The 72,089-nt window shown below is 38.1% G+C and overlaps 1 protein-coding gene and 1 pseudogene across 1 annotated transcript; one reads left to right on the top strand and one right to left on the bottom strand.

Annotated features, from left to right (window-relative positions):
* Positions 1–34,082: 34,082 nt before the first annotated feature.
* On the bottom strand, positions 34,083–36,985 carry LOC143573829 (receptor-like protein EIX2). The gene has a single exon (XM_077058617.1). It carries the CDS (start codon positions 36,983–36,985, stop codon positions 34,127–34,129), a length of 2,859 nt encoding a protein of 952 aa, XP_076914732.1. The 3' UTR covers positions 34,083–34,126.
* A 3,164-nt stretch (positions 36,986–40,149) lies between these two features.
* Positions 40,150–71,034, top strand: LOC143572647 (kinesin-like protein KIN-4A; annotated as a pseudogene).
* Positions 71,035–72,089: the final 1,055 nt, after the last annotated feature.

Below are 72,089 nucleotides of genomic sequence, written 5' to 3'. Positions count from 1 at the left end.
AAATATGTTCCGGTAAAGCCATAGTGAGTGTAGAATATGCTTTCATTTCACTTTCAAAGTCCTTCAACTCATGTGTCTCATAATCCTTAAAAGGTTTCGGAGTCCAACTTGTATTGTCATTACCGATCAGTGGTGCAGCATAAACATCATCAAGAAAACGAACACTGCTAGGATGCACGGATCCCAGATGTGCACGGAATCTTGGTTCCCAACGGGCAAAGTCCGATAGTTTCAACAGCTTGGGACACTTATTATGACTGCCAATCTCGTTATCCATCGTCAGCATCTATTGCAATAAGACATTCTGTGATGCTAAAGCATAATAAGATGAATTTTGAGCAGCCATGATAAACTTCAGGGATTAAAATTGTCAAACTTTCAAAGGTTATTCGTTTACTGTTCACACGAATGAACCAGTAACGAATGGGATATTCGTTAAAGATTAACGAATGAAATATTCGTTAAAAATTGATTACTTCAACGAATGGGATATTCGTTAAAAATTGATTACTTTAACGAATGGGATATTCGTTAACAAATTTATCTAACGAATCAGGCTTAACGAATAAGCTTGAACGAATCAGGCTTTAATGAATAAGATTGAACGAATCATGCTTTAACGAATAAGATTGAATGAATAAGGTTTGATCTTCACGAATAAGATTGAACGAATGAGATTGAAGTTATAGCGAATGAGTGGTTAGGTCTTAGCGAATGAGTGTAACGAATCAGGCTTCATTCTAACGAATAAGACTTCATCTTAACGAATCAGTCTTCAACGATTCAAACTTCCAATTTCAGCTTCCAACTCGTCCGAATCTTACTGAAACTACTTAAAACTTCTATCAAAACAATCCAAAACCAAATCCGAACCTTAATTGCCTAATCCGAACTCACAAACACAGAACAAACTGATTCAATTCCTCATTAAACACAGTCTCTATTTCTATAATATCCAATTTACCTTAAAACTCAATCAATTCATAAAATCAATTCATCATGAAACGAATCAATTGAACACACTTAGATCAACTATATTAACTAATTGCATCGTAGATCAGATCCCTAAGCTCTGATACCACTTGAAAGAGCTTAGGAATGGATCTAGATCTTGATAACAACGATACACATGTTGATTCTTATACGATTAGGCTTTGAATACATTAAGTATGTGTAGTGTGTGTATTGAGAGAACAATCGGACAGAGTAACGAGAGAGAAGACTGAAAACTTGAAAGACTTACATTAATGAATAAATTACAGAATATATATAGGGGATGACCACATTCGTTAACTTAACAGTTAACGAATGTGTCATTCGTTACATTAAACCATACGAATGAACTCCTCATTCGTTAATACTTTAACCTATAACGAATAGCCCCTTTTTGAACCTTTCTGTAACATAGAGCCAAAGCCAGTTTGCTTCACCATTCCAGCATGGTGAGGCTCTGATGATGACAACTCAGCTCCGTTCTCATTATACTCCACCTCATATACTGGCCTACGAACTTAGGCATTTTTTCGTCTAACAATAACTACACAAACCTTGGATACATCATCCATGGACTATCAACAGTAGCATTGGAGTGTATACACAGAAAGATGAATCTTGAGTAATTGAATTGCACTTTATTGATCAGACATGCCATTATTCTAACCAACCAGTTCTTAAACCATCAAAACCTCCTATCAGATCTAACAGGTAGTGGACAACTATGTGAAATAGGTACTTCTAGTATGGTGGAAGATGTATCTTGTCAAAAGTCTTCCACTTTGTATCGTATCCCATCTTCTCAACAGTATCTATCAACTCTTCCTTCTACAATTTCTTGTAAAAGTGATCTGGTGCATCTTTTATGTTTGGAAAATTGATTTTTATTGGTACCAACTATTCCATTTTGGTCGGCGCTGGTCCCAACTTTCATTTTGGTTGGCAACAGTTCCAACTTTCACATACGTTTTTTTCACCAGTCCGCGACTAAAGGAGTACTAACTCCGTTATATCATTGCTGACGTGTCCATCCAACTTGTAAAAAACATATGACATGGTAGCCTATGTGGATATTATGTCTGTGTATGTTGATTATACTTGAGCCCTAATCTCTCTCCCAACTTTCATTCACTCTCAAGCCCTAATTCTCAAAATCCCCAAATTCATCACACCTCAATAAACATTCTCCTTGATTATACGAGCTTCGTCCACCGGGTACTCCTAAACCCATTCTCCTTCAGCTCACCCTCTGTCACCGCATCAACTTCAATTGAACCCGAATTAGTGGTAATTGTGATTGGTTTGGTTCCGTTGTTGATTATGCGATCCGTGGTTAAGCACGAGGCTCCCGGGTTGTTTTCGGATGCTGTGGAGACTAAAACGAGTGGTTTTTATGGGGGGTTTGGTGATGGGGAAGATGAGAAGAGGGGTTTGGGATGTGGGTTTGGTGTATTGGTAGTGTGTGAGGTCAGGTGATTGGGAGGTTGATGATACGGTGAAGTTGAGAGAGTGAGCCACTGATGGTTGTTCGTGGAAGAACAGTGGAAGGCTGACGAAGACGACGAGGAGTTTGTTGTCGAAGAGGTTGAGTTTGACAAGTAGGCTACCATGTCATATGTTTTTGACAAGTAGGATGGACACGTCAGCAATGACATAACGGAGTTAGTACTTCGTTAGTCGCGGACTGGTGGAAGAAACGTATGTGAAAGTTGGGAGCGTTGCCAGCCAAAATGAAAGTTGGGACCAACACCGACCAAAATGAAATAGTTGGGACCAATAAAAACCAATTTTCCTTTATGTTTAGTACCCTCCTGACATCATCTTCATAAATCACCAACTTCTTCCCTGCCACCTCACTTGGGATAACCAGATTTTTTTTCTTGTCTTTGCCCTCGTTTGCATTTTTCCAAACTTCCTCAATCCAACATGTGCGTATCTCGGGGTTAGTAATGATGGCATCAGCAAGAGTAGACTCTCCATCAGTCCCTTGATCATTGAAATAAAGACTTTCTACTTCTTGTCTGTGTGAAGTTCCAAAGGAACATGCATATTATGTTTCTGTAATACGACATCAACAAAGAAGGAGCTTTAGTACTGGTATAACTAAAAGAAATAAAATTAAATAGAAAAAAAAACAAAAATTTTAAAAAATTTGGAAATTTCTGAAAATTTTCTCAGTGTCCCGAATCGCATTCGCATAGGGATTGTAGTCGCATTCGCATGATCAATTCTCAATCGCATTCGCATAAGGAAGGGAATCGCATTTGCATTAGGAATGTGATTGTGACTTGGTTAATATGTGATTCAGAAAGTCATGTGATGCGATCCATATGAATCAAGCAACGCGATTCAAAACTCAAGTTTGTCCGATACTTCAATTTTATGTAGATCTAAGATCGTCTAGATCCGAATTTCACTTATGTACAGATATTTTCCACAATCACGAACACAATAAGCACCAAACAAACGAACTAAAGACCGAAAAACCCCTAAAAACTCAAAAACCTAATACAAAAACCTAATTAAATTAGTATAAAGGTCCATCATGGTGTCGACAACAACAATCAATGGTTGCTTTTGAACAACAACATTAGAAAGTCCTAACAATCCTTAACCGGTTCGATTTCGAACAACAATCAAGAACACACCGATTCCGTTTGATTCGATGATATACCTTAGGTGAAGGGTCCAAGATTGATAATAATCAACTGTGAATCACAAGAAAAGCTATGCAGATTTGGTATTTTAGGATTAAAGTTGGTTGAGAGAGAGAGAAGAGTGCTTAGGAGGTATTATTTGGGATAAAGTGAAAGAAAAACTGAATTGCTCTATATGTAGGGTCAGCCTATCTAGCAATATGGTCAAATACTCTCGAATTTTTTGAAATAATTTACACTCTCAACCTTCGAATTGTGAAAATATTTACCGATTTAAACCCGAAAAACTTTTATACACCGAACCCGAACACTCAAACACATACACGATATATTTTTGTTAGTCCACTCGGTTAACAACGTTTGCACGAAGGACCTTGACGTTTAAGCAAATAGACATTTAAAAGCAAAATAAAAATAAAGTTAAAAATAAAATACAGTAAAAAAAAGAAATAATAATAAATTTTAATTTAAAATGAAATAACTTAAAATAAGATTTTAAGTTAAAACATAAAAAAAATACACAAAATAAAAAATTTGAAATTTTAAAACAAAAAGTAAAAATATATGTTATAATATGTGAAGAAAACAGTTAAAATTTTTCGAAAAAGATCACAACATGGAATCACATTGATTGTTAATGTCATAGATTACACTTCTATTTCAATATTATTATGTCAAGAACCTAAAGTAGATTATAGATATATTTTGTCCACTTTAAACTTAACAAGTATTTTGTTATCATAGTTATATTTTAAGGTATGGATTAAGCACAAGGCTTATATGGTCCCCATTCAATCCAACAATCTACAGAATCCATCATATCTCAAACTTAATTTGCTTTCTCCATATTACCCCAAATTGTCTTCGCCCCCCTAATGATTGGTCAAAAATCTTTTAACACAGGATAACCTTTTGATATTCAGTACAATATTTTACAAACATTTGAAGGTTGAACTATGGACTTATATGCCTTGCAGTTCGGACTTTCATGCCTTCATTTAAGGTGTTTATAGCTTACTGTTTTCAGACTTACTGCCCCACCTTAAGTGGTTCTAATATATCCCAATCTGTTTGTTGATTATCAATATTTTTGTTGAATTTAAACATTTAAGTACTTTTGTAGTTTTCTATCTTTTATTTTGGATTTTCAATATTTTAGAACAAAGCGGTAGCCATTTTTATGATGACTAATCACTAGCGGGCTCGTGCATGACTGGATAATTATATTTATGCCTTCAGTGATATGACTTTAAATAGAGACATGCAACTGCTTCATAAATGTATAACCACTAGTACAAGCGGATAATTTAGTTTATATCACAATGACAGTTACTTATTTGTCAAGCCTATCTACACATCAAGTAATGATTTTATTGGCTTTTGATCTACTATTTTCATGTGCTAGAACCATTAGGGGCAATTTCTTATCATTTTCCAAAGGTCGGATCAATTTTTCAAAATTTTAAAATATTTAACTCCCTCTTAATGAAAGCTCCCTCTATACGAGAGAACTTTCTTTTTAAGATATTTTCTGATTTTCTTAAATAAAAGAAAAAATATTTTTGGTGAGTTAAAGGAACTCAATATGTTTTTCTCAAAATTAACTATAAAATCTTTTTGGTGAGTTAAAGAAACTCATTTCTCCCTCTAAATTTGTGACATATTTGAAAATATTTACAAATTTATATATAAAAAACAATAGATCTAAAAGTTTAATCAAAACAGATCATGCCAAGCGATTCTACGAGATACAGAAATCGGGCACGATTAGAGGCTTAGTGAAAAGGTCTGCAAAGTTAAAATCTGTGTGGACTTGTTCAATATTGACAAGTTTACGATCATAACAATCACGAATGAAGTGCATTCGGATGACAATAGATTTTGTCTTTGAGTGCTAGACCGGGTTTTTAACAATACAAACTAATACATCGTTATCACACTTGATTGGGGTGTTAAAGAAATTCAAACCGTAATCCAGTAGCTAATGATGGATCTATATCACTTGTGAACAATAGCTGGAGGCAGTAATACATTCAACTTCAGCAGTAGAGGTGGATACTGTGACCTGCTTCTTGCATTTCCAGGAGATTAAGCATTCACCCAAGAGTTGACTTCCTCTGGTAGTTGAATTTTTGTCTAAGTTGCATCCCACATAATCACTGTCGGTGTAGGCATGCAGGACCAAAGGAGAATCTGTTGGATACCGAAGACCCAAACGAGGCTTTCCCTTGAGATACCGGAAGATACATTTGATGGCGGTTAAGTGTGACTCTTTTAGATCAGACTGAGATCTGGCACATTGACAAACAGGGAACATGATGTCCGACCTGCTTGAAGTGAGATACATCAGGGAGCCAATCATGGACTTGTAAAGGTGTTGATTGATTAACTTTCCCGATGGATATGAAGTTAGCACCGGTCTTATAGTAATCATAGTGGCTTAAGGAGTAGTATCCTTGAACCCAAACTTTTGAAAAATTTCATAGACATATTTCTCTTGATGAATCAGAATCCCATTTGTCTTCTGTTCAACTTGTAGGCCTAAGAAGAAAGTCATCTCCCCTAATGAACCACTTTTAAACCGACTCTGCATTACCTCTGAAAACTCTCTACACATATTATCATTCGTTGAACCGAAAATAATGTCATCAGTATACACTTGAACCAGGATCAGATCATTGTCAACCTTCTTGACAAAGAGTGTTCGATCAATAACACCTCTTCTATAGCCATTTTCTAAAAGATGTTCTGCTAAACTAGAATACCAAGCACGAGGTGCTTGATGGAGACCATATAGAGCTTTGTTAAGATGGTAAACATGGTTTAGATGATCAGGATCCTCAAAACCTAGTGGTTGCTGAACATAAATCTCCTCTTTTACTGTTCCATATAAGAAAGCAGTCTTTACATTCATTTGATAAACTTTGAAGTTCATGTATGACGCATAGGCTAAGAAGATACGAATAACCTCAAGCCTGGCAACAGGCATAGACTTCATCATAATCAAGACCTTCACGCTGAGAGAAACCTTGTACAACCAGCCTTGGTTTATTTCTTATAATCACCTTTATAATCTTTCTTGTTTTGAAACACCCACTTAGTACCAATCGGTCTCTTGTTTTCTGGCTTCTTTACCGGCTTCTACACATTGAGCTTCTTGAATTGTATCAACTCTTCTTGTATAGCTTCGACCCAGGAGTTCTCCTTAAGAGTGACACGATAATCCTTAGGGTCAACCTAAGAAATAAAACAAGTAAAAAGACAAAAAGACATTTTTTAATAGTTGTAGGCATGCTCCTTGTCTGGATGCCGGCAGATGGAGATCCAATGATGTTCTCAGTCGGGTGTTTCTTGTGAATGGCCATATGAGGAATAGGATCAACTTGCAGCTCAACGGTTAGATTTTCAACGGGATGAAAGACATGGGAATACTGAGTAGAACATCAGTGACAGTGGCTGGTTGAGAGGTTTCTGGTTGATTAACCACATGTTCAGAAGAAATGGGGCCATCCCAAAGGTTTTCCAAGAATGGAACAACAATAGCTAGAATTGAAGTAGAATCAGCCGTATTTAACGCTTCAGAGGGAACTGCATTAGCAACAGTTTCTCTAGTAGTGGCAGGTGCCTCATTATCAACAAGAGGAGGTGTGGGCACAAATTCAACCACACTTGGCTCTTACTGAGGATCAACCACAAGCTTAGTGGGATTAGGATCTGATGTGTTGTAAGACACTCGTATTTTTCGCACGTTTTATCTACGTATTATACTATATTTTATGTGTTTTAACTCGTTTTAGATAGGTTTTACATACATTTATTAATCTTGTAGGTTTTGGGTGAAAGAAAGAAGAAAACCGGGACTTTTCGAGCATTCTACGAGCCTTTTTACGCATACAAGTTCAAGACAAAGCTCAAGGCTCGACCCGTATGCATCATGGAGGCCCAAGACCATATTATATTATAACATAAAAAAAATTAAAAAACCCTAAGGCAGCAGAAATTTCTGATCGGCATTTTGGGCAGGAAAAGAAAAGAAGAAAAAGTTTTGTGGAGCTAGGGTTTGGACTTGTGGTGGCTACGGAGGGAAGGAAGAAGACACAAGAATCAAGCCCCGGGATCGTTTACCATCTGTTTTTACAGCCAAGGAGCAGCCATAAACATCCAATATCCTTACATCTTTTTCATTGTTCATATACCTTGAATTACTTGTTCAATTACTTAGTAGTTTTGTAATTACTTGGGATATTGACTTGTTATTGATTAGTATTGATTATTGAATGCTTGAATTGATGTTTGAGATGAGTTTATTGATGCTTTTATTTATTGTTCATGGCTATCCAAAGATAATTATTGGCTAAACTTGTTAGGTCTACCTAGGAATGATGATTGTTGTTAGTGTTTGATGAGCTTGTTGGATTGTTTGATTGATAGACTTGAATTGCTATTGTAAAGTTTGATTTAGACATGAAATAGGTTGTGTCTAAGGGCTGGAAATTTTGGTGATTCATTGCATAAACTCCGTGTGTTGATTGATTAGTTTTGTATTGATTGATCGGTGCATCGTTTGATTCTAGACTTTGTGTTTAGGGTTTGTTTGCGGTAGGAACAACCGTAGGGTTTTGTTGTGGGATTAATTGGATTAAGTACAGCGGTTAAACACTTTTCTTGAGACCGAGAGGTGATAGGAAGTTAGGGTTGTCTCATTGCCTTTGCATGCTAGAATAAGGATTGCGCGAGAGCGAGTTCGTTTCTTGTCAGGTTTAGGAGTTTTGAGCGACTAGTTGATCTATTTTGGTTTAAGTTGAATTGTTCCTCTATCCTTGGTTGTGTAGTATTCATTGCCATTAGGGTCGAGTGTTGGTGAGACCGAGAGGTGATCTAGCATTAGAACACGTTAGCAATTGTTTCCCGGTTTGGTCGTTTTAGGCGATTTTAAGTAGTTTAGGCTTGTTGAGTGAGACCGAGAGGTAATCCAGTGAGCCCGAGCGATCCTTAGTCATGTCATCTTTAGGGACCGATGTCTATATATCATTCAATCCATTAGCTTGTTAGGCCTACAATTTGATTCAGACCTAGGTAGACGTTTTTCTCCATCCGAAGTCAACTCAGTTAGTTTTCCGTTAAGTTTTCTATTTTTGGTAAGTTTTGTCAGTCAGTCTAGTTAGTTCAGTTAAGTATTTAAAAATCAAAAATCAATATAATTATTATTCTAAGGTAGGTCTTGTCTAGGGTTAGTGATCTTTAGCGTTCTGACGTGTCCACGTGTTTGATACTCGGATTTCCTAAGTCTATACTACTTGTGATCGGTACACTTGCCGGTGGTGTGTGGTTTTAGGATTTTCGTTTTTAAAGCTTAGTTGTGAGAGTCATTATTATAGGGTTATTAGACACACATCAGGATCAATGCTGTTTTTTTTTATGTTTTCACCAGGCATTTAAGAGGAATTAGAGTCATAGTCTTTTTCATCTATGATTAAATTGGTTGAATCTGCGGCTTAAGGGAATGGATTGACCACAGCATGTTAAGGAGCTTTTGGCAATACATTTGTAACTTGTGGACCACAAGATACATTGACATTATCAAAACTGTCTATGATAGCCTGAATTAAAGCAGACCGAGGTATTGTGGTTGAGACTGGAGCAGCTGCAACTGGAGGGGTAGATAGAACATGAAACTGGTTGAATAGGTAATCATAATCAAGCATCCAGTTTGGAAGTGTGCGAGCATCTGTCTAATTTAGCTCTTGCCAGTTAACATTGAATGGTTCCACAATCACTCCTGCTTTCATGTTATAAACTCGATAAGCGGTCTTGTTCGATTAGTATCCAATAAAATAACACTCATATGCCTTTTCAGCAAACTTGGGACCTAAATTGGCAACAGTATGAAGTAGAGTGCATGGGCATCCAAAAGTCTTGAAGTAATTGACTAAAGGTTTGATTTTGTAGAAGACTTCATACGAAGTCTTCTTCAGATGCTTGCTGAGAAGCACACGACTATGGATAAAGCATGCAGTATTAACTACTTCACCCCAGAAAAAGAGAGTTAGCTTTGAGTCTGATAGCATTGTTCTTGCAACTTCAATTAGTGTTCTGTTGTGTCTTTCAGCGACCCCATTTTTTTGTGGAGTGTGCGGGGCACTGAACTGATGGTCTCTCCCTTTGGAGTGATAGAAATCTGTAACACCCGTTAATTTTGCGGTTCAAAGAATTAAGCTTGTAAAGTATGTATACTTCTCGGGAGTTATCCGGCATATTTCGTTGACCCTATCATCTTTCTGGTACGTTAAGTTATCTAATATTTCCTCCCTAGTTGCCATATCTCTTAAATTAGAAGGGCTAGAGTGTAACATGTTTATTTATATCATAAAAAAAATAAAACATAAACTTTAGCCCCTTTCCTCCTGCGATCGGCACTAAGAACAACCCCATTCCCCCAATTTTTCTTTTTTTGCAGCCAAGGTGTGATCATAAAACTTCAATTGAAGGTTAGTACTATGTCCCTACAAGTCATATACACCTTAATTGATCATATTAATGCGCTTATTGGTCGTTAAGGTTGAGTTTTGGTTATAACAGTTTCTGACATATTCGTATACGTTTATTTTAGGGTCTGTAACGCAATGATAATCCATTGTTTTTGATCGATTCTTGTCTCCATGACGTTCTAATTTGAGTCTAGTTTCCAGAAAGGTATAATATGTAATTTTTGGTCGAGATTTGAATGCTTTTTATTATTTTATAAGATCGAGTGTCAAAGTTGATGCGGGATGACGGATTCTGGTCTGTCTTCCCGTCGTCATAACCCTTTTTTTACAAGTCCGAATTGGTTGGTTCCACTTCTGGAAGTTAGTATTTTGAGTTAGGAACCAAACCCAATTGGAATCATTTAATTTGGCTAGGTAATAATTTTTATAAAAATAAAAACATTTTGTTGCGCACTGAAATAGCTGCACATACCTTTCTGTGTTGGAGGAATTTTTATGAATTTTTTGTCTACTAGAAAAATATAACAAAAATATTTTTATAAACCTAAGACATTTATTAAAGTCTGGTAAAAATTTAATAATTTATTTCAAAGGTTATCCTATGTAATTAAATCCATCTTCGCATGCTAAAATCTGCACGTTTTACTTGTTATTGATTGATAAGTTCGTTTTAGGCTTAATCGGTGGATGTTCAATTGTGTTCTTGTCGGGGCTGTTTGAAGTGAGTTTTTGCACCACAGTCTTCCTAGGTATGTCCCGTATATCATACTTAAAAATCATGTTTATTGGTATTCGTTAGATTGGTCAACTATTTGTAGCTTGATTGTTAGTGTTCGGTTGACTAGAATTGTAGTTTGATGCGTTTAACGCAAGGGTTAAAGTGAGTAACGACCAATTCAGCTCGGGGGAACTTGGTTTGATGTACGGGCTATTGGAGAATCATTTTTATAAGTTATGGGGCTGAATTGGTTGTCGGTTACTCAAACGGGTCGGTACAACGCGCAATTGCGTTTATTGAGTAGTTGGTGCGTTGTACTTGCGAGTTACCGACCCATTTGACTCGTGTAGCGTCGTGTGGACTTGTTGGCTGTGATTTTATCATAATGGGTCCACACGGGGCTGAGTTGGATGTTAACGGCCTAAACGACTCTTAAACGCGAGTATTGGTATCACCTAGTGCTTCCGGGGGTAATTTGGGAATTCTTTATTCCCAGGAGTATCTAAGGGTCGTATTGGTGAATGTGAGGCCTCGGGGGCTGTTGTGATTTAGTTTGATGAGGTCAAGGCTTTAGGTGACCCGAACCCCGTTAGAACGTCTCTTAGGATAAACGAGTCATCTTGATGTCAATAGTATTGATTGAATGTAAACCAGCAGGTGTTTGAGTCTTGGGATTACTTAGGGATTCTCTAGCTCGTGGTGAATCCGTGTCTCGTGTTAGGTGAGTTCATGATGCCCCTTTTTAATCTTTTTAAGTTTTGGGCTAGCATGCACACCTAAACGATTTTGCTTGATGAAACACTTAAACTATTTTATATAGGCTTGCTCGTATATGGTAGGCCTTGGGATGTTATAGTATGTATGTATGTATATATTATTGTATGGCCAAAATTTTGCGATGTTAGTAGTCGTTATCGACTACGGATGTTACGTATGCCTACTTTGTGTTTGCATACGTTGATGAGATGTTACGTGTTTGGGTTGTATGTTTGCTCGACCCTGATGTTACGTGTTTGGGTTGTACGTTTGCTCGACCCTGATGTTTCGTGTTTGGGTCGTACATTTGCTCACCCTGATGTTATTACTTGGATGTTATATTATATATATGTAGGGATGCACTTATAAAGATGTTTATATGTAGGTTTGTATGTGTATATATACATAAGGATGATTATTTATCGAAGATGATGGCTTAACTGATGTATCCCTTTTATAGTTTAAAACCTTTGGGAATGACTATTATGATTATTAACATTGATGTTATTTATTAAAACTTGAACTCACTCAGCTCAAGCTGACTTTGTGTGCATGTTAGTGTGAGTTTCAGGTTAGGAGGTGGATGCATTGCCGCTTGGACGTGCACGAAGCTACTTGGACGGTGGAGGGCATTCTTAGTCGGATGTTTCAATAATAATAAACGTTTTCTTTTTAACATTTATTTAAATACATTTAAATTGGTTTTGGGCATAACTCCCGGGTTTTGGGAACTTATTTTATTATTTATGTTTTCCGCTGAATTATACTCTGAGATGCTTATTTTAATGAAACGAACTGTTTTCAAGTTTAAGTATTTTTCTAAGCATTTTGTATGAATACCAACTGTAGGATCCCTGGGATTCGGGGTCTTACAAGTTGGTATCAGAGCCATGGTTCGAGGGATCCGAGCATCCCCGAATGCTTGGACTCGAACTGTAAGGGTAAAGACTAGTATGCCCACCGCGAGTAGCTGCACGCTAAGAGGTAACTTTAAATTGTTTAGTCATTTCTTTAAATTTTAAAGTTCCAGTATGTGATTAATTTTTTAAGTGTAAGATAGAATGCTAATGTGGTTAGGGGCAGGGGGTTCTTAATATGGGTCGGTGAAGTAAACGACTAATAACATTTGATCAACGTTATTAGCAGTTTACCCTTACCTTCAATGTTCTAAATACAACTTGTGTCTGACTATGTTAGGGTTCCGTCTTTGTAGGGATAGGATTTGGCTAACTCTCTAGTCGTTAGCGTTAAAGTACATCTTATTACCTAAATTCTCCTGTTCGTTTCCCATCCTCTAGAACGCTTTGTGCATAATTGTTTAGCTGAGGCGTTGATGTTCGGTTTATTTGTAAATATTTATTTGGGTTAACGTATTTGTTTTACTCGTTTATATTAGGAACTTTGTTACTTCATACATGTTTATTGTGTTTCAGGTCACATGTACTTAACGCGCTTAATTTGGACCTGTATGAGCATGGAATGAAGACCCGGGATGTCCAGCACGCTTACCGAGGCAGTTAAAGGAAGTTGCTGAGAAAAGAGGCCCATCGTGTAGCGCGATGGGTGTTGAAGGTGGGGCATCGCGCTACGCGATGCCCTGTAATTTAGACTGTGTTGACTTTTGGTACATCGCGTAGCGCGATGGACCAGGAGAGGAGGCCATCGCGCTACGCGATGGTCCCCAGAATCGTGAAAGTTAGGGTTTTATTATATAACACATTTGGACGACCCAAGACGGGATTCTTCACCTTCGAGGCGATTTCCAGAGCAGAAGAGCAAGTCCCGATCATCCCCAATCATCTCTAAGTGTCCTACATGACCTACCAGATCATATCCGAGGCCCGAGAGATGCCGATGCGTGGCTAGTTTCTTCGAGTCATACCTGGGATGTAGAGTATTGTATCTTTCAGTTTTTCTCATGTATTTAGAATGAATTGATTGTAATGATCTTTGATTAATCTATGAGTATTTATGTCTAGTATTATTGTGCACTCAGTCGGTTTAGGTTTATTTTGATCAGAACGATTGTTGTGCCAGTTGCTATGATAATTGCTTATAGGATTGTTTTGACTAGTTGAATGTGATGAAGCATACGCTTTCCCTTAGTTGAGTCAGACTGGCTGGGACTGTTTGATAACCAGTGCCATGTGTTAGTAAGCGTTGATGCCTAAGGTTTATCTAGTTAGTTAATCGGTGTTAATTAGTGATTGTTAATCTGTTAAGTTGCATGAGTTTTCTGTTAGGTTAATTACTTGGATTCCCGGGTGTGATTTGTCTTTGTTAATTGATTGAACACGTGATTACTTGCTTGCTTGTTACAACATATAAACCATTTGCTAGTGTGATCAGCACTTTAATTGAATTACTTCATAAGTTTAGAAATTGATTTCACTTCACACTGACCATATACTCCTGGTGGATACGATACCTGACTTACCCTAGCTGCTTAGGTTAATTAGGTTTTTGCATGACTCAAACGACGGTCATCAAAATGGCGCCGTTGCCGGGGAGTTAGTGCGCTTAGTGTTTTTGTGATTAATTGATTTCTTTATTTAGTTTAGTTTAATTTAGTTTTTGTTTTTATTTTTAGTTTAGTTTTATTTTTCCCAATTTACGCGGGGTGTGTTATTTGTGCAGGTAACAGGTTTATGCACACCCGCTATTCAGAAAGAAATTCCCCACTAATTTACGAGCCAGAGATTGAACGTATAGCTCGGCAGAACCGAGCTCAGATCAGACATCCAGACATGGATGGTCAGAACCAAAACCAAAAACAAGACCCACCACCCGAAATTAACGTTTTCCAACCCGAATTGAATCCACCAAACAATGATCCACCACCACCAATAAACACCAATCAACAATCTCAGAATTCAGCCCGACACTCCAGAAACCGAAACCGAAACTATGAAAAACCCGGGCCATCAGCCCCGAACAATACCCCTCGTCACCGACAGACGATTATTCAAGAGGTTGACCAAGTCAGTATTCACACTGAAGATGAAGAAGAGGGAGATGAGGAGGAATTTGGCCCGAGAAATGAAAATGCGGGTTTGCGTGTTAAAGAGGTTGATGAGGTTGAGGAACCGATTAGGGTGAGAGGTAACAGGTGGAGGAACATAAATCTTGATCGAGGTGGTATAGGCAGGTATCGGGAGGAACAGAGACAACCGATTCAGGTTAATTCGGGAGGTTTTGAGGAACCGAGGGCTAGACAATGGAATTACAAGCCTCCGGTTCAGGGTGTTAACAGTCGGTTCAGACCGGCTATTTCAGATGGTGCATCACCGATTGTCCCACAAGTGCGTGTTCAGGGACAACTGACATTTAAATCCTGTCCGTCCTACGTCAACATAGTTCCTCATTTTCACGGACTAGGATCAGAAGACCCGTATTCACACTTGTCAGATTTTTCAGCTATTTGCGGGTCTATTGGTGATGGTACTTATGATCAAGATGAGGTTCGGTTGCGGTTGTTCCAGTTTTCATTAAAAGACAAAGCAAAACACTGGTTCAACTCGCTATCGATGCACAGTATTGAGAGCTGGGCCGAGATGCAGCAGGTTTTCCTTAACGAGTACTATTCATAGTCGAAGACTATCGAGGCCCGAATGGAGATTAGACACTTTTCACAGTTACCGGGTGAGTTGTTTCACGAGGCTTTTATTCGTTACAAGGAAATGATTCGGAAGTGCCCGCACCACCAGCTTGAGTTGTGGGAGTTGGTTAAGTGTTTCGTTGATGGGTTGACGTATGAAGACAGAAAGCATTTGAAGGCTTCGTGTAATAGTCAATTGTTGAATCAACCCGAGGAAGATGATTGGGAATTTTTGGAATTTATGTGTGAAGATTCCAAGGCAGAGTCAGCAGCAGATCGAAGAAGAAAAGTCGGGGTCACCCGAACAGTTAAATCAGCCTCGAGCGAGTCAGTCAGAATTGCAGAGTTGGAACGGGAACTCTCGGGTTATCGGAAAGAGAAAAAGAAGGAGGTTGGTAAAGTCGGGGTGAAATTCCCGGTTTGTTCAGACGGTGGTGGATTGGGGCATAAGGTTGAATATTGCCCCGGGTTCGATGATGACGAGTATACCGATGAGGAGGAAGTCAGTTACGCGTACGGGGAGTCCAAGGGCCAAGGGTTCAATTCGAACACTTATCACCCGGGCCTAAGGAATCACCTGAATTTCAAGTACGGGAATGCGTCGAATCAGTCGAACCCGAACTTTCAGGGGTCTAGTCATAACCGACAGCATAGCAGCTACCGACAGGGTGGTTCGAACAGTCATTATAACAGTCGGGGATATAACAGAGATGGTTACCGGGGTAACAATTCGTCGGGTAATCAGAATCAGGACCAGCAGGCGCAGGACTTTGTGGTCCCGTTGCCCAACCGAGAGGTACACCAGAGCCCCCACAGCCCGTGGTGCGTCCACCACGGGTCATCAGGTATGATGAGGATGAGATCCCGATCACTCCCGATACGGATCAGGAGGCGATCGTGGGGGACGGCCGCGTTTTCCCTCACATCATTTTTCGTTTCGCTCCGTTGTCGGAGGAGCAGACAACGTATCATCGTTTCGCGACGATGCAGCTCTTCCGACACCGGACGATCGACTGGCTCCTGCTCGTTGTAGTGGGCCGTGAGGAGGCCGTCCGGGCCATGTTGAGTGATCGGTGGGTCCAGGTTCTCACTTGTGACTCGGCACAGTGCGTCGAGCTCACAAGTGAGTTCTTTTTGACTTTCACACACGTACCCTCCGATTTCTCCGAGCCACATGCGGTATCATTTGCCTTGGGACGGCAGACATTTGAGATGTCGGTTCCTCAGTTTGCCGTCGCCACTGGCTACTACACCGCAGAGGTGGTGCTGACCCCGGCGTTTCTTATGAGCGTCCGGGGTTATACTCTTCGGTCGCAGACTGACCGGGAGTTTTGGCTGACCGAGGCCCAGTTGGGCCAATTCTGGGCCACGATATCGGACGGGGCCCACTCGAGCACCATGGTCGAGTCATCCATTTGGGACCCCGTCCACCGTTACCTTCACCGCATAGTTGCTTGCTCTATCGTGGGCCGTCATTCGGGCTACGATAAGTGCAGCAACGTTGATCTTTTTGCACTGCTATCGATGATCACGGGCCGGGAGGCCAATATAGCGACGCTGCTTCTCGCGTCGTTCTCCTGGAGCTGTAGTTGGCAGGGCCGGTCAGCCCAGCTGGCTTTGGGGCCATATATTACTCGCCTAGCAGAGCGCCTCGGGGTATTTGACCGTTATCCGATTGATTATTTTACCCGAGGGCCTGCTACGGCCCCATATGATTTGGAGGACGCCCGGAGGGCCGGGTACTGTGAGCTTCATGATCCACCTACGCTCGTACCGGTCCGACAGGGTCCTCAGGCACCACCACCTCCGGGGACAGACGCGGCTATCGCTCTTCAGATGGGTATTCCGACTCACCGACAGCCCGTCCATATCCCCCCATCATGAGATCTCAGCAGCAGCACCCTCTACGCCAGCCACCGCAGCCACCACAGCCGCCAGTCACACTAGAGAGTATACATCAGTAGCAGATGGAGATGCGGGCCTACATGGCACGTAAGGACGAGTATTTCCGCATACTATTCACTGATCTGCAGGTACCGATCCCAGCATCTTTACAGACACATCAGCAGGCTGGAGATCAGGCGGAGGCGTTGGGGTTGGGTCAAGCAGCTGATCAGCCTGACCCTAAGGGAGGAGATTAGTTGGCAGCAGACGCCGGTTGCAGTTTTTGTTTGTTTTCCATGTTTTTTGTTTTCATCTTTATGGTCTGTATATTTTATTATATTATATTTGGGAAACATGTATGGGTAACCGGTTGGGTAACATTTGTATATATCTTGTGATGTTTGTCTGCTGTATGTGATTTGTATATTTGTATATCTTTGTATATTTGTCTGTGTTGCTTTGGAACTTTGTGGGTGTGTTCACTATAAACCCTTACGAGACCTCACTCGTCCACCCGGGCTACTGGGGGGTTTAAAGGGCTTGTTGCATACGCTAAATGCAATCGTGATTCCTACGAAAGTGAGTTAGGTCTTTTATTATTTTTAAATAATTAACGAAATTTTTTATGAAATTGACTAACTTGGCTCGGTAATGATTTTATAATATAATAATAATTTTAACTCTCGAAAGACCTAAGTCTTATACTTGTGAGTGGTTGCTTATACATGTCTCGAGAGTTGTGTATATTTGGTTAGAAAGAATTGGTCAGTGATGGAGACATGTGTCACGAGTGTGTTGAGAGTTGTGGGCCGAGTTTCGCATTGCATTGTCTTTATTATCAGGTAATTTCGGTTTCATAGACTATTTTGTTATTTTTATTTTAGTTTTAGAATTGTAATTGTATATTTGCATTAGTTCATCACATTTGTTCCCCGGGTTTTTAAGTAGTAAAACTGTCAGTTCAACCCCATCCCACAAATGATTATTAATTGTTTTATTATTATTTTAACATTAATAATCATTGATCTCGTATCGATCGCCGACGCCCCGGGGGAACTACAATTGGTATCAGAGCCGATCGGCTCGATTGTGAGGTTCGGGATTTCACGCGGGTGTAGAAAACGTCTCGTTTGACCTATTCGCGGGACGTGTTTTTGTTGGGATTGAGTTTTGCTAGTGCTTGACAATCATTTTCAAGCCTTTGCATTGATCGGGAGATGCTGGATTGACGAAAACAGATCTGAACAAACTTCCCTGTTCATCGGGCGAAGTTACCGTTCATCGGGCGAAGTTACCATTCTTCAGGCGAAGTTGCCGTCGCTGGAATTAGGGTTTTTGGCGAAGATATAAGGATTAGCGAAGTTAACTACAACTTCGCTCACTTCATAAGTTCGCCTTAGCGAAGTTATCCGCAACTTCGCTTCATACCCAAGTTCGCTCAACTCATAAGTTCGCCAGAGCTAAGCGAAGTTATTTTTAACTTCGCCAAATTCAAGCGAATTTAAGATCTCAGCGAAGTTCTCTTTCAGCGAAGTTAACCTTCAAGCGAAGTTATTCTTAACTTCGCCTACTGAGCTGTTTTAATATTTTTTTGTTTTTCCAGGTTTTTCAGGTTTTTGCAAGGATGTCGTCGATCAACATCTCCGATTTGGTCAAGATGGAAGTAGAAGCGGGGTCTGCCACTAAGGCCCCGAGGCTGATGAAAGGAACTGACTTCGTGGCATGGAAGGACAGATTCATCCAATATATTAAATATCAGGATGCAAAGATGTGGGTGTGCATCCAGGATGGATATATCCCACCAACCATGGTGTACGAAGGTCGCGATGTGGTTAAGAAGTACAGCAAAATGGAGGACGAAGAGAAGAAAATGTACGAGGCCGAAAGCAAGGCCCATGCTGCGATAACAATGGCACTTCCTCAAGAGGTTCTCCATACGTTCCGAAAGTACACTTCTGCAAGAGAGCTTTGGGATGCTCTTGAAAATAGATTCGAGGGGAATGTGGGTATCCGTGCATCGAAGGTAAAACTTTTGAAGACCCAGTTCTCCGTCTTCAAATTTTTGAAGAACGAATCATTGGATGATATTATCACCAGATACTATCATCTAATGACAGAGCTCAGCAATTATTCAATTGCTTACCGAGAAGAAGAGATCGTTGAAAAGCTTCTCGATGCTCTCCCACCGAAGTGGGAAATGTACACCGTCCTTATGAGGGAAGACAGAGACTTTCCAACCTATGATCTAGAAACAGCAGTAAACAAGCTCAGAACTTATGAGCTTAATATGGTTCGAAAGGAAACACCAACATATCAGATACAAGACCCTGGTATGTATGGTGCTAAGGTTAACTCCGGCTCAAGTTCAAGGCCTGAATCTGCTGCTTTTTACTCGAAAGGGGAGTCAGGTCCTGACTCACCTAATGAAGGAAATGTTTCTGTTAACATGAATGGTGATGTATGTTTCGTTGCTGGAGGATCTAGTACTTCAAAGCCTCAAGCGTCCTCAAGTGGTTTTTCTGCACATGCCTCAAGCAATAATTATTCCAAGATGCCTATGAGTGTAAAATCTGCTGAAGAGCAGTTTGCAGTCTATGCATCATTTATTGCTTCCTATGAAAACTACATCCAGGGGAAGATTGTGGACCCTGCTGTTCTGGATGAGGACTACGACCAGATCGATGCTGATGATCTGGAGGAGATGGATTTGCAATGGCAAATGGCAATGATTGTGAGGCGTGTTAAACGGTTTATGCACAAAACTGGAAGAAAGTTTGTTGGTGGTAGGCCCGGGTTCGACAAGTCCAAGGTAAGGTGCTATAATTGTCAACAGTACGGGCACTTTGCCAAGGAATGCAGAAATGAGAGGGTTGAACGAGGACAAGGTCGACCTACACAACATTCTGGAGTTAACAGAGAGATTAACGCCATGTTGACCCGAGAAGCAGGTGAGTACAACTGGAACCTGCATTCAAGTGGTTCTGGTGAGCAAGCAAACATGGCTGAGACTGAAGTTAAAGAATGTGAGAAGGTTGAAAAGGTTGATGGAACTGAGAAAGCTACTGAAGAAGAAACAGCTTTCATGGCAAATGACAAGGACACTCGCTCCGAGGTAAGTAATAAAAATATTTGTACTAATTGTGAAAATTTGTCTGAGCAACTAACAACTATGACTGATCAGTACGTCCGTTTAGATGCTGACTTTAAAACTATTAAAGAAGATCACCATTTTACTAAATCAAGAGAAAACAGTTATAAAATTAAGATTAAAGCATGTGAAAAGGACATTCAAAGCTTGAAAACTAAACTTGCTGAGAAAATTGACATAATTGATCTTAGTTATGAAGTTTTAGAAGAAAAAACTAAATTGATTGCTGATCGGGATAAACAGATTGCTGACCATCAGGTAAAGGTGGTGGAACTGAACCGCAAACTTGAGCAGTTCAGGAATTCCTCAACCATCCTTGATCACCTCGTGAGTGATCCAGGTACCTCTGCAAAGAGGGGAGGAATCGGATATCACGAAGTTCCACCACCCTTTAACCACAATTATACATATAATCCGAGTGTTCAGAAATCTGTTGATTTCGAGGTTACTCAGACAACTCCTATCAAGATTACAAGTGTAGAACCAAGTTTTAGCTGTGGCGAAACAAGTTCGCCTGTTTCTAGTGTGAATATTTCTGTCTCAAGTCCTGTCTCATCGGATTCGGATAAGATGTCCGAATCTGGTCAGACAAAAGAGAAGGTAGGTTTACCCACCGATGGAGATAAAAATAAAGTTTCAAAAAAAGTTCTCCACTCAATCCGTACGTCCCACCTTATGTGAGACGAACGGCTGGTAACACTGCCTCTACATCCAAACCAACATTTGACAAAAAAATGGAGAATCGATGTTGCTTTAGATGTAACAAGTTAGGACATCTAGTTGCAGATTGCCCTTTGAAACCGAGATTTAAAGATGTGAAGCCAAATAAAACTGAGTATAAGCGTCATTTTGCTACTGCTAAAAATGAAAACTTTAAAAAATGCCAAAATGTATCGAATTCAAGTTTTCATAAAAACAAACCTCAGTTTTACAACCAAACCACAAGATATAACACTTTCAATTCTCAAAGGTTTGGAAGGCATTACACTCAATCTGCAGGGAGATTCCCTAACAGGACTTACAGAAATTATCCTGATGCTAACTTGAGAAAGCCAGGGTACGGGACGTATCGATCCAAGACCAATTGGTCTTGGGTCCCAAGATTCTAACTCTTTGTTTTATTGTGCAGGAACAGTTGAACAGGGCTGCAAACAATCTTTGGATTGTAGATAGCGGCTGTTCCAGGCACATGACAGGCAACAAACACTTGTTGCAAGACTTAAAACCTGTTCAGGGAGCTAGAGTTAGTTTTGCTGGTGAAAGCGGTGGAAGGATTACTGGTAGAGGAACTGTGTCGAATGGGAGAATGACACTTGAAAATGTAAATTTTGTGGAGGAATTAAAGCACAATCTGCTGAGTGTGTCGCAGATTTGTGATAAAGAATACACTGTCCATTTCACTAAGAATGAAGCGATTGTATTGAAGCCTGGTTTTCATATACCAGAAGAATGGATAGTAATGAAAGCTCCACGTGAAACGAATACGTACGTGATGGATATGAGGTCTACTGAAATGGCCACCGGAGAATCCTGTTTAATGACAAAGGCAAGCGAATCAGAATCAGAATTATGGCACAGGAGAATGGGACATATTCATCTTCGTAAGATGAACTTCATTGTCAAAAATGGGCTTGTGATGGGCGTTCCCTTAAAGAGTTTTAACTTTGAAGATAAATGCATAGCGTGCAAGAAGGGAAAACAACACAAGAAAAGCCATCTCACCAAGACGATCAACTCAATTGCTGGTACTCTAGAACTACTTCATATGGATCTCTTCGGTCCGGTGAATGTACAAAGTCTAGGCGGTACTTCTTACTGCTTGGTGATAACTGATGATTACTCGCGATACTCGTGGGTATATTTTCTGAAAACGAAAGACGAGACGACTCAGATGGTGAAGAATCTAATTACAAAAGTCGAGAACGTCATGAGTAAATCAGTTAAATTCATCAGAAGCGACAATGGGACAGAGTTCAAGAACTTTGAGATGGAAATCTTTTGTCTTCAGAAGGGTATTGAGCATCAATACAGCGCTCCGTATACTCCACAACAGAACGGAGTAGCTGAAAGGAAGAACCGAACGTTGATTGAAGGAGCCAGAACTATGCTGGCAGACTCAAAGCTTCCTGTGATGTTCTGGGCTGAAGCAGTTGCTACAGCCTGCTATGTTCTGAATCGGGTGTTAACCGTTAAGAGACTTGGAAAAACTTGTTACGAGCTTATGCACGGAAGGAAGCCCAACTTGTGCGGTCTTGAACCTTTTGGGTCACCTTGTTCGATTTTGAAGACTAATTCGAAATTTGGTGAAGTAGCTGATGAGGGAATCCTAGTCGGTTATGTTGTTGGGACTCCCAACAGACGGGTCTTCAATACGACAACTTGCAAGGTGGAGGTGGTTTGTAACACCGACATTACTAGTTACCAACCGCCAAAACCAAGCAATGGACCTGCTGAGCTGTTTGACTATGTTAAACTTTTTAAGTCGTTTAACGTACCTACTTTGGAAATTTCTGAAGAAGACGAAAGAGCAGTGACGAAGATGATATTTGATGAGGAAGAGGAGGTAGTGCAACATCAGATGACAGAAAAATCTCAGCCTTCCACATCAAACCCTATCGATACCCCTGCGGCCTCAACTGAAGATGAGTTTATTAATCCTTTTCACTCTCAGCCTGAAACTACCATAGATAAGATCTCTTCAAACTTGGAAGACAATTTGCATGTCGGTGCTGTTCCGACCACGAGAATTCACAAAGATCACCCATTGGAGAATGTTATAGGTGATGTGTCCTCTAGTGTACAAACCAGAAGTAGCTTGAATGAGCACACCTGTGTTTATACAAGCATTAAAGATACAGGTATCATGAACGAATGTTTGTACTCTTGCTTCATAAGCCAAGTCGAACCGAAGAATTATCAAATGGCTTTAAAGGACAGCTCGTGGGTCGAAGCCATGCAAGAAGAGTTGGCTCAGTTCGAAAAAATGGAAGTTTGGACTTTGGTTGAAAAACCAAAGAATGTGCATGCTATAGGCACGAAATGGGTGTTCAAGTGCAAGAGAGATGAAAAGGGGATTATCGTGAGAAATAAGGCGAGGCTGGTTGTTAAAGGTTTTAATCAGCAAGAGGGTATTGACTACAATGAGGTTTTCGCTCCTGTTGCCCGGTTAGAAGCGATTAGATTGTTTTTGGCGTTTGCTGCATCTAAAAAGATGAAGGTGTTTCAGTTGGATGTGAAGAGCGCGTTTCTTAACGGGAAAGTTGATGAGGTTGTGTTTGTTGAGCAACCTCCGGGTTTTCCTGACCCAGACTTTCCGGATCACGTATACAGGTTGAGCAAGGCGTTATATGGGTTACATCAGGCACCTCGTGCCTGGTATTCAACGTTATCAGACTACTTGCTGGAAAATGGTTTTGCAAGGGGATTGATCGACAGTACGCTGTTTGTGAAGAGAGAAGGATGTGACTTCTTACTGGTTCAAGTCTACGTGGATGATATCATTTTTGCTGCATCAAGAGTATCCATGTGTTAGGATTTTGAGGCTGTCATGAAGAATCGATTCGAGATGAGTGCTATGGGTGAACTAACCTTCTTTCTAGGATTGCAGGTTGATCAGAAGAAGGATGGGATGTTCATTCATCAAACAAAGTATGTTCATGATGTGCTGAAGAGATTCAAGATGGAGGACAGTTCTCCATATGACACCCCAATCTGCGTCAATCACAAATTGGGCGCTGAATCAGATGGTGACGCAGATGTGGACCCTACTCTGTATCGGGCGATAATAGGTTCATTAATGTATTTAACTGCTTCTAGGCCCGATATAATGTTTTCTGTTTGTCTTTGTGCTCGTTTTCAGGCAAACCCAAAGGAATCTCACATGAAAGGTGTGAAGAGGATTTTGCGGTATCTTAAGGGCAAGCCGAAACTAGGGTTGTGGTACCCAAAGGGAGGAGACGTTGAACTGGTGGCGTATACAGATTCTGATTATGGTGGATGTAATCAGAGTCGGAAGTCAACAACAGGAGGCTGTCAGTTTCTTGGAGGAAGATTAGTTTCCTGGCAGTGCAAGAAACAGACATCAGTTGCAATTTCAACATGCGAAGCTGAATACATGGCAGCATCCAACTGCTGCTCTCAGGTTTTGTGGATTCAGCAACAATTGCGCGACTATGGTCTGAATTTCTTACTTACTCCTATTTTAATTGATAACACTGCCGCCATCTCAGTAATTAACAATCCCGTGAAGCACAGTAAAACTAAGCATATTGACATTCGTCATCACTTCATACGGGATTGTGCTGAGAAGAAACTGATAAAGATCGAAAAAGTTGATACACTTGAAAATTTTGCTGACTTGTTTACAAAAGCGTTTGATAAATCCAGATTTCAAAACCTAATTGAGCTAAACGGGATGATCAATCCCGAGTAACCATGTCTTTGTTTTAAAAAAAAAAAAAAAAAAAAAGGTCATTTTTGCTTAAAATTAGTCGGTTACCTCAGTTTGATGGACATATACTCGGATATGTTTTGGTCCTCGTTTTTCGACTTAGAAAATAAGGATAGCCATTAACCGGAAGACTGAAAGTAACCGGGGCAGCTATGACGTGTGTTCTTTCAGTTGCTGAAAATTAGTCGGTCATACTTAGTAAGAAGGACACATACTTGTATGTGGTCGGTCCAGTTGATCCATTGGATCTTCAGGATAGCCGTTTACCTGACGACTTTGATGTGACTGGGGCGATTGAAATTAAAGTTTTTTTTAGGGAAATGAAATTACTTTTCAAGTCTGTTACGTCGTAAGAAGTTCTATGCTGTGTTTAACAGAAAATTGATCCAACCTTGGAAAATGATGTATATACTAATTGTGTGTGCTTAACTAGTGAAGTTATTAGGCTTAAAAGGCTTTAGAACAGTCATTGTATGTCATGGTAATTTTTATGGTGCGTAAAAGTGTATGTGATACTAACTTAAATTTACTCGAATTTACGTGGAAACTCCTTAAGAGTTTTTGTATGTCTTCATACATATCTTTTCGAAGGATAGGCAGAAAAGCGACTACCCAGTCATACACGAGCCCGTGAGTGTTCTGATTCCCGTGAAGAAAGCATTTCAAGATACTGCAGTGATCCAGATTCGGGACTTGCAGTGGTTTAGTACTCCGAAGTCGATAAAAATGTTGATTTAAAAAATATATATATATATATATATATATATATATATGTGTATATTTTTAAATACTTATGAGACATAGTAACAATCAAGACTTCTCACGTCTGGAGTTAGAAGAAAACGGGAGGCAGACATCGTGTATCTACAAGATAATCAGACATTATGGGTCGAAGTCAATTCGGGGTGACTTGGGTATAGCCAAATACGCTTTGAGAATAGATAGAAGACATCATTATCTCTGAGATGTTGCCAACTTAAATTTTTGAGCTTAACTGAACCTTAATCCGTATCACAGAAACGATGAAAACCATTTACGTTATTTACATGCTTACAACCTGTGTCTCTATGTCATAATACAGCTAAACACGGATCTAAGTGACAGTCACATCGTTAGTATGATTCCTGTTAGGATCTTTTCTAAAACGCAGTGGTCCCTGACTAGACTGAAATTTGATCCCTTTTTTCGTTAAAATTTTTCTAAGTTTTTTTTAGTTTTTGTAGTTATACTATTTTATTGTTGGTTACTGGGTCTTGATCATATTTGTTTAACTCTTTTTGGTAACTTATAAGGTTAAATTCAAGATTATTCAAACTTAAAGGGCTGATTTTGAAAATTACGGGCGAAGTTGTTGAATTCGGCGAAGTTGTGCTTAACTTCGCCTTGGCGAAGTTAAGCGTAACTTCGCCTGAACCAACTCTGCCCTATATAAGGGATTTTAAACAGTAACAGTATCACTTATTTTCGAAATTCCGGCGAACTTGTTACAATAACCATTATATCCGGATCTTGTTATTCACTTTCGATTTCGATCTTGTGTTCCTTGTTTCTACTATACTAGTGGTATGTGTTGTCAATATCATCCTATCTTTCTCTTTATAGTTTTACCCGGTTTGAGACCTCGGGTCGTCGAACCTTAGAAACCAAGTTTTTTGACCTCACGTTACGTGTTCATGGACGACCTTTTCGTCCTAACACCATTGAAATATGTTGGACTTCATTGTTATATCCTTAAATCGGTCCGAAACGTCGGATAAAACTTGTTTGAATCTGAACAGTCGCCGTTTCAGATTCAGGCGAAGTTAAGGTTAACGCGAAGTTATTCTCAACTTCGCCAGTGGCTTAAGTTCGCCTTCAGCGAAGTTATCCACAACTTCGCTTGAAGCTTAATTTCGCCTATGGCGAAGTTATCCATAACTTCGCCTTGAACACAACTTCGCCTATTTCAAATTTTTTATAAGATTTCAGACGAACTTACAGATGAAGCGAAGTTGTTCCCAACTTCGCCTCACCTTTAAATTCGCCTGTACATCACAACTTCGCACATGGTACACAGCGAACTTGTGAGATGGTTATATGGTCTCTAACTTGATTTGTTTTATGCAGATATGGCTGCTGTTGGAGGTGCTGGTGGTGATGATGGTGATGAGCAACGACAATTCTTTCCAGCCCATAACCAATACATCACTTTGGATCCAGACGCACGAGGCGTTGAAGACTATAGGGAGATTATCACATTTCTCCAACGATCACGAGTTTTTCACGCGATCACTAATACACTACCCATATCTCTGCCCAACATTCAAGATTTCTGGCAGACGGTGTATTATGATTGCAGACCTGAGCCTCCAGTGATGCGAGCAACTGTCAATGGTCAAGACATACAGTTTTCCTCGGAAGATATACGGTTGGCTCTGCAGTTCGGTGATGAAACGAGAGACGACCCAACGGAGTTCGTAGCTCCTTTCCGTGACGGAGCTTACTTGAGGATGGGTTATTCGGGTCCGCTGGGGGACTCGCAGAGGAGGAAAGGCTTTCTGCTGGATCAATGGCGCTTTCTGATGCATGTGTTAATAGTATGCATGTCCGGCAGAAAGGCAGGAACAGACGGGATGGGTGCGACGATGCAATCGGCCATGATTGCGCTGACTTACAACCGCAGATATTCTTTTAGTCAGCTAATCTTTTACGAGATTGATCGTCAGAGACGGGCGACGGCGCGCGAGCGTTTTACTATGTATCCTCGATTTCTACAAATGATTATTAATCATGTCGCTCCGTCTATACCGCAAAGACGCCCTATCAGATATGTTGAGTGCGTAACAAAACGTATCTTTGCTCAGTGCAGGACGTCGAGCACTCGTAGCAACCCTGAGCGGCGTCCCAGGCATACTCCACTTTTCGGGTATCTCATCAACCCGGAGTATGTTCCTGCAGGAGGGGACGAGTTCAGGGATCCGCAACCACATCAGGCGGCAGCACCTCATGCTGTATCAGCTGCGCCTGTTGTATCTTCTGCTGCTGTGCCAGCTACTATATCTCAGGCTGTGTCCACTGCTGAACAAGTTGATCTAGATGCTGCTTTTAGTGGACATGGTTTGTTTGATATGGATGTCTCGGGTCCTCAGTTTATGGATGTTACCAGAGCAGCTACTTCGGTAGCTGACTCTGATCTAGACGAGACGTTTGCTGAGGCAAGAAGACTTATGGTGTCTCGGGAACGGACTACGGGAAAGAGGCCGAGAACTGTGGAGGAGGATGAGGATGAAGTGGATGAAGAGGAGGCAGTACAGATTGTGCTAAGACGTTCAAGAAGAGAACAGAGAGGTATAGGTTCGGGAGCTGGAGAATCTTCAAGGCTAGTACGTTTTGCTCCACCTGCCTTATCTGGTATGTCTCTTATTCCTACTACAGCACAGGTTACAGCGATCGAGACGTCGGCACCAACAGTTGTGTCTCTACCACCACAACCGCTTAATCCACCGGTGGTAGTTGCACGGTTTGTGGAGTCGACCATCACTTCTACTGCAGGGTTACCAAGGGTACCACCTGCGGTCACTTCAGCTACTGATGTTCCACCAACTCCATTGCCTACTTCAGATACCGAGAGGATTCTTTCGCTAGAGCGGATTGTTACTGAACAGTCAAAGACTATTGACCGCCTAGTGGAATCCAATCGACTACAAGCTGCCCTCCTGGTTGAACATGGAAGAATAATAGATGCCTTCAAGGATTACTTGGCATCTCAGGGGGAGACGACGTGTAGGGGCGATGAGTTGAGAACGAAAAGACGAGAAGATCATGACGATGATCCCAATGCACCTTCCGGTGCAGGTGATGAGCTGCCAAGAACCTCTCAGGCTCTTGGGGCTTCCACAACTGAGGGGGAGTCTACAAATGCAGCTGGTGATGATGTTGTAGTTGTGGATGACGACGCTGATGTTGAAGACGTTATCGATGCTTTGAAGGAGTTGGATGAGGAGGAGGACGATGAGTTGATGGATGATGACGACGTGTTGCCTATGGATGAGATTGAGAAGATTGGAGAACAGATTAATGTGGAAGATGTATTAGAAGAAGGTGAAATTGTGGATGATTCCGTGGAACATGAGATTCCGGAGGTTGAGAGACCAGGTTTGGGTGATGAGAACGTGGAGGAAGATGCTGAGTGGGAGGAACAACCGAAGTGGAAGGAGGGTTGTGCCCACTGGTTCGTAAAGACGAAGAAGCCGGCGGTCCCTAAGATGTTCAGAAAAAGTTACAATATTAAGGGATACGCGGAAGCCAAGAAAGGTATTATCTGCTGGTTATACGACGAGCAACTGCGGCTCTTTGTGATCAAGAGATACGATGGCATTCAGTACTTCCAGAGAAAGTTGAGATCTCTAAACACACTGCCAGAATGTGAAGTAAAAGATTTAGCCAGATTGGGATTGGTAAACAGAAGTGAAGACAACATGGCTAGAATCATTGCGAAGATCGTGTGGAAAGAGTGCGTTAAAGAGAAAAAGTTTGAGCTACTGAAACCACAAAAAGGGAAACTTGTCGAAGACAAGGATAGAGGTCTGAGAGTTGATGGAAAACCTTGGATGGTCATGAAATACAAACCGATCTGGTGCCTTAAAGAAGTACCGATGAAGTTCATGCCCAAGGACGTGCTCAAAGATCTAAAATGGTGGTACGTGGATTGCGAGACAGCTGAGGCGGTAATGGAAGATGAGGATGAACAAGAAGTACTTCGGGTTTACGACCCGATGCATCTTGTTAATCTATCGCAGGCTGATCTGAAAGTGCTCAACGAGAAGAAGATCTTCTACATTCCTGCTTGGAAGGATCAAGCTAGGAAATATCAACGGGTGGTGTCGGTATGTGTTAGAGAAGGAGCGCACGCGTAGAGATGCAAGGTTACAAGACTCAAGATTTGAAGATCAAGATATGAAGCTACTGCCAAGGGGGAGTCTGTTGGTACATGTGTGTCAGTAGTTCATAGTCTAGCATTTGTAATCGAGTCTGTAATGCAATTATGTTTTGATTATGTTTATTTGTGTAATACGCGAAGTTGTCAACAAGTTCGCTATGGCGAACTTGTTGAACCAGCGAAGTTATTGACAACTTCGCCTATGGCGAAGTTGTCGTGTATATAAATTGTTTCAGCGAAACAGTTTGGGTTGGTCGTTTAGGGTTTGTTTCAGTGTGTTTCATATTGTTACGTGTTATCTTCTGTAATAGTGACCGTGAGTCACGTGTTCGGTTATCAATATAACGTGGTTGATTTATTGCTCGTGTGATTCTATCTCTACACTCGTAACTACCTGCGCAGGGATTCCGCACCTGCGTTGTTAGCGATATCCCGTGTACGATCCGTCCAGGAACCTACAATACTCCTTGGTGACTGCACAAAACAAGTCAAATGAGATCAGCAAAACGAATTATATTCGCGCAGAAGTAAAGCAATGAGTTTAACTTACGCAAGCCGTCAACTTGGATAACGGGCTCAGTCGCGCTATCGGCCCACCTCCTGCTCATACCGACCCCCACCAGCGCCTCCTCACAAATTTTCTTGGCGGGGGATGGTTCGGCGGTCAACTTTTTAACCCAGGCGCCAGTTGGGTTCTTGAAGACACCCACATCCGCAGGCGCAGAAGAGATCGCGCGCATCTTCATGCGGATGGGGATCACACCAGCCCTGATGTAAAAAAACCTCTCAGACCAGTCATGAAGGCTCTTGAATGAAACAGTGGAGCACTTCACCTTCTGACTGCGAGGAATAAATGAGAACCAAGAATCTTGGATCTTGGGCTTATAAAAAAACTGAAAGCGCCGAGGGGTGGGCTCCTCGCGCTGAGATTTGCACATGAACTCAAAGTGAGTCATGCGCACGAGTCCAAACGGATGGACTTGGGATATATGAATCCCATAAAACTTAAGCACCGCACCCACAAACCTTGTCATCGGGAGACGAAGGTTGCAGTGGGTGAAAAAATGGCAGTAAAGGGATATATAGCCGGTAGGCGGGTCCGCCGCCGTTTGCCCGGCCCCAGGCAACATGCAGCCAAACACAGGGAGAAAACCCTGAGAGGCGATAAGGCTATCAAGATCAGCCTGCCTCAGTTTGCAGGGGATTTCATTCCACCTCTTCACGGCCTTGGTCCTCCCTACCTCCTCCGATGAGACCTCAGCAGCCTTCTTCCCCTTGCCGGTCTTCTTCAATGTAGACATTACTAACGATTTTCTACGGCAATGGATGGGGGAGATTGTGTTGTCTGAGCTATCAGACATACAACTGTGACAACGAACAAAGGATGATCTGAAGAACAGAGACCTGGAAGCAGAAGACAGCTAATCGGAATAGAATGAAAGAAAGAAAAGCTCTGAATAAACAAGAAGATGAAGAATAAAAACTCTAAGGGCTGGCTTTTATAGGCCCAGGAGAGAGAAAAATTGGTGCCGATCGGACTTCACGCGCCCCCACTCGCAGGTGTAAGCCAACGCGAGCGCGACACGTATCCCTGACACTGTGTGAGGGGACACGAAAAGAAACGATACAGCTGCCACCAGAGTTCACGCGCCACCACTCGCAGGTACGGACCAACGCGAGCGCGACACGTGTTCCTGACACTATGTGAGGGGACATGAAAGGCAACTGTAGCACCTCGAGCACACGAAAGGTCTGACACGTCTCCATCACTGACGCATGTCAGCAACAACCAACCACGTACAGGGACGATTCGTTTTCAACTAAAAGGATAGAATTTCGCGCAACGATGAATAATAAGAAGAAAAAGACAAAACCCCTACTAAAAGAGCAAACTATTTAGTCTAACATCTATCTTACCTCGCTCGCGCGAGACAAGACACACATTAGACTGGGGGGCTTGAAGAGGTATGTACCCGCCTCAACACCGAGCGAGGCGGGTCAACCCACAAAGATATAGACAAGAGACTTGAAATCAAGATATTATGAAGGCACAAAGCCAAAACCTATGCGCATGGCGCATATCACATATGCTCACGCATATCACATATGCTCATGCATCACATGCTCAGGCATCACAATATGCTCATGCATCACATATGCTCACGCATATCACATATGCTCATGCATCACATATGCTCACGCACATCACATCTGCGCGTGGCGCATCCGCGCGTGGCGCATATCACATGCTTGTGCATATCACATCTGCGCATGAAACATCTGCGCGTGAGAATAAAGAGAAGACCTCGCGCATCCTCAGGATAGGCGCATATCACACATGCACATAATCAACCTCGTCCTTATCCAAATCAGGATTAGGGCAACCTTGATTGTGCACGTCAGACAACCTTCCAGAAGGTATCTTTTTAAGGAATAAGAATATGCTGATGTTGACAGCTGCCAAATGAAAGGTGGACAACTCAGCATAACCCATGTGCTACCACGTGATTATAACCAATGAAAAAGCACCAGGTGTCCCCAAGGACACGTGGCGCAAATCAATTGGAGGAGGCCAACAAGGCTGAGCTCAATCAGTGGAAACCCTAGCACTATAAATACCACATCAACTCCACAAGGAAAGATACTCAATCACTCAGTTACAGCCAGTAACAGATACAATAACATCCAATCACATCCAATTACAGAGTATTCAGCTATTAAGCAATACTCTCCAGATCTCCTTACTCTGATATTATTATCTTCTCCCACAAATACTTATTCTCACACCGGAGGGTTACCCCAAAGAGGACCCCTCTGTCCCTTTCTGAGGGGTAAGTTGACGGTGCTGTTCATTTTGTAGGTTGAAGAATCCAGATCCAAGAAAACCATCGGTGAAATAGCATAATCACACCCGAGGAAAGTAGATCGTCTACCAGTGAGTCGATCCACGTTTCTTCACACTATATTTATTATTTTAGGGTTTTTAAATTTTCGTATATCACAGCCATATTCCGCAACCATTGTTGTGACTAACGGTGATGTTTATAGGCTACGTGTAATAGTCTTTCTAAGTTGTGAAAAGTGCTGCCAAATCATGTCACGTAGGCATGAGAGACTCATTCTTTTTTACTTGAATTGGTTTTTCAAAAAATATTTTCATTGATTTCAATTTTTGTAATAGCGTTATACCCTCAATTCCCGAGTGATCCAGACAGGATGTTAACTGTCCATATTGATTTCTTTGACGCTCTAGCTAGGCCTCACTAAATACCATGAAATGAAAATGTCAGAAATCGATCTATGATCTGTTAGTTTTCGGTTGAGTAGAACAATCCAGTGTTCTTAATAGAAGAAGAATTAGAATTTATATTAAATCTGGATATAGATTTATGATGACGTGTCATGTCACCACATTCAATATTTATATTGGTTATGTTTCCATCTGCTCTCTATGCACCTGCTTTCTTTCTAATTTTGTATTGGAAGGCTTGAAGACGCACACCAATTGTTCGATGAAATGCGTAAAGCTGACTAGGTGAAATGCTTGATGAAATGTATGCAAATAAGTTATATTATTTATTATGCTACAATATTATGTATAGTTGCATAAAGCTGTTCTAAAGATGTTTTTTGTTTATTGCTACAGATTAGCTTAGATGTTTATAGTTGTTTTGAGCTGCTTTGTGATTATTTTTAGAGTCCTCAGAGAAATAATAAAACATCTGATGAAGAACGTCCTACTCATCATTCATCAATATCATGTTTTTGAAGAACGAAATGGATTTTGAATGTGAACTCGCAGCCAATAGGGATACAACAATATCCATAGCCCATACATTTTTTTGGTGGGGTTTGATTATTTACCAATAATATACAACACAAACCAAAAACTACACAGGTTGACACTGCCACTATTACCTAGAACATAATGTTGTATATTTAAAAAGCCTACAGATTTCGTGGTGTCTTTTTAGCTTTCAGATTGCAAAGCATCATATAAGTTGACCAAGTTAAAGGAGGTTGCATTGGTAAAGGCTTCCGAAATGAAGCAGAAAGAACTTTGCGAGAGGTAGAGTGGTTTTAATACCTTCTTAAATTGGTATTAGATAATGATTATAAATTTTTATAAATAAACATCATTGTCTATAATATTACTTGTTAACCAGGAAGAAGATAAATTTGAAAAGCTTACAAAAACTGTAAATGAGGTTAAAGTAGATGTTCTTGCTTGCAGTGCCGTGCTAGTATGTTGTAAAAAAAATGACAAATTTAACACAGGCCCACATCAAAACTTTAGTATTATGCCTGATTTGCCTTTATAACACATCAATGGCAGTAGCATAGATTTAATATAAATTTATTTGTATTAAACCAACGAAACAAGACTTGAATCTATTTTCCTTTCAAATTTGTAAACACGGGAATTTTGAGTAATAACATAAATGCACTTGTACAACAGTTTTATTTGTTATTTCTTATTTTGACGATTACATGAACTGTTGTTTGGGAACTTACCTCATTCGAAAACTTTCCTCCTCAGGCCAGCAAGATTCAGTAGAATAGATTTCCTTAGCCAATTGTAAACTTTTTCAAGAGTCTCAAAGTAAGCCAACCTCCGGCTCGTGAAAAAGCGCAAACTCCCAAGTAGTCCCATGAATCCTACAACAAACCCTGGGCCCATTCCAACATAAAACCACACGTCTACGCTAGCATCTTGACCTTCATCCTCACTAGCATGATTGTGATCTGCTACCCCATTTTCATTGCAACTCCTCGAAACTGGAGGGCCACATAATCCATTGTTCCCTTCATACATAGACACATCACTTAGAGTCTGGAGCTGATTTCCAACTGGAATTGGGCCAGATAGGTTATTGAATGACAGGTTGAAGAAGCTTAGAAAGTGCAATATAGTCAAACTCTGGGGAATCCGACCTGATAAATTGTTCATAGACAAATCTAAAGATTCCAGTTGCTTTAGATTTCCAATCCTCATTGGGATTTGTCCTTTTAGAAGGTTTCCCGAAAGATTCAAATTCTTCAACCCCACAAGGTACATTAGAGCTTCAGGAATTTCTCTGACAATTTTGTTGTTTGAGAGGTCTAAGGTCGAAAGAAACTGTATTGTTTTGGTGTACAACAACAACATTCCCTTCATGGAAGTCAAAATATTTTCTTCGTAATCTATAATGAAAGTGTCGTCAGCAGAAGTCTTGATCATACCTCGTAACTTTCCAAAGCAACGAGGGATTTTCCCTGTAATGTTATTGTGTGCCAAGTTTAAAAATCGGAGAGCTTTGAGTTGACAAAGTCGTAGCGGAATCTTGCCTGTAAACTTATTCAACTGAAGATTCAAAAGTTTAAGCTTAGATAGCTTTTCTCCAATCCAGAATGGGATAGTACCCATGAACAAATTGTTCCCTATATCTAGAGTGACCAATTCAGTCAACTTTTGTAAGGATGCCGGAATATTCCCCTCAAATCTGTTGTTTTGCAAGTGCAACGAGTATAAATACTTTACATAACCCAATGAACTTGGAACACCACCGCTTATGTTGTTATTTCCAAGATCTATCACATACAAATTAATTAACTTTCCTAAGCATCTAGGAAGCCATCTTGAAAAGTTATTTTGTGATAAATCCAAAATTTGGATGCTAAGAACCTTGCATAAGTGTAATGGAATCCTTCCTGCAAAGCGGTTTTTCGAGAGATTAACCACTTTCAGGCTTGGGTTCATTGTTCCATCCGTTTGCGGAACATTTCCCGATAGTAAGTTATCTGAGAGATCCAAAAATCTCACATTTGACGGAAATGTTGCTATTGATCCCTCAAATTTGTTTGAGTTCAATTTCAGGATTCCGCCCTCCGTTTGGTTACTACAGTTGAAATGAATTCGTGGTATTTTGCCACCGATCTGGTTATTTGACAAATCCAACTCAAGAATATGAGACAAAATACTCTCAAACCACTCTGGTATTGTATCTATGATACTTGAGTTGTAAAGATCTATCCTTTGAAGATTTGTCTGTGTTTTAAGCCAATTCGGGAAGTGGGGTCCGATGTTACATGAAGCTGCATAAAGTACCTGCAGTCGGAAGGGAGGGATCCACAGAGAGTTAAAATTAAACTCTAACGAATTCGACGACAAAACCAGATTATTTAGATTGTTTAGCATGGTGAAGTGAGTTTCGGAAATAACCCCAACCAATGAGTTGGAGGAGAGATCTAGATTCTTGAGGTTTGAAAGTTTCCCAAGACTCAAAGGAATGTTCCCACTCAATTGATTAGAATGAAGATATAGGTTTTCTAGACTCAAGATTAGTCCAAGGTTTGCGGGAATATGTCCAGAAAACATGTTTCCGGAAAGGTCCAGATGAATGAGGGTGCTCAAATTATATAAATGATCTGGTATCAAAGTATCAAAGAAATCCCGCGAGAGTTTTATGAAAGCAAGTGCGTCGAACATTCCAAAAAATCCAGGAACTTCACCATGGAATTGATTATCTTGAAGGTTTAGTTGCATTAGGCCAGTAAGGTTTGACAACCAGACCGGAATGGTTGAATTTATAAAATTTAAAGAGAGGTCGAGTGAAACAAGAGATGTAAAATTGACAAATTCAATGGAAGGGATAATGATATCACAGTCTGCCAGGTTTAATGTAATCAAAGAAGAGAGACTGTTAATTGGATGGAACCAATCAATATCATCACCTATTGTTATCCCTGAAAAGTCTAAGTGCGTTAATGACGATAAGGAAGTCACCCATCTCAAATTATCCATTTTATGTACTGTTGGTGCTGATCCAAAATAATAATCGGGAATGGTCTGATGATCGCTATAGGTGTTATGGATGACTAAAGTTCTCCTGAGATCAAGATATTGCAACCTTGAGAGATTTCCTAGATGATGAGGAACTGCTCCTCTAAAACGTGTGCTTGACAAATCAAGGTATTCCAAATATTTAAAAGATCCTAAGAATTTAGGAATGTTTCCTAAGAAGCCATTCATGCTTAAGTCCAAGTAACGCAAATGCTTCAAATTCTTTAATGAATGACTCAACGTACCTTCAAGCTGTATAGTGCCATCGAACATTATCATGTCCGGAGACACTGGAGCTCGTAGATCAAGTTTGACAACATGACCATTTTGACTGTCACACCCAACTCCATGCCATTCACAGCATTCAACTCCTCTCCATGTAGACAGAAAATTATTTCTGTCTATGAGGCTTTGTTTGAATACAAGAAGAGAGTGCCTCTCTCTTTGGATGCATGTAACATTTGAAGAACTAATAACCATGGTGTTGCCGCTTGTGCCAAATCTTTGCAAGAAGTAAAGGAATGTAAAAATGACAACAAAACCGGTTTCCATTTTGGAGTAAGATGGTATTCAGAGTCACAAAATACAATAATAGCAGGTCATTGCTCCATTTTCTTTCAGCAGTTCGTGGGTCACACGCATACTTGTAGTTATTGGTGGACTTTGACTTATGGGTTGTTTTGCAGTCAACACAAGTTGGCTGCAAAATTATTAAGAGTTAACTGAATTTTTATATCCAAATCTTGTAATTCCACAAATTCATAAAATCAAGTTTTTATATGTTTATGCTGTTCATTACGAAGGGGCTTGAAAACTCTCTTTTATAATATCTTGTTGTGGTTTAAAATCTCTTTCCCGTCAATATATATATATATATATATATTATATTATTAAGGAGAAGTGATGGACAACATGGTCATTTCACAATTAAAGGTTAGGGATAAAACCGACAATTAACAATTTGGCAGAAAAAGTAATTTGCCAACCTCTCGTTCGTTCTTCAAGCGTTCGGTGCAACTTTCTAATGCATGGATTCAAGTATAAAATAGGAATAGAACATACATGTTTACAAATATTACAAATGAAGGATTATATTAGGGTTGATATTGTAATAAATAATATACTATCTACCTATTCTAATAAAGTAAAATAAATGGGACACTTGTCATGTTTTGGTTAATTCTCATAATTTTTTTCCCTCCAAAACTAATATGCCCTAATATATTTAATAAATCAATAATTATTCACTTTCCTTTATACTATATTTATATATATATATATATATATATATATATATATATATATATATTCATAAATATAAATATTAACATATTATTTTACTATATATTTCAAAATACTTGATGAATTCCAAAAATCAACAACAAATCATGTTTCTCAAATGAAAATTGTTTCGGGATTTTTGTGGAAGTTAAATTTGATTTTATGGGTCAAAAGTTAATAGGTTGTTTGGTACAAGTTAACTACTTTTAGGTCAAAATTTGGTACGGGTTAAAAATGAAAATTTTGAGTATTTTTGAAAGTTTGAGAAAGCAAAATAGATTTATCGTCGAATTTGTTATGGGTTCAAAGTGTTGACTTTAAAATGTCAAAAGTATGAAAGTTAGAATTTTAAACATGATTCGGGTTTCAAGTTTATTTTTAAGGGCATTTTTTGAAATAATCAAAATGTTCGAGATTTGGCAATTTTACCTATTTTCCCTCAACTATTAAAATTTAAGAAAAGATTACGAACACTTTCAACATGCCACCCCCATGCCTATCAATGCTTCTAAATTTTATCAAATATGAAATATTTATATCAACATTAATTTTTCCTTCAATGGTGATCAGAACGTTGTATGGGAAGCATGTCATGTAAAACTATGCTCAAATGAAACAAAATATTCACAAAATTGAATGGGTTAACATGTTACTTTTTATGTTGTCATTATGACAAAGTCGAGAAGCCCTCTGAAACTTATCAAAATCTTTTTTGTGGTGTAGCTTAGAAAAACATAGTTATTAAAGAGCATCCATTGCTATAATTCAATATCCTACTTTCTTTTAATGGGTGGTAAATTGATAAATATATTAATAAAGATAACGCCTCTTTTGTATTTAGGCTGAGTGGTTAGAACTACTATCGTATGATAAATCTTATTTTCGAAATGGCTCATAACCAAAATTCTTTCAATTATACATATATGACACCGAGAATGAATTTTTCAATAGAAAGAAGCATTCTCGGGTAGAATTTGCACGGGCATTTTTTTTATTAAGTTCATTTAGAAAAATCATTTTGTAATATAAATAAAATCAATTTATGTACACATTGTATAGATACAAGTATAGATGTAATACATTTTTTTCATATACGCTATGTAATTATTTGTTTTAGTTATAATTTTATAACTTGAATTATCCGGTTTTATGAATGGGCGTAATATAATAAACAATAATAACTGTTCAAACCCTTCAAACACATTCAGCTCCTGAATGCTATTAATTGTTTCAACCGTTCCAACCCTTCAAACACTTTCACATATAGGGCTCTTGAATCCTATTAATTCCTTCAATCAATTCGGACTCTTTCATTCCCTTCAATTACAACAGAAAATTAAAACCCATTAATCATTGTGCAATCTAAAGGTTGAATTAAATGGCGGGCGGTTTCTCTTCTATGCTATAAATATGGTCAATGTTTACCCTCACAATTCCTCATCGTCTCTCACTCCCTTCAATGGAGGTAAGTGTTCCTCGTATTTAAGGGTTCTTTGCTTTGATTGATTTGTTCTGTGATGTGGCAGTATGTTACTGCGGATGTTGAACAGCTGCTGGAAATTGGAGCATGATTTGATTATTATTACTATATTGGTTTTCCATTTTTTTAGGGATTTGGAAAAGTTGATTGAATTGTTATGGTTATATGTTGTTTTGATTATAATAATAGTTTCTGGAATTAGGATTTGTATCAGATTGAAATTGTTTATTTAGTGCAAATTGATTTGGGATTAGAGGTTTAGTTCTTGAATTGAAGTTGTGTTTGTGCTGAATTGGATTGGAATTGTTGATTTAGTACTTGTTTCATCTGATATTAATTTTGACCTTGGGGTTTTTAATTGTTGATTTAGTGCAAGTGGATTGAAATTGTTGATTTTGTTGTTGAATTGGAGAGTTTGCATTGCTGTTGTTTTCGCAGATTTTGAATTTGACGTCTCATGAACGGAATTATGGTAAGTATTATAAGATGATGGATTCAGAAGGCGCTGCGATGCCGCCGGTGAATTTGATTACGAATATTGCGTGCGGGTTGCGGAAGGTGATGAAGCTGCTTCCTTTTAACTTTGATGTTATTAGGGATACTCAGCTTGGGAATCGGTACCTTTTTATTGATAATAATTATTTCCTGCGGTATGCAAAAATGCCTGGTTATGAATCTGTGCTGACGGATTTATTTTCGGATGTTTAGAATAAGAGGTGAGATCGTTTTAACTGTGGGACGGGATTGATGAAGCTTGTGGGTAACAGCGGTGTATGTGGCGATGACGATGAGGTCAGTTCTACTAAAATGCATGCTGAAACTTGTTTTTCTGGTTATGAGCATTTCATTTTAGAAAGTTGTTACCTGTTAGTATAGGAGTTACGAATAGGGTGGTTTTTAGTTTCTGTCAAAGTTTGTAGGAATGTTAAGCTTCTTTATGGGCGGAAGCTTATAGAAGCCGAGGCATTGCCATTCATCATTCTGAAATGGATGATAATAAAGTATGCGTGTGTTAATTTATATTATTTTACATGAGTTGGTGTAAATGTAACTTAATAAATGCTTGTTACAGGTTGATGATTCTTTTTGCATGGAAAATGAAGTGCTAAGAAAAAGTGTTGATTCTTCTGATTATCAAATGAGCGAAAATGGTACCAATTTAAGTTTAACTTATCCATCAACTATCAACTATTGTATTAATTAGTAACATTTTTTTTGTAAATTAAATACATCTAGGCGATCCTGCGGTTATAGATGAAGCAGCAGCAAAAGAGTGGGAGCACACTCTGCTACAGGACTTCATGGATAAAGAATTACATGAATTTTGAATAAACGTTTAGAGCAAAAGATGTGTGACATTTTTCTTTAATAAGTTTCTAATTTAGCAACAGTTAATATAATTTAATACACACATTTCTTGTGATGTCGGAGATGAAACTTTTTGGTGGATATGATACAATGACACTTAAGCAACATTTTGGGAAGAAAATAATGGAACTCGAGGATGAAAAACGAAAAGTACAGGTAAATATATATATACACATAATTAGTTATATTGTTTAATGATAATATTTAATGTGTGCTTTCTACCTTGATTATTAATGCAGAAAGAGAGACCGATTGCAGACTGAAATTGAAAATCTTTCATCAACTTCAAACAGGCAAAAACTGCAAGATTTACATTCCCTAAAGTTAAAATCACTCGAGTCACAAATTCAAGATCTAAAGAAGAAAAAAGACCGTCAAGTTCTGATTATGAAGCAAAAACGAAAGAGTGATGAAGCAGCTAAAAAGTTACAAAATGAGATACAATGCATCAAGGCACAAAAGGTTGGCTTATTAAAAAATGTTATGTTTCTAGACTCTTACTCTCTACTTTATATTTGTTGCTAATTTATATGAGCTTGTAGGTTCAACTACAACATCAAATGAAGCAAGAAGCTGAACAATTTCGACAGTGGAAAGCCTCTTGTGAAAAAGAATTATTGAAGGCATGCATTTGACTATCTGCTAATTTATATTGATTTGTTTCTTCTTTTTTAATATATGAATGCAGCTAAAGAAAGATATATAAAATCATAACATTAAAGTTTCTTCAGAGAAAGACAGAAGAGGCTGCAATGGCTCCCAAGAGGCTCAAAGAATTACTTGAGGCCCGAAAGTCAACCCGTGACAACACAGGTTTTTGGCCATGTTTTTTTGTTAAAAAAGTTAAATCTTTATTTTCCATTATCAAATACTTGACCGTGTTTTTTTTGTTTTTGCAGTGACCAGAAATGGAAACTGAACAAATGCACAGGTAATTAATCACATAACCAAGATTAATTAAATTTAAGAATCTTTAATTCAGTTTTATTAAATCAACTTAACTTTTTTAGAGCAACGAGAAATCACTGCAACAATGGCTTGATCATGAAGTGGAAGTTATGGTGAAAGTTCATGAAGTTCGACATGAATACGAGAAACAAAGCCAAGTGTATGTGTACTAGATTATTATATATATGATAAAAATATGGAAAAAGATGACTTTTTAAAATTTTGGTATATAATTTGGCACTCGTGCTGCACTGGTGGAAGAGCTAGCAGTTCTTAGACAAGTGGAAGAATTTGCTGCAAATGGAGTTAGCCCTCCAAGAGGAAAGAATGGATTCTCTAGGTACAAACAATTAATAATATTTCCTTAACGTTACAAAAATTAACTTTGACTAAATCTTTGACCACGTTAATATGATTCAGAGCTTCATCATTGTCACCTGAAGCAAGAATGTCAAGAATAGCATCATTGGAGAGCATGCTAAGCCTTTCATCAAACTCACTTGTGCTCATGGCTACACAACTATCGGAAGCCAAAGAACGAGCGCGTGCGTTTGCTAATCGCGGTCGGTGTAATCAGTTTCAATCAATGGCTGATGCCAAAAACTTACTTCAATATACAGTAGAAACTCTATAAAATAATACACTTGGGACCACCAAAATTTATTAATTAAAAGAGTTATTAATTAATCGATAAATTAATAATTATTTATTTATATATTAATTAATATTTTATTAATTTATAGTAGAATACTTAGTATACAAACACCTTTCAAGCTTTCACTTAATTATTGTATACAATGCATGTATATCAAATGAACGGCCCAATTTGAAAGAAACCTTCAATCTCCCACCTTATTATGCTTCTTGTGTTCAATATATCACTTTATGGACATTAAAAATATTTTATATATAAATACAAGATCAAAATAGGTTAACACAAACAAATCATACACACATGGCTTCCCATCTTAAAGGTGTGAAAAAAACAATAATGACAAACGAGATTCGAAGAGCATTATGCAAGCACAACAAGGATAATCTAAGTCTCACTCTAAAGCAATTGCAAGAATTTCTTGTTGAGCTATGAGAAAACAATACCAGAAGTTCTTACCATGTTAAGGAAAATTAGGGACGAGATTCAAGGGGAAATTGATTTCAACAAAAAACAAAAGACAATTGAGTCATTTTTCAAGAAACCTTCATAAATCATTCATGTAATATGCTATATATAAGGAATTATTAATTTATATTTTATATGGGTCTAAAGAAATTATCAAAAATGTATTATCTTATAATTTTAGCGAATTATTAATTTAGCACCCTATCCCCGAGTCGGGACCGGCAAAAAATATTATCTTAGAGAGTTTATTAAATAATCGAGTATTAATTTATCGAGTTTCTACTGTATGTTCAATTCTCTCGCAGATGCCAGGTAATAAATAAATTTTTGGCTATGCATTAAACGAATCTTTAATGTTGTGAAGCTATAGCCTGCCAAGCAGTTTGAGAAGGCGTTAAATTTAAAATGTGTGCCTTTGACAGCGTTGATCAAGGAGTTTTTGCCTTTTGGATGATGACACTAGATAGCTACTTTTTCCTTCTGTAGTGTAAACTGTATGTTGAGTTTGTTCTACTTATTATTAATTGAAACTCGTGAGCTTGTTACAAACACCACTTAGTGTTGCTTAGTATTAGTCATATGCTCAATGCCCACCACCAATAGGGGTTTGATCCAAGTATACATGAGTTGATGGATCAGTTGTTGTGATCTGATGAAGTAAAGTATCATTTTCTTTAATGATTTGAAGTGCTGGTTGTACACATTAGGGATATCATGCTGGATAGTTCTTATCTTGTATATTCAAACAGATGGTCATTCTCTCTATTCATCATGTATTTTGTAGCATTTTGCCATGGCTTCCAAACTAAATTAACTTCCAAGGCTTTTTGTATTCTGTTTTAAGTGTAGCATGTCGTCATATCATCATTTTCGGGTTGTGTAGAGAAAAGTTTACTAGTTAGGATACCCGGATATGTATGACTTTAAAAGTAGATGCATTTCATGTTAAAAAAATATCATGAGAGGATCAATGGTGAGAGTGTAAGATTGTAAAAATTACTAAACCCAATAGAGTTATATGGTCGGGTTTTACACCCGCCACAACGGCGGACACTTATTCTAGTATATATATAAGAAAAGGTTATATTGAAAACCCTCCCCACTTAATAAAACTTTAGAAACTCCATCACCATTAATCTAATAACATCTAAGGTTGGTATTTAAAGTGAGAAATAAATATATTAAATTGGTTAAAATAGTATTGTAAAGGACCAAAAGGATATTAATGTCATTTTGTGTCCTTCTCTCTCTTATATACAGCTACATCAGGTACACCGTTTGCTTCTTTAAAACCTTCAATTTTCATCTAAACATTCTTCCAAGATAAGAGAGAGAAATGCTTTTAAAAATTTGAATAAAACCAAATCCAGAATTAATTTTTTTTAATTCTTCTTTTTTTATAATGTATATTGAGATTTAATTTTAACTCATTCTTATTTTTATAATGTAGATGGAACTTTAATTAATTAATTTATTTGTAGCATGTTTCTACAATTTTAAAAGTCCACTAAATGTTTCGTCACTTTGTATTTCTATATTATATGGTTTTTATTTCTATAATCTAATATATTTAATTAATTCTTTACAATTTTTTTAATTAAGTTTATGTTTTTTCTTAATATGTTTACATATTTAGAAATAACTTAAAATATATAAAGATAATTTAACATATTTTTCGGTATGTAAAATATGTCATGTGCTTGTTAATTAAAATCTTTGCAAAATTTTAAATTAAGATTACATATTTTTTAAATATGTTTGCATATTTTGAAATAATTTAACATTTTTTTTACTATGAAACATTAGTATGAAACATTAAAACTAGTCATTTATATTTGCACGATTTTTCAATGGTTGTCCGTTTGCAAATTTAATGACATAAAGCATCCTTTATGCTCAAAAACTCTATCACGTTATGTCCTTTGGCACTAACCTAGTTAGTTTTTCTTGTTAAATCCGGTGATATGCAAGGCACATGAGGGCATTATTGTAAATTTACATAACCCTTTACAAAATAATTAGAAATTTAAAATTAAATACATTTAGAAGATCACCTGCTACTGACCGGCGCCACCGCTCACCACCTGCTGTTTGGTCAAGATTATGACTAGAATCAAAGTTAAATTTCAACCGTCTCACTGAACCGCCTAATACATTACTCAAGCTCACAACCAGAATCATTGTTAAATTTCAACGCTTCACCCAATCGCCGCTGCGGGCCAAAAACTAGGGTTCCGAATACACTTTTTTCCGGCGAGAAACGACAATTTCAAGACATGGTAATTTAGGGGAATGATAGAATGAGACCTACATAAGCATTCCCGGCAAACCAAGTACCATTTCGAGCACTCTAGCAACATAATCAATTTTTCGGTGAATGGTATCTGCCGAGCTGATTTGATTTAGTGCCATCATCTTCGGTGTCGCTGCCTTCATCAGGGTAGACGGTGGTGAGGTGTGTGACGACGGTTCGTCTGGTGTGGTGGCGATGATGAAAATTGTAGACGCGGGTAACGGAGTTTGGCTGTCGGCTGTTTGGTTGCGGGTGGTGTTTAGGTGGTGGCAATCCGGTGGTGTGGATGTTCGTCGGGGGTTGTGGTGGTGTTGGTGGTGGTGTAGAGAGAGAGAGTGAAAGAAGAGAGAGAAATGAAGGACAATAATTCTTTAAAATGATTATATATGCATTATATTTTTAATATTGTTCTAATTTATAAGTGGAGTAAAATGACTAAAATACCCTCATGTGCATTGCACATGAAGTGGTTGAACTGACAAATTTAACGTTCGTTAGTGAAAAGGACCAGCCGAAACATAAGGTATGTTTTCTGTTATTAAGTTTGCGAAAGTACAATAATTAAAAACCGTGTAAACATAAAGGACTAGTTTTGATGTTTTGTCTTTTTTTTGTGCTTCTTACATAAAAGGGGTGGGGGTTACATATTATTTTTAACTTGAAAAAAATGTTTAAAATAATCTTTACATATTTTATTGTATGCAGCACAATAAAAGATAAACATCTTTAGACTCTTTACATTTTTTAAATAAATATGGTTTTAGTTAAAAAAAATTGTAAGGTTGCATATTTTCAATAAAAGGTAAATGTTTTTAAAATCTTTAACAATTTTTTAATTAAGTTTACGTGCTTTTTAATACGTAGACATATTTTTACATATTTTTTTAGTTTATAACAATTATTTTAATCTTGAAACATGATAATTTATTCTCTTCACATCACATAATATGAACATAAAACCCATATGTTGAAAATGGGTTTCGAACAACCCCTCAAAATAATCAATTTAACTTTTGAAGGTAATTACAAATTGTTACCATAGGAGAATAAAAATCTAATTGTGTCATATGATTAGAAAGAAAGAGAAATACATGTGATACTCCGTAAATTACATTAAAGCCCCTTTTTGATTTATTTATTAAATAATTGAATTGGTTGATGTGATATAATGTGAATCAAAAAATGGGTTTCTAAAGTTTTTATAACTTATAAAGGTTTTTATCCTATATATATATATAGGGGAGGGATGTTTTGAAAACCATGTTGAGTTGTAAGAACTTAAAAACTCCATTCTAGGCCACACATTTAATTAAATGGATTGGAATATGTTGTTGAGATTAAATCTGGCAAAAAAGTCAAAGTATGAGAGAGAATAAAGTTGTAAGTGGTTACACTAACTTTTACGTCCGTTACACATGTGTAAAAAGTTGACTCGGTGCGTAAAATATTCTGTAATTTTTTTACGTGTATGTAACCTACATATATTACGCATGTGTAAAAAAAAATTCGATATAGGGGAGATTTCAAATGAGAACCCCTTGAGTTTTAAGAACTCAAAAGAACTCAGTGTAACGATTTTTTTTTACACATGCGTAATATATGTAGGTTACATACACGTAAAAAATTTACAGAATTTTTTACGCACCGAGTCAACTTTTTACACATGTGTAGCGGACGTAAAAGTTAGTGTAACCACTTACAACTTTATTCTCTCTCCTACTTTGACTTTTTTGCCAGATTTAATCTCAACCACATATTCCAATCCATTTAATTAAATGTGTGGCCTAGAATGGAGTTCTTAAGTTCTTACAACTCAACATGGTTTTTAAAATATCCCTCCCCTATATATATATATATCTATATATATATATATAAATGAAATCCTTAAAATCCTACGTGTCGCGATGTGGTCACTCCCCCCCTTTTATGGAACCCACCAGATTGCTTGATTTTTAAAGGGAGGTCTCTCATTGATTTAACCCAAATTCATGGGTATGGATCTTACCAAAAGCAGATAGCTCTTAAACGGGTTATAACATCTCATTAAATTAAAAATTATCTTACCAATTATTTGATATGAAAATCATATAAAATAGGGATATACTAAAATTTAATATCCAATTTAAAAAGAAAAATATATTATTTATAATTAATAAACAATTTTATAGTAAAAAAGATAAGCGGGTCATGGGTCACCAAATCCAGATAGCTTTTAAACGAGTTATAACATATCATTTATTTAATAAACCATTTCATCATCAAACCTTAAGTATATTATTAACTTTCTTACAATAAAGAAAATTAAAATTCAAAAAATAAATATAAAAATGTAAAACAACCATTCTCTCAAGCCATCAGATTGCTTTATTTGTAAATGAAGGCTTGTCACGCATTTGACCCAAATTTCACAGGTAAATGTCTCACCAAACTTAGATAGCTCTTAAATGAGTTATAATATCTCATTATATTAAAAATTAATCTTATCTAATATTTGATATGAAAATCCTATAAAATATGAATATACTAAAAAATAGTATCCTATCTTATTTAAAAAAAGATATTATTTATAATTAATAAACAACTTTATAATAAAGAAAATAAACGGGTAATGTGTATCACCAAACCCAGATAGCTTTTAAACCGGATTATAACATATCATTTATTTGTGAAACAATTTTATCATCAAATCTCAAGTATATTAATTATTAATCTTCTTACAATAAATAAATTAAAATCCATATATATATATATATGAGATTTTAAATGAGAACCATTTTGAGTTTTAAGAACATGTAAAAACTCAATGTAACAATTTTTTTACACATACGTAATATATGTAGGTTACATATACATAAAAAAAATTACTGAATTTTTTACGCACCGAATCGACCTTTTACACATGTGTAACGGACGTAAAAATTAATGTAATCACTTGCATCTTTATTCTCTCTCCTATTTTGACTTTTTAATCAGATTTAATCTCAACCACATAGTTTAATCAATTTAATTAAATGTGTGACCAAGAATAAAGTTTTTAAGTTCTTAAAACTCAACATGGTTCTCAAAATAACCCTCCCATATATATATATATAGGCTAAGTATAAAATGAAAACCCACTTGAGTTGTGAAAACTCTAGAAACTCATTCTCAACCACATGTTTTTAATTAATGTTTAAATCTTGTGGTCCACAATTAAAGTGAATAAAAAATGTAAATATAAATATAACTTTTTCCCTCTCTTGAAAACATATATAAAAATTAGTAAAAAATGTTAAAAAATAGCAAAACATTTTTTATTGATGTTTCGATGTTTTGTATTAAATGTTACAATATATATTACATGTAACAAAAAAAAACGATGTTACATAAGGTTTTCGCGGATTTTCACAACTCAAATGGGTTTTCATTTTAACCTTACCCTATATAAATATATGTGGGGGGTGTATGTGAGAGAGAGAGAGAGAGTGAAAAGCATGAGGGCCCACACCGGCCTCTCCTTACCACTGGTCGTCCGAAGGCCACCCATCCAATACCGCCCCATTGCAGTGTTCCCTCCCAATACCGACCCAAAATAGCCCCTTTTACTGCACATAGCGTGAAGCCTAATTACAAATGAGACCATCGAGGTAATGCTAGATGATATATAAATAGTGAAGTTGCTGTCACAAGATTGTGTTTTCAGCCGGTGGTAACAAGATCGATATGCGACAAGCAATAAAAAGAAAACATTTATGTAACATTGCTTGTAAAAATCGTCAATGTTCATCAAGTACACGATAACCAAGATGATTTACTTTGCTTAACATATGGTAAAAATCAAAAGCATGTCTATGAACATAATATATCCCATCATTCCTCCACCTAAACAATGAAATGTTTTCACACGTTATAGTTTATCGTCGAAGTGCAATATAACATGTTAGTTATGTTTAATTATTATTATTTTTCTTTTTTATTCCGAGACTTAGAGCTACTATTTAGAAATATTTAATCTTAATTCTCTGTTTATTGTGATTTTTCTGTATAATTTTAGTTTCCTTGTGTAGATTCTGAAAACTATTTATGCAAGGATTGGAAGCAAGAGATGCTAATATCCTCTGTTTTACTTCAGACTTCAGAGTATGGTTCTGATGTACTCCATCAAATATTACTGTCAATTTGCCTATCTGTTTATGGGCTGGCACTTGTTAAAGGTACTTTAATTTTGGTTCCAATATTCATTAATTTTACCTAACTTTAGTTACTGTTGGTAATCATGTTGGTAATTATGTTATGTTATGTAACGTTTTTTATACAAGTCTCATGCGACATTAATTCCCAGCAGAGCCCAGTTGGACCCGCATGACTCACCTTGAAGAGAAACGTCTGCGCAGAAACCAACTGGATCCGCAGGACCCACCATGCTCAGAGACGTGACGTCCTTACGCGCAGTACGCAAGCTGTTCCCGCAGGAAATGCCTCCCAATGGTGAAGTACTCCGCCTGTTACCGCAGCTGCGGATACAAGCCATCAGGGAAGGCCACCCGCGCAGCAAGGCTACACGCACAAGGCACTTAGCTCTCAATAATTCAGTAGTCACCTGAAGGAATGAGCAAAGCCGGGAACAGTCCCGCACAAAGGCGGGAGGGGGAATACTCCCGCCCAAATGAGCCAGTCCGTACGATACTGGAGGATCTTTTATACTGTACCTGACGAGGTATGGGCAAAAGATCTGACCAGAGATACGACAGCTCATTGACAACAGTATGGCGAGCAGCATGCTCTTGTACTGTATGTCACTATTAGCCGCTGCCTACTCACCAACTCCTGTCATACCACGTGCATAGCCTGAAGTTGGTGGAAAAGGAATAGTACACAGCAGGCCTGGTCACTGTCAGCCGCTGCCTACCCACCAACTACCAGCATGGCACGTGCGTAGGCCACAGTTGGTAGAAAAGGAATACTATTCAGCCGGCTACACCTTCTTGGAAACCTACCTTCGGCTATAAATACCCCAAATGGTATGATCATCTCATCTTATCTTGTATCTTATATCTTATACCTGATATCTGCTCTAGCAATCTCTTAATATACACTTATATTCAAGAGCAATCTAGTCTGATTCTCACGCCGGAAGGTGGTCACAAGGAGGTACCCCCCCCCTTCTCAGTGACGAGCTCACGGTGTCTGTTTTGCAGGTTATCAGAAGAACCATCTTTGCCGGGTCTAACCCCTCGTGGGAAACATCTATTTAACCCCCAGATTATCCGTAATCTGCCCGGGGTCTATTAGTGTTTCTTCATTGGCGCCATCCGTGCATAAAAGCTAGAATTTAATTTATTTTTTCAGTTTTTTCAAACTTCTGGAAAGATGGTTAAAGGTACTCCGGTCCCAAAACCAACGAGTGACCAAGAAGCCCCGGTAACCACAACCCCAGCTACTGGGGGGAATACCGGCAACTATACAGTTTTTACGAACACTACCCCGGTTACCCAAACCGGGGCAAGTGCAGTAAAATTTACGAACACTACCCCAGTTACCCAAGCCGGGGCAAGTGCAGTAAATAATCTCTCACTGGGATTCACCGATACCCAGTTAGAGAGACAACGAACGAGGCTCCCCCGCCAAACACTCGATGAAGTTAAAGCATGGGCAGAAGCACGTCAAAAAGAATTCCAAGCTGAGTTGGATGAACGCTTACGTTCACTCCAACAGGCTGATGAATTCGAAGAGCACTTGTACGATGATTCGGAGGAATCCGATAGTGACGCAAACCCTCGTCATAGGGCCAAAGGGAAGCGTAAGGAAACGGACTCCCAACCGAGAAGGCGTTAAAAACGCGGGTGGAAACCCACGTGACTTCTCCAAAACATTTACACCAACTGCTGCAAAGGCGGGAACGTCCAAATTTGCAAGGGACATTGCGGAAGCAATTGTCCCGAAAAGTGCCAAACAGATGTCCAACATCGACACTTACGATGGTATATCTGATCCAGACGATCATTTGAACAGGTTCATAGCGGGGGCAACCGTCAGTAGTTTGACGGAACCTACGTGGTGTTACATGTTCCAAATGACGCTTGTTGGGGCAGCTAGAGCGTGGTTCGATCGTCTACCGGTCCACCACATCTACGATTGGGAAGACTTCCAGCAGAAATTTAGCCAACACTTCAGCAAACAAAGAAAGTATACCGAAGAGCAATGGACAATCCTCAATTGCATTCGAGAAAAAGATGAATCTTTACCAGACTTCATCACTCGCTTCAACTCAAAGAAGCTAAGTCTGGGTAATATTAGCGAAGATCTTGTTCGCGCTGCTTTCATCCAGGGCGCGAACGACCCAGAGCTCATCCGCACCTTAACGGGTAGAGATGGCATGCCATCCACATGGGATGCCATCATGACAGCAGCTAAACGCTTTGCGGAAACGGAGAAGCAACTGGGTAGAGATCTCCCCCAGAGCACAAACCTCTACACCCAGAAAACAAGAGAAGACAACGTCCTTACCGCCCGACTAAACAAAAAACGGAAGCTAGGCATTTGGCAGTCAAGGATAAACTTTGTCACCTCATCCGGCTTGCAACATCGGTTAGGCGGAAGGGATAACGTACAGTCGAACCAGAACTCCAGATGGACGCCACTCACCAAAAGCGTCACCAAGATATTCGCCACTGAGGAGCTCCCATGGCCAAAGGCTCCAATGATCCGACATCGTCACAATGCTGATCGGAGCAAATACTGTGACTTTCACAGGACAAGAGGCCACAACACTGAAGAATGCACAGACGTAAAGGACATCGTCGAAGCATTTGTCAGAGATGGGACGCTCGCGCACCTCGTGGCGTAACGAACGCTGAGTAGGCTGATACGTGTAGAACCCCGGTTGGGGAAAATACGAATAAAATTGCAGCTTCAATGTTGGAGACTACATACTGCGTAAACAACGAGATCCCGAACCAGGTGCATATCAGCTCGATGGCACTCCCATCCAAACAACATGGAAGGGAGCTCAATTACACAGTGCATGTAGATCAATTCCAAACTTGTAAAAGAAAAGGCCCAGAGCCACTTCTAATGGAAATGATTCTCCTTATCACATTGACGTTGATAATTTTACATTTATATGAACTTAATATGCCGGTCTTCACCGCATAAATAAGTGTAAATTCGTTGCTTGTGGAAGGCGGCAAAACCCGCATAAACACAAAACGGCAAACCTTCACGCAGGTCAGTCATAGGTAAAATTTGGTGATCCCACTAAATGAAAGTGCCGGTCCTAACCGCACAAATCATGATAGAGGAAACCGAACTAACCTATTGACAACCGCGCGTCGAACGGTTAATTTATTCAAAACACTGATGCCGGTTTTCACCGCATAAATAAGTGTAAAGTCGTTGCTTGTGGAAGGCGGCAAAACCCACATAAACACAAAACGGCAAACCTTCATGCAGGTCAGTCATAGGTAAAGTTTGGTGATCCCACTAAATGAAAGTGCGGTCCTAACCGCACAAATCATGATAGAAGAAACCTAAATAACTTATTGACAACCACGCATCGAACGGTTAACCTATTCAAAATACTTAGAAAATTTCTAACGAATAGATGAGGAAAACCTCCACGCAGGTCAGATATAGGTAAAGTTTAGCCATCATACTAAGTGCAAGTGACGGTCTTACCCGCACAATCACGAAGGAGGAAGCAAAACTTCAACCTATTATCTACCACGTTCAAAGGTTAACTTATTCTAAACAATTAGAAAATTTCTAACGAAAAGCTGAGGAAAACCTCCACGCAGGTCAGATTTAGGTAAAGTTTAGCCATCCTAAGTGCAAGTGACGGTCTTACTCGCACAATCACGAAGGAGGAAGCAAAACTTCAACCTATTATCTACCACGTTCAAAGGTTAACTTATTCAGAACACTTGGAAGGTTGCTAATTTACACTAAAGTATGCATGAGCAAGTCATATAACGTTTATAAAGCAAGTCATCCAGTGAAAAAAGATTTATATTTCATAATAATTCAAGTATTACAAGAATGGCCGGGTAACTACCCGCCTACAAGAATATAAATCTATACAATGTAAACCTATCCTAACAGTGGGAAGGGATCTTAAGGTTCAAGCTTCAGGACCACTCCCCCCAAACCCACTTGTACCCGCACCATCAGTTGGCTGTGGCGGTTCAAGGAAGGTCTTTAGAATGGCTAGCCCATCATCAGCAGCAGCAACTTCGTTCACCTTCTCCACCACCGGATGCGGGAAGGCGGCATACTGATTCACTGCTTGGTCATATACAGCTTCAGTATTAACATCATATAAAGGGAAGTTGGAAGGCGGGATGCCTTTCTCAACGAACCCTAGACCAAGCAGGAAGCCGGCCTTTTCCCCATCCTCATGAGAAGCGTTGAGGGCTGCGCTCATAGCATCGTCGTATGATGTGTCCGTGAAGACTCGATGCACAACCTATAAGAAAAAATACAAGTATCAAAACCTTTTCTATTTACAAAGAAAAGCGTAAAGATATAATGAAATTAAACATACCTGAGACAACGCTTCTCGAAGAAGCCATTCCTTGGCAACCAGAGCCTCCTGGAGGGCGGCTTGAGCTTGGTTACGGGCGCGTTCGGCTTCACTTTTGTTGAGGTTGGCAAGCAACACTTCTTTAGCCGCAGCCTCTTCAACGCCCTTTAGCTTCCGCTCAGTGTGGTCAAGCACCCCCCTCTGGTCCAAGATCTCTTGGAGCTTCTTGGCGTCTTCCATCGCCAAGGCATCATGAGCCTGTTGGAGCGCCTCTAGTTTGGCTTTAAGTTCCTCATTCTAGAGGCGTAGAGGCTCAGCAACAGCTTCAGGCTTGGTGGCTCTCTCAGTTGCGTTCCGTGCAGTTTCCTTAGCCAGCCGAAGCTGTTCGTTAGCAGCTTGGGCAGCCTTGGAACGGGCCTCGAGCCAGGCCTGAACTTCAACCTCGAGGGCCTTGAAGGCCTTCTCCTTTTCCGCAGCCACTGCGGTAAGCCTCTTGTTCTCCTCCCGGACAGCCCGCGCCTGAGCTACTTCTTGAATACGAGCTGCTTTTAACTTGTCGTTTTCACGACAAAGCAGCTCGACGCGCGGCTGCATCCGGGCCAGGAGAATACGAAGCTCATTGGTTAGCCTACCCTCCTGGTAGCTAGCCATTGCTTCCCCCAACGCACCACTGGAGCTGCGTGACGAGCCCACTCCACGCACTCCACAGGCGTGCGAAGGGTCGTTCCTCGGCGGATGTTCCATCGTGGAACATACACTTCATTGGAATCCGACACTGCAAAAACAAAAAGCAGTTAGGAAAAGATGATAAAAAAAAGGCCAAAACAACCCTACGCACCTGTAGGGTCGACAACAGGCCGATAGCCGCCAAACCCATCACCTGAACCCAAGGGAAATCCATCCAAGAGGTCAGGCAGATGGGAAGGAGGCAGAGGTTGGCGAGAAGCCCCAAGCATACCTGAAGGATCGGCCGTAGCTGCCGACGTCGGAGGAGGCATAGAGGCCGCCGCGGTAGAAACCAACGGAGGTGAACTCACCGGAGGTGAAACAACCGTGGTCGCCGCTGCGGAAGTACCTGCAGAAATAGTCACCGCCGGCTCAGTGAAAGATTCAGTAAATATGGCACTGACAGCCGGCGGAGATGTCATCACAGTTGGAACAGTTGGCTCAACTGGGTGAACAACTGAACCAACTGAAGCAGGCGCAGCCGCCTGGGTCATCGCCTCAGGTAGGTTGACCAAGCCTACCGTCATGGGTCCGGAGGTGCTCCTCCCCGCTCCACCCTGGAAAGCGGTAGCATCATCGCCTGCACAAAGAAGATATAAGTATAATGGCGGAAAGATATGAAGTTAAAAAGTAAAGGAAGTTTGTACTTACGGGTTTTCTTGAGCCTAAAAGTGCGAACAGGCGGGGACGAACCCGATGGAACCGGCCTCTTCACGCCGCTCACCGTCGTTGTCCTGGGCTGCTCGGAGGTGACGATCGTCTCAGCCTCCGGAGCAGTGGTCTTAGCACCACCAGGGTTCCCCGCCACCTCCTCGCTTTCGGTCTCTGAATCAGACCGATGCACCGGATCGGCAGTGGAGGCAACCTTCGCCTTCCCCTTTCCGCCGGCAGCCTTCTTCTTCCGCACCAACGGAGGACCATCTGCGGATTCCTCATCAGAAGATGACAAGATTAGAGGAATTCCAGCAGAGGTTTCAGCATTGAGAGGTCGAGGGTTGAATAACGCCTTACCTGGCCGCGTGGCGCTCAGAATAGGGTGGCCTGGCGGGTAGACCTCCACAAACCGATCCCTCGTTTGCTCCAAGATGGGCAACTCGTTCTCATCGAGAGCACGAGTACCCATCCGAGCGGGACCATCACTCTCCCGCGGCTGCAGGAGAGACTGCAAGTCGTTCCCCTCTGAAATAAAAGAAACAGTTAGAAGACAAACCTATATAAACAAAGAAGACAGAGCATACCGTAAGGCACAGAGTTCAAACCGTATTCGAGGACGATGGGAACCTGTGACGCCTCCTTCCACACCCGGCTCATCCCAAGCATCACCATCCCAGACTCCGCAAAGCGGTACACCGGAGTCTGGATCCGGGAGATCTTGGCGAACCATTCCGCCTCCTGGTAGTTTGGGGCGGGGAGTGCTATCCCATTCTTAAACGTCATCGCTATCGGGACGACGCGAGCGGAGATATAAAAAAACTCCCTCTTCCACGACCGAACACTGCGCTCGGTTGCGCAAATCTTCAGCCCCTTGATCCGGTTGACCAAGGTGTACCACCCCTGGATGCACCTCCAAGAATAGAAGGTCATCAACCGGTCAACATGGGGCTTCACGCCCAGAATGAGGCACACCCACTCAAAGTGGCGGATCTTGGCGATCGCCATCGGGTGTACCTCCGTCAAATGCACCCCGTGCCTCTCCAAGACATGGTATACAAACTTCGTTAATGGAAACCTGAGATTCCCATAAACGAAGAATGCAGCGTACACCCCTATCTTGCCCTTGGGGGCATCGTACACCGTCTGGTGTGGCTCCGGAAACTCAGGCTCGAACGGCTCGAGCATGAACTTCCGGACGATGTACTGAAAAAGCTCAGTGGGAAGAGCACACTGGCATTCGCCAGCAGTGTTCTTATCGTCTTTATCAGACGTAGACGTCGGGATCTCGACGTGCACGTCAGATTCCTCGGCAGCAGCTTCAAAATCGTGAGTAGAAGACATGGTTTGGAGGTAAAGGAACGATTTCAGGAGAATGATTGACAGAAAGTATTCGCCGGAAATCGTTTACAAGAAGAGGAGTGAAAGTGTGAATTACAAAGGACCCTCTCCCCCTTTATATACTCATCGCAATTAATGCGATGAATTTAATGCGGAAGAGAGAGAAATCACAGGTGGAATGAACCTATGACACGTGGCAAAGTGCAAGCTGGCAACAGCTGTTGAAAGGACGCGTGCCATTAATTTCGCGGCCACGCGCCCGAAAAATCGCGCCCACGCGCCTGAAAAAGCGTCTGGAATGACCATGTACTGTCACGTCGCCATAACTTCCTGCACGTCCTGACACAGTCAGAAGAAACCGTCGGACGACGTTTCAACAGTTTGGACTGTTCTTATCCTTTCACCAACTCTTCGAATTTCAAAATTTCAAAAAGATTCAAAAGTAAGCGGGAAAATACCCCTTACCTTGGCAACCAAGAAACTATAAGACAGGTGCGAGTACAGTGTTAAGGCAAACCCTTCACATACTTAGCACCTGCAGGGAATTGAAGCCAAGAATACCTCGACGACCAAGTAACTATAAGACGGGTGCGGGTACAGTGTTAAGGCAAAACCCTTCACATACTTAGCACCCGCAGGGAATTGACGCCAGTAATACCTTGGAAGTAAAGTAACCGTAAGACGAGTGCGGGTACAGTGTCAAGGCAAAACCCTTCACATACCTAGCGCTCCGCAGGGAATTGAAACCAAGAAGGATCTTCTGGGCCATGCTTGCGGAAACGGGAATAACATCCCCGCATAGCGGGAACGTCGAGAACTATATTGTTTGAAGCTCCAAGATGGTATTGGTGGTTTTAACATAATTGATCACTATGTTCAAAACTACCAAAACCTCATGGAGAATCCACACAAGTGGGACTCAACGCTCCTGACTTGCGAGGAGGTTACAGACCTACCCGCATCATACCCAAAGATCAAGCAGGAAAGTCGGGAATTTCTGCAAGTGACATTAGGACTTCCGCGGGAAGAATCCCCATGGAAAACCTTAAAACTAAACCCTTTTCAAAAACCCTTTGCTTAAGTCCAAGAGTTCACCTCACTTATTAAACATTCATGAGAAGAACATTGGACTGGGGGGACTTGAAGAGGTAGGTCCCAGCAGAGCCCAGTTGGACCCGCAGGACTCACCTTGAAGAGAAACGTCTGCGTAGAAACCAACTGGATCCGCAAGACCCACCATGCTCAGAGACGTGACGTCCTTACGCGCAGTACGCAAGCTGTTCCCGCAGGAAATGCCTCCCAATGGTGAAGTACTCCGCCTGTTCCCGCAGCTGCGGATACAAGCCATCAGGGAAGGCCACCCGCGCAGCAAGGCTACACGCACAAGGCACTTAGCTCTCAATAATTCAGTAGTCACCTGAAGGAATGAGCAAAGCCGGGAACAATCCCGCACAAAGGCGGGAGGGGGAATACTCCCGCCCAAATGAGCCAGTCCGTACGATACTGGAGGATCTTTTATACTGTACCTGACGAGGTATGGGCAAAAGATCTGACCAGAGATACGACAGCTCATTGACAACAGTATGGCGAGCAGCATGCTCTTGTACTGTATGTCACTATTAGCCGCTGCCTACTCACCAACTCCTGTCATACCACGTGCATAGCCTGAAGTTGGTGGAAAAGGAATAGTACACAGCAGGCCTGGTCACTGTCAGCCGCTGCCTACCCACCAACTACCAGCATGGCACGTGCGTAGGCCACAGTTGGTAGAACAGGAATACTATTCAGCCGGCTACACCTTCTTGGAAACCTACCTTCGGCTATAAATACCCTAAATGGTATGATCATCTCATCTTATCTTGTATCTTATATCTTATACCTGATATCTGCTCTAGCAATCTCTTAATATACACTTATATTCAAGAGCAATCTAGTCTGATTCTCACGCCGGAGGGTGGTCACAAGGAGGTACCCCCCCTTCTCAGTGACGAGCTCACGGTGTCTGTTTTGCAGGTTATCAGAAGAACCATCTTTGCCGGGTCTAACCCCTCGTGGGAAACATCTATTTAACACCCAGATTATCCGTAATCTGCCCGGGGTCTATTAGTGTTTCTTCAGTACTCCATCAAATATTACTGTCAATTTGCCTATCTGTTTATGGGCTGGCACTTGTTAAAGGTACTTTAATTTTGGTTCCAATATTCATTAATTTTACCTAACTTTAGTTACTGTTGGTAATTATGTTATGTAACGTTTTTTATACAAGTCTCATGCGACATTAATTAATATTTGTAGTTGGAATAACATTTTTTCTAGGAAGCCTAAATGTCAATCATTTACTAATTGACGTTTAGAACTTAGAACTTGGATCAAATTTTGTGTTTTATTATCTAACGGGTCAAAACTTTAAAACATAAGCTAAAAAAGGATATCAACATGTTAAACGTGTTAAAAAATTGTCCAAGTCATATTTAATGCATGAAACCTCTTAAATAGTTTAAATCATGTTTTCTAAAAAGTTAATATTATTATTGAAGCGTTATGAATTCGGGCTAGGCTTGTAATGAACTAAACGAACACAAACATAGCACGTCCATGTTCGTTCGTTTAACTTTAAACTAAACAATCGAAAACAAATAATTGAAGGAACGAAAGTTATGTTTGTTTGTTAAGTGGGATATGGTTATATATTTGTATAAAGTATTAATAATTGTTTATTAAGCAGGCCACGAGGAACAGAAGAAAACATTTTCAGATATATTCCGAATTGTATTCATGAATGCGTTTACGAGAAAGCGTGTATAGCTAGAATAACATTTTTTTATATTTGTTTATAGAACTCGAATAGCATTTTGTATTGAACATCTTTGATAGAAATTTATAGTTCTATTCGTGTTTGCATCTATAGTTATATGATTTTATTTTCTAATACTTTTTTGCAAAAAATAGTTATTGTATTGTGCCAAAAATATTGTCAGCAGGTGCAAGTTGGTTGCATAAAGTAGTGGTTGTTGGAAGATTTGTGACCGCAACACCGGTCGTAAGAAGATTTGCGACCTTAGTCAGAAGGTAGGAACATTTGCGATCACAGCACCGGTTGGAAGATTTGCAACTGTTACTTGGTCGCAAATGTATAGCGGTCGCAAAGTGGTCACAACAGAGCAACTGCGACCAACATTTTTCCAACTACACTTTCAGTTGCAAAACAATCGCAACAAGGCAATTGCAACTGTTTTCGGACCGAGAAGGCCACTACAAATGCTTAGTTTTCTAGTATTGGGTTAGATATGACAAATTATCAAATATGTTTATTTACTAGATGTTATTTATGTAATTTTTTAAGGGGTGAACTTGCAAATAGCATTAGGTTAATTGTTTTAGAGCAAAGTGTCAAAATCTTCTTTGAGGTTTGGTTAATAATACGACTTTAGTTTAAAAAGTGTTTTTTTTTTCACATATGGACCATTGAGGCCTCCCACTTCTACCCAATTACATCCAAATCGTCCTCTATTTATTTTAAGCATTAACTCACAAGTAAAACCGTCTTTTCAGTTTATTTTGTTCTTTTAATTAATCCCTTATCTTCTACACCTAAAACCCACCTCAATGCCCCCCACGAACCCTTTCTTAATTATACATTCTGAAACGATGTGTCTCTTGAAGGAGAAGATCATGTGTATGAATCCTTTTGGAATTCAACTTGTTGATGATATATCAGAACCACGTTGGTGGCCAGTCACACTCACGTAGTAAACATAAAGTAAAACCATCAATAAATATTATTACTTCGGTTTAGACCGAGCCTGCAAGACTTTGACAGCAGATTTGGAGTCATTGCTAAAAGAGTCCAAGTTATCCAAAAGTTTGTGGCTAATCACACTCATGTAGTTGTTGGTAGACTTTGACTTTCATAAGCTGGCTGGCTGCAGGCTTTCCAAACATCCTCGAACTCTCATGTATATAAACGGTCCGTTTCAACAAAAAGGAGAAAATAAAATAAAAATAGTTGGTAAGCAAATCGGCCAAATGTGTAATCATACTAGATACCATCATTTATTCTAGAACATTTTGGACATTAAGTGTACGTTCCACGCCAAGTTGACCTGCACCAGCACGTAACATGTTAAGTACATTAAAACATTGCCAAAAAGAGAGGGCTTGATAAAGCATTTCCATTATCAAGTTGCAAACAGAAAGAATGGATTAACTAATACACTCAAACTTTTAGTTATAATGCATGTGTTGAACCACATTAACTTGAGGTAGCTAGAGGGGCATCTCTATCGGGTTGGGTAACGGATCTGTAGGGGTTAACTTCAGCACTGGTAAAGCATGGTGGGTTGACCCGTTGACAAAAACGTTTTCAAACTTGGTCCTGTGAAGATCGATGCACGCCATTGTTCGATGAAATGCTTCAACCAAATATGTTTTACCTCTTTCTGTCTATTTTGTGAAGCTATATCAGAAGTCATTTAGTATCAATAAAAATTGAAATCCAGCTATCAAAATGTAATACTTTGTGGTTTTCAATCCCCATAACTCTAAAATAGTAACTCCACTTGGATTTCTTAGGATTCTAAACATATATATAACAGTTGGTTACTAAGACAAGCTAATGCAGGAACGTCAGTGACTGAGACAAAGTCTCTAACTAAACACCTAAGCGTCTTGTGTTTTAGTACCAAGAAGTAAAAGAAATTTAGCATTAAAAAAAAAAGAAAAAAAGACAAGCTACATACAAGACGGCTTGATTCCTAATCTAAACAAAATAACTCATATTTCAAGAGAAAAGAATCTCACAAAAAGACCATATGCTAAGAGTGAACTCACAAGAATCTAACAATTTATCAACTTGCTGGAGGAGAAAATTGCAACTTGAACTTAAGATTGAGAAAATTGTCAGATTAAATTTGTCTTTTATCGGTTTAAATATCATATGCACTATCCTCTTATATAATCAATAGTTTAGATACACATCAACGGCATCGTCTTGAGCATGCTACATTGCTCTTGAGCCTGGATTCGTAAACATGAAATGTCGAATAATAACATAGGTGCGTTTACACAAAAGTTTTATTTATTATTTTCTTATAACACTCCAACCTGAAAAGAAGTACTGACATGCTATTATTACATATATTAATTTGGCAAACATGATTACATAAATGCTTAAAACATAAGAAGGTTTAACACCTTAATAAAAGTCTTAACTCCTTACAATTCCTTACATTTAATAAAAACAAATATGTTTTTAAACACTTGATCGAGCATGCACTCTTCCACTTCACGTCTTCACATCCTCATAGTCTTGATATCCTAAGACTGTGTTTATCACCAACCCAAGCATTGAGTTGTGCACTAGAAGACAAAAAAGATAATATTAAAAATTGTGGTAGCCTCACGGTCCGGTTGAGGACACAACCTTGGTCACAACCCACATGCTATTTAAATATTCATTTTTTCTTTTTTTCTTTTAAACAATTTCTTTTCTATATAATTTGTTTTTTTTAATAATTTATATTATTTAACTTAATTTAAAATTTTAAAAACGCAGTCTTGTTTAGTTTAATTTTATGAGCATTTCGATATAAATTTTGTTAAAAACGTAGCACTTTTCAAAACATGTATTTTTTATTATATTATTATATGTAAAATTATTCTTGTTACTTGTAAAAATTAAAAATTCAGTGTTATGATTGTAACTTGAATTATCTTTTTAATTAAATATGTTTAATAAACGTAGTTTTTTTTAATATTTTTTATATATAAAATAATACAATTTAAAAAATAAACATTTTTTTTATTTTAAGAAATTTTATAGAATAAATTAAAACCTAAATAAGATATATGTATTAAAATAATTGAGTTGAGTTGGGTTGTGAATGAAAGTGAAAAATTGGGTTAGGTTGGGTTGTGTATATAGAAGAGAGAGAAATTAGTTTTTTATTAAAATGTTAGGTTGGATTGGGTTGTTGATAAAAATAGTCTAATTAACATGCAATAAAAAGAGAAGCATGCTTAAGCATAATGCTAAGTGAGTGGCAATCAGAAAACATGAAAATAGAATATAATAAAAATTAGTTTAATAGGAGAAGCATTTCCCCTTAGTTTAATAGGGAAATAATTTAGTTATTCTAAAGAATGCTTTAAGATAATTCATAAAATATATCAACCTATTAATTTAACAAAACAAAGTGTATTTAATGGCGTGGAAATATTTAAAGATAAGCGGAAAGAGACTCATTTTGATAATATCATGAACAATATAAGATTGGATTATAATAGAAAGTATGATTTTTTTAAGAAAAATTGAATTTTAATAATCCAAACTATCAGTAATTGATCAATATTAATCCCAACTAGCAATCTGACTAGTGTTAATCCCAATTTTTAGTTATGTTGCCAATAAGAATCCTAATCTAACTGATCAACTCCGTTAACTTTGATGACATGGCGTATGACATGGCATTAACTTGGATTTTTTTTTTGTTTACTTGGATACAATTATTAGTAATAATTAAATGAGTGATCCCTATAGTTTACACAAATTATAGATTGGATACATTGTTTTTCGTTTATAACACCTTTAAAAACGATACTTTTAGACGACTAACGTATTTGATATGAGCTCACACAACAGGGTTAGCTTTTCTCTTTATTAATTGTATAGAAATAACAATATAACCTTATACTCTAAAAATATAAGAAATAAAAAACACCATCTCCATCTTCTTCCTCTAGCCCACCGTCAGCCCCATCTCCGTTGTGACCACCACCACTCGACGGAATTCTCTCTCTTGGTTTCCGGCAATCTCTACCAACACCACGCAGCAACCATCGCCACCTAAATAGATCTGACAACGACCAAAAGAAGGAAGGAGATATTCAATTGATTGGGAGGTCGTTTCTTTTTCTGGTGATAACACTTAAACCTGCAACCGACTCAAACCTTCGTCGGCCACTACCACATCCTCCTTAAGTCGTTTCAGATCTATTCTGCGAGAAATGAGTTTTAGATCTTTAAATCCATTTACAAGTCACACCGTAATCGCCACCAGTCGTTACCGCAAATGTACGGCGGTGTTTATGGTCATAGGTTTTCAGATGGTGTTGTCAATGGGAGACAGAAAGGTCAGAGAGAGGGGTTTATCTGGAAACTCGAACATTGCTTGAAGGTTGCCGTGGTAGATTTAGTAACAGTAGGTTATGGCGGAGGTGGGTACGACGACGGTGCGGCGGTGGTTTCCGGCCATTGTTTAAAAAAAGGGAAGGAGAGAGGTTGGTGGGGTAGGGGTGAATTTGATTAAAAATATATTTAACTTTTAAAAGTATAGTGATCATTCGTGTACACTATTATTTATATTCAAATAAATTAAAAAAATCCAAGTCAATGTCACATGCCAGGTAATCAAAAGTTAACGAAGTTAAAGTTTTGTTAAATTGGGATAGTTATTGGTAATAAAACAAAAGGTTGGAATTACCACTAGTCATATTGTTAGTTGGGATTAATATTGGCCAATTGTTGATAGTTTGGATTATTGAAATCTAATTTGCCTTCTTTTAAAACAAACTTTTTTGTTTTATCTTTTAACCGCCCGTGTGAATAAAATAGTCCATTGATTTTGGACATGTATAGTTGAAATTAATTTATTGGTGAAATCATATGTTACATAAATGGAAGAACATAATAGAGATAACACAATTATTGACTTTCTCTTATCATATGCAAAACACATGTCAATTACCCCATTATTTTAAACGTTCATAACTTTTTATACAACATTTAAAAAAATTCATTATAACGAGTGTTTTTTTATCTTTTTATATGAGTACCATATTGATATATAAAAATAAAAAAAATAATAATAAGTGGATTTTTTACAAAATTGTGTTATACAATTGTGTTTTTCATTTTGTTTTTTACATTTTGTTTTGTTTTCCATTGTTTTTTTCCTGACGACTTTTCCAGCGAAATTTTCCGACAAAAATTCCTGGCGCCTTTTCCGGCCAAAAAAATCTAGCACTTTTCCGGCGAAAATTCCAACGACTTTTCTAGGTGGTGGTGGTTGTTGGAGATGAGTAAAGATGTATGCAAGTTTTTGAAATTAAATTAAGTGGGCTTTTGAGATTAAATAAGTGACTTTTAAAAATTAAATTAAGTGGGTTTTTAAGATAAATTAAGTGAGTTTTTGAAATTAAATTAGTTAACCAAAATGATCCTTTTTTAAATATTTTTAAGAAAATCAAACTTTTTATTTGAATCCAGCCCATCAAAATAATTAACACTAACAAAAACAAATATAGCGTGTACAAAAATCCCCTTGCCCAATACCGCACCAAAATTCGAGTGGTATGTGGTCACTGTTACTACCAAATGAAACAAATTATGCATTCACACAAATCTTTCAATCTGCGGGCCAAATTATACTTAATATTTATATTATAATTGTTTTAAAATTCTAGCATATCTTACAACTTACAAATTAAAATTTCATGAGGGATCTGGTACCAATTTGAAGCTATTTTCTAAGATCGTTTAACCTACACTTAAGTACAACTACTGTCTAGGAACCGTGTTTCGCGACGGAACCGTTAAATGAACAAAAACACATAAGTAAAAAAAAGTTAAACTATAAACTTGTTGCAAGTCGACGGAAAGTCAGTCTGTATCAAGTTATGACATCGAGACTAAACAAAACAAATAACCCCCTCAATGCCAAAAAAACAACAAATTATATCATATGTAGAACTAAAAAAACTGACGCGTTGCAGCCGCGAAACAACACAAATTCGGTTAGTATCAGCGGTACCAACACAAATTCGTAAACATGAATTAGTCAACAAAAAAAATAATTTAAAGGCGAGGTACCAAATGTTGAAACACGGATATAAAACCATGCGACGATGAAATATTTTAAAATCATGAAAAATTTATTGGTCATTGTAAATACGGTTATAAAAAATATGAAAGCAAAGTTTAAGAAATTAAATCATTTAACCGACAAATAAAATATGTAAAGCCGATACTCGCCCAAGTTTAGCGTTTAAAAATATAGTTTGTTAAATTTTTTAATTAGTTTAAAAAAGTTAAATAAAGGAAATAAAAACCATAATTTTTATTTATGAAATTATGAATAAAGATTTAGTGGTTATAATTAGTTATATATTAAAGTATTAAATAGTAAAATGAATAGTAAGTTTGTGAGGAGACTTGAATCCCCTTTTTAATATATATATTAATAGCCTAATACGTGAATTATAACTTATAAGTTATAAACTCAATTAAAATCCTATTGACAACTTCAATTAATTTAAATTGATTGAAACAGAAATCATATATTCTATATTTATTAAACCAAAAGATTTTAGGTTAGTCCCTAAAATTCACAATCGGGGTCGTTTTTAAGAATTTAAATATCTCGGCCGAGCTGAAATAAAAATGCCCGTACCCTAACAAGGAACAATATATAAGCTAATTTTTTAAAACGACGATTAATGTTATTCTTTTTTCTTTTAGCTTTTAAATTTAGTTTAAGTCCAATAACTTAAATGGATTATAAATAAAAAAAAATTGGAGCCAATATATTTGAGGGAAAAAATTAAAATGTAAAGGGAGACAAAAATCATGAGATGTGTGAGAAGGGAAAAAATCGTCAAAGAAAAGTCAAAATATATAATAAAAATTAATATTTAAAAGTATAAAAAAAACTAAAATGTTTCCCCTCCATCTTTTGAGTTCCAAAAAAAGAAAGAATATGACACAATGACGAAAATAACCAAAAAACACAACGATAAATAAAAAAAAGACACAATATATAGCAAAACATAATACAATGCCGAGCAAATTATAAACAGTGTTGATTAATATAACACAATATCATGAAAAAAAATACACAATCAATGACGAAAATAAACAAAAACCACAATGATAAATAAAAAGACACAATGATTATTTTTTTTCCAACATTGTGTTTTTTATTATTTATTTTTATTTTTAATTTTTTGAGAACGCGGAAAACGGGGGGAAACATTTTTGTTTTTTTTTATTTTGAGTTATGATTTTTCATTTTTTATTTTTGGATTTTTTTAATCACAAATCTCTCTCATCCTTATCATTTTTGTCCTCATGTTTAAAATAACTTGATCCTATATTTTAGATAATTAAAAATCCATACCTATTATACATATATATATATACATATACGTATACTAGGTTAAATACCCGTGTATACACGGGTTGGGTAAACCATACTAACAAAAGAACAAAACAATGTGAAATATTTATATTAATTTGGTATTAGATGAACGAATATGAATATATATTACAACGTTGAATAAAATAAAATTTTCATAAAATAAAAAAAGAAAAAGAAAATGAAATGGTAAATTTTCATTAATCTCTAAAAAATTCTTCATATACAACATTTGTAGTTACCCTCTTCATCGAATATTAAAAGATTGATTCCATCTCTAGTTTTAATCTAAAAAGTGCGACATAAATCTCTAGAAACTATCCTTGTATATAATGTTTAAAATTTATTTAATTAACTTTTCTTACTAATAACAAATGACTAATATTAATGTGATATAGGGATTTATAGAAAAATAGTGTGTAAAAAAACTGATACAACTCATACAAATACTTAAATAAACAATACACAAATTTTAAAATAAATACATTATATTATAAAGCAATATAGGTTGAAAGAGTTTAAAACAAAGATAAGCAAAACACTGGATACTAAGAGTTTAAAATAATGCTAATCCACAAAAACCGAAAAAGTACTTTAAAACATAAAAAAAACATTATCTTAAATATAAAAAACAACTTAACTTTTTCAAAGCAACAAACATCCTAAATCCTAAACAACATGAAACCATTATAAATTTTGGATAGTAACGACCGTTAGATAGTTTGGCTTCACTTTTTCAAAGCAACAAAACATCTCAAACAAACATTATAGGTTTTGGATAGTAGCGACTGTCAGATATTTTGATCATATTCATATGTATTTTTTCTAAGAGATATTTATCTAGATTTGATGCATATAAGCATGTAACATCGCATGACCGATAATGAAAATTACCGTTATGAGATGGTTGTCAAAAACTTATAACATTTAAATTTGTTTTTTATGTGAAATAAACCAATTTTAATAAAAAAAATATAGGATAGTAAGATTATATAAAAATTGGTTTATAAGCTTTTGAGCATGCTATTATTATTATATGAAATATAATAGAAGTTATAATTATAGCCAAAAAGTGAAAGATTTAAAACATCATAAATGGTTTTCAAGAATTAAAGTGTTAAATATAGTTTATACTTTAAATTAAAAATAAGACTAAGTATAAAATTTAAAGCATTCAATTTTTAATATGAAATTATTAAGACTATTATCTTGTATAAGTCATTAAATCGTATAAAACAATGGAATTTTATATTAATATTTTAAAACAAATATTGTAAAAAGATATCATTAAGAAACATTTCTTTTTGTTAAAATTAAATATTATGTGGAAAAACATGTTACTAAAACCATGAAAATTAATATTAATTTTTTATTTAATAATACTTGTTATGACAAAGGTAGTTTAAGAAAACAGTAATAATTTTTAATTTCAAATTAGGAACTTGTAAATTAAAGAAAACAAATTTGAAAAAAAATAGAAAATAAAAAATTTAAAGAACAACAAATTTTCAAGAGAAGAAATTAATTATAATATTTTAATATAAACTTATCAAGTATTTATTACTTTGAAAAACAATTAAGGTGGTTAGGCTAAGGGTAGTGGTCTCGTGGATGGGGGGCGCGGAGGCCCGGCGTGGCCACCTGGCTCGCGAACACCGCTACCACCTTGGCGCGGATGGGGGCGCGGTTGGCCGGCGCGGGGCAGTCCGCGTGGGAAATATAGCCGTTGGGGTGGTTTCTTACAAAAAAGTTTTTTTTTTGTTTAACCTATAAATACCAATCCACACACTCCATTTTAATTAAAACTCACCCCATTCTCTCTTATTCTCTTAAAAAACCATACTTTCCCTCTACCAAAACTATATTTCTCTCCATTTTTATAAATGGCATCGTCTTCGTCTTCCAATTCTTCCGAAGAAGACGAACTCATTTGTCAAGCGGTTCAAACAACGATAAATTTTTTGATCGATCAAAGACGCCCTCGAGCCCCATTATTCCGACAACCATGTCTTCGTGATCGAAAGACTGCTAATGAAACTTTGATACGTCACTATTTTAGCCCCGATCCCGCATATGGTGAGGAAAGTTTTAAAACTTGTTTTCGAATGACTAGACGATTATTCATGCGTCTAGCAAATGACTTGCCGGAGCACTTTGAGTATTTTCAACAAATGGATGACGCTAGAGGTCATCCCGGGTTCACGCCTACTCAAAAAATTACCGCCGCTCTTCGGTAACTAGCGTATGGTGTTGGCTCGGACATGTTGGACGAGTATCTACAAATGGTTAAAAAGACCGGACGCGATTCGCTTAACCACTTTTGTAAAGGTATATAGTTTTATTTAAAATTTTATTATTTACATTTATTTATATAATTTTAAATAATTATATTTAGGGGTCATATCGCTATACAATCGGAGATACTTACGTAAACTAACAATGTATGATATCCAACGCATACGAGGTGCACAGTGAAAGGCATGGGATACACGAAAACCTTCAGCATGAGTTGGTCGAGCATTTGTGGGATAGAAGACCCGATAATCTTGTATTAGACTAGTAATATTTTAAATTATTATTAATGTAATGTTTTATATTATTATTAATTCAATCAAGCTCCGGATCACCTGGACCACTACACCCCCTGGGGCTTGATCCTGTGCCACGTCACCGCCTACGTGTCGTAAATACATTGGATCACTTGGGCTTGGATCAAACCCACTACCCTTAGCCTTAAATGATTTTTGCCAGGTGGCACAAAAATGTGCCAAACAAGTGTCACTTGATAAAAAAAACATTTTTGTTTATTAGTATATTGATAAAACCGACCGCTTGACTTACCCTATCCTAGGGTTGGCCTTGTAAATATACTATTATAATAAAACAAGGTTTTTCTATAGCTGTCATTGTCACAATAGCCCTCACTTTGGTTTCCACTTATTATTATATTAACACGTGGCTTCATCACAATTGAGAATTTGACTAATGGTTGAATTGAGTATTACTGTTTAAGCTTTTAGCAATTACGTAACCCTCCAACCCCCCCTTCTTCCCGCTCCCACCCCATCCCAGTATCTTCCCACAACCTGCAATTGAACGGTTAAAAGATACGATTTTGACTAACTGATTTCAAAATCGACGGATTCGATGGGGTTGTTCGTTAACCACCTACTGAAACCCTAATTTTGTTTGTGGTTTGCTTTGTAACTGCGAAGGCATAGTTTGAACCAATTTTGGATTGTTTCTAAACTCTAAACCTTAACAATAACTAGAGTAGCAAGCTAAAAAGTTGTTAGTATTTTGGATCCATAACAAACTTTTTGTTAGCCTTCTGGTGATGAAGCATACATCATATAAACGAACTGAAAAGTTGTTTTATGTCAACTTTGGCTTCACTTCATTTTCGCCCTAACGACTGATTTTAATTTGGGCTTTGAATGTCATTTATGATTTTATTTTTATTTATACGCACATCTCTGTTGTTCTAAAAAATCTAAAACTCTACTATATCTATTACATATAGTATGTACATTCTTCTGATTGTGAGATATGCTAACTTTGAATAGTGATGACATTTGTCTTTGATGTTGAGCACATGCCGGTTTCTTTCATTTTCAAATAGAGAAATCAATACATGGACCTCAAGTTACAAATAAAGATGATCAACTGATCAAGAAACAAGTTAAACATTCTATAATTCATTTTAAATTTCATGCTTATCTTTTGTCTTTAATGTTCAAAGTTTACCATGTCATTATGTTGCCAAGGGGTTTGATGTTGAACACAAGATTCTTTTCATTTTGGAAAATATGAATTGAAAAAAAGTCAAAGAAGTTATAGTCAATCTAAATCCCTACTCCTAAAGTTGATGTAATGGAGTTGGATCTTAGCTCTTTGGCATCCGTTAGGAAATTTGTAGCTGAATTCGTTTCTTCAAATCTTCTTTCAAAAATTCAGATGTAAGAAAGTAAGAAACTATATATGATTATGATTGTTATTGTGATTATTATATTATAATTGTTTTGTATTGTTGGAAGTAGTAACGCAGGGATTATGGCTTCACCATTCATGATTTTAAAAGATGCTATTAAACTACAATTTGTGACGAACCATGTGGATCACTTTCTGTTGACACAACTTTTAGTCGAGATCATGAAGCGAAGGCCACATGAATGGAATAAAGAAGGAAGAATACTCTACATAGGAATTTAATTTTGACCAGCTGGACAATGAATCAAGGCATGCTATAATATTAATTATTAATTAATCATATCTTTTTTTAATTAGTCAATATTAAACAATTTTATGTACACATAACCAAATTCTGTTATGCAGTTATACCCGGTGTACACGTACGGACAGTCAAACTCAAAGCTTGCCAACATACTGCATGCTAAAGAACTAACAAAACACTTCAGGGTGAAACTTGTGATGCTTAGCTTAAATGATTAATTGTTTATTAATTAAGTGTGACATACATTTTTGGTATCCAGATCAAGAAAATAGAGTGGAATATAACTGAAAAAATGCTTCTTCCGGGGTCTACTGCAACTAATCTTCTACGTTACCACAATATTGCTAATGGTAAAATCCAACCCTTTAAAGATATTAGTTCTACATCATTTTGTACAATCTTTTGTTCAAAGTTTTGTTTTGTTTTTTATTCAGGTGTGGTTAATGGGTTTGGAAATACATTCTGAAAAACATTCCACATGCTAGATAAAATCCTTAATCACTATAATCTATTTGTTATGTTTTAAGGGAATTACATACGGAGAAAGTAATGTATTTAAACTTTAACGATGTTTAGGGAGAATGTAATATTGTCAGGCTATGGCATGACCGAATGGGTATTAATTGCTTAATTTTTAATTTGTATACATTATTTTTGTTTGTAAGATTACTTTATTATTTATTATTATTTTAAGATTGTATTGTTAATAAGACGCCACTTTTCTTGTGAACCATTGATGCTTGATTGCTTTCACTACATTTCATTTCATCGGTTGGGCTGGTTTTGTCGGTTTTATGGTTCAGTTCAGTTGGTTCTACGGTTTTGAACTAATTTTGTTTACCAAAAGCATAATTTTGCCCTAAGTTTAAAACTTGAAAATGATAGTTTTTGATATTATACATAATAACTATATATTTAAAAATGAAAAAAATGTGATAATAAACGTTCTCGCGTTCATTAATTTTTGATATTCAACCCGTGCAGTACACAGGTTTATAACCTAGTAATTAATAAAATAGCCTAATATTGAAGTTTATGAAATTTGGGTGGACCAAGAGAATGGGTTAGTGTTGCCAGGTTTTATAGAAAATAGTTTTATTGGGCCAAAACGATACCAACAACTGCATATTGGTTTCTGTCGTCTTCCTCTTCATTATGAAACGCACGTCGGCAGTGGAGATTAGGAAATAACATTATGGTTTCTAATTTGATTCTCCTGTTAATAGGGTTCGGTTTTTACTTGACTTTAATTGTTATGATTAGAATTAACTAGGTTTAATTTCTTTAACTTTATTATAGGTTTACTAATTTAATATTCATAGTGCCGTGACTGCCGTCCCTAGGGGGACTGGGTGGTCAACGACCCCGGCTCGAAACCTCACTAGGCTCAAATTTTTTTAAAAAATTATATGTATTTTATGAAAAACGACATACATATTTAATGTTTAAACTCAATAACATAACAACTACCTTGGTCTAATGGCAAATGTGTATGACTGCCAACCAAAAAGTTGCCGGTTC

This window comes from Bidens hawaiensis, unplaced genomic scaffold (assembly GCF_021521415.1).
Source record: "Bidens hawaiensis isolate Kalapana, Puna unplaced genomic scaffold, B.hawaiensis_p1.1 tig00001382_1, whole genome shotgun sequence".
Taxonomy (NCBI): domain Eukaryota; kingdom Viridiplantae; phylum Streptophyta; class Magnoliopsida; order Asterales; family Asteraceae; genus Bidens; species Bidens hawaiensis.
The sequence above is the reverse complement of the archived record's forward strand: the minus strand, read 5'-3'. Positions and strand labels throughout refer to the sequence as shown.

Bases quoted from the DNA above. Each gene is read 5' to 3' on its own strand.
- LOC143573829 (XM_077058617.1), bottom strand. From the start codon at position 36,985: ATGGAAACCGGTTTTGTTGTCATTTTTACATTCCTTTACTTCTTGCAA.